The sequence below is a fragment of the Aptenodytes forsteri genome, unplaced genomic scaffold, assembly GCF_000699145.1.
Source record: "Aptenodytes forsteri isolate BGI_AS27 unplaced genomic scaffold, ASM69914v1 Scaffold325, whole genome shotgun sequence".
In the NCBI taxonomy this organism is placed as follows: Eukaryota; Metazoa; Chordata; class Aves; order Sphenisciformes; family Spheniscidae; genus Aptenodytes; species Aptenodytes forsteri.
The window spans coordinates 1,050,702-1,122,790 of NW_008795575.1; the positions used below are offsets into that span (position 1 = coordinate 1,050,702).

The 72,089-nt window shown below is 42.3% G+C and overlaps 1 protein-coding gene across 2 annotated transcripts; it reads right to left on the bottom strand.

Moving 5' to 3' along the window:
* Window positions 1–9,746: 9,746 nt before the first annotated feature.
* TNC (tenascin C) lies at window positions 9,747–58,311 on the bottom strand. Of its 2 annotated transcripts, XM_019472847.1 has the most exons (27): window positions 57,849–58,311; window positions 55,584–56,897; window positions 53,407–53,670; window positions 52,456–52,571; window positions 52,204–52,360; window positions 51,316–51,585; window positions 50,000–50,185; window positions 49,173–49,262; window positions 48,196–48,459; window positions 37,830–38,102; window positions 35,387–35,659; window positions 34,195–34,249; window positions 33,832–34,052; window positions 31,222–31,497; window positions 28,675–28,947; window positions 26,927–27,199; window positions 21,311–21,433; window positions 19,909–20,052; window positions 18,600–18,719; window positions 18,009–18,152; window positions 17,049–17,179; window positions 15,722–15,854; window positions 13,732–13,883; window positions 12,692–12,788; window positions 11,850–12,011; window positions 10,429–10,592; window positions 9,747–9,922 (listed from the first exon to the last, which is right to left on the bottom strand). In XM_019472847.1, exons 1-27 carry the CDS (start codon window positions 58,309–58,311, stop codon window positions 9,812–9,814), a joined length of 6,249 nt encoding a protein of 2,082 aa, XP_019328392.1. In that variant the 3' UTR covers window positions 9,747–9,811. The 2 variants fall into 2 exon arrangements, with proteins under 2 accessions (XP_019328392.1, XP_009280526.1); XM_009282251.1 differs by lacking the exons at window positions 28,675–28,947; window positions 31,222–31,497; window positions 33,832–34,052; window positions 34,195–34,249.
* Between the last annotated feature and the right edge of the window lie 13,778 nt (window positions 58,312–72,089).

Sequence of the window (72,089 nt, forward strand, 5' to 3'; positions counted from 1 at the left end):
TTTGTGATAAAGCCGAGGGGATATCCTCATTTTTACTGCCTCCCATTTAAATGAAAAGCTGGTCTCTTGTCTCAGAGGTGCAATGTGTCTCCATTTTTGCTGTACTGTAAAGTTTCCTGGGTATCCGCATAGGTAACATGATCAGGTGGCGTTTATTCAGTGTTCAACTAAGACAAAGAAAACAGACTCCTCCAGAACCCAGTGTGTTGCAAAGCCTCCCAAATCAATGCTTTATTCAGATGGAAACTTTGATGAGAATTGCCAAACTGTAGTGAGGAGAGAAGCTCTAAAGGCACAGCTTGTTAAAATCCTTCACTGGGAGAAGCAAAACTTTCCAGCTAGGAGCATTAAACAAAGCTAGAAGTACACGATTACTGTTCCTGTACTTTGATTACATTCCCCACCTGCTCAGGCTTTAGGCGCATGAAGCAAGCTCTGATCTGGATTGAATCCCTCCCAGGACAGACACGCCTCTTTGGTTCTTCCTTTCTTTTCTTCTTCTGTAATGTACTTTGAAGCATATACATAAGTGAATGAACTGATTGCTACAGAAATCAGAGAACTCCTGCTCATAAACACACTATAACAAGAAAGATGATAAACATGCTTTTATCACACACGAGCAGAGGAGTGGAAGGGGTTATCCATCAAAATGTTTTGGAGTATTGGTGATTTCTGCTTGCAGGTGGGGCTGACGGGACTCAGCAGCCACAGGCGTTTGCTGTCAGCTCACCAGGGCCGACACTGAGATCCTGATACCTGCTGCCATCTGAAACCTCAGTGGTTTCTGCTCCCTTTCTAAGCTACAAGAAGGAATACCAAAATTTATGCTGAGCTGGTAGCACTTTGGGGTCTCTATACCAGTGATGCTCAGCTAAACACCTCCCAGCCTTGTAATGATTATATTTTTATATATATATATATGTATGTATATGTGTGTGTGCATGCACATGCTGTTCATGTGTGTTCTCTCTCTCTCTCTCTCTCTCTCTCTCTCTGAATACACCCTAGTACAGATGGATATTTGTGGGCAAATGCATGTACAGACATGGATAGTTTCTACATATGCATAGGTATACACATAGATGCATACCTATATACATGTATATCACCTGTTGAAGTACAGCTGACTCACTGAAGGATGAAACTATTTGGCAGCTCACAGCAGTGCTTCCCCTGCACTTGGGGCATCATTTAAACTGCTAGAAGAAGGAAGGCTGGCAGGGTGCAGGATGTTAACCCAGCCGCAAAAGCTGCTGGGAAGAGCCTTTGCTCTGGCAGAGCCATGGCCCAAGGGCCTCGACAAACCCACAACAGCCCACACCAGTCCGTGCAAGGCAAACAGGAAAGAAAACAAGCTAGAGGTACTGCACCTCTAGCACTGCAGTGCGGGGTAGTGCAGAAGTGACCAGGGATGTGTCACTTAAAGTGACTTATTACACCCTCCAGCACATGGGATTTTACCAGGGGATTTTCCCATCTGAATTCTTCCCTTGGTCTGATGGCATGATGGCAGTCGTAAGGCAGCACAGCTAAAGGGCGCGCTCACACACACATATTTTTCCATCCCACTGGTACATGTGCATGTTGCACTCTATACACAGAGCAATCCTGTTTCCCCTTGCAGCGAAGAGAGGGTCTCCTGCTACTGTGTGGGAGCAGCACCTTGTCAAAGAGCTGTTTTTCAGCTCCATAGCCAGGTGAGATGACAAGGGTTTGGGATGGGGGAGATGGTTTGGGGTGAAGCAGGGCTTAGAATTGAGGTTTTGCTCAGGGGAACTGAAATTTTGGTAGCTGAGAGACTTTAACCCATTTCAGCGAGAAGAGTTCAGAGCAGTGGCTGGAGCAGCGGGTGCTTGGAAAGCCTTTTGGAAAGCAAAGATCAAGCTGGTCAGATGCAATCACAAATATGAAATCAGGGTATCCTACCCCCTTAAGCCCACCCCCAGTATCCATGTATCCAAGTATAACCATGGCTGGAATATATTCACACACAGGGCTTCAGAGGAGACTCCTTTGGGCTGATGGGAGACTGCCAAAACACAGAGCTGCTGCCTGTATCATTGGTCTGATGAACTTCTTATTAAAAAAGCATCTGCAATTAATTTGACTGCTGTGCCAGCACTGCAGTGGGATGTGTAATTTCCAGGTAGTCTGGCCGCTATAAGGTAGAGGATGCACCCAGCTTGTACTTAAAACATATAAAAATTGACATATCGGGGGGCTAAGCTCATTTTTACTATTTATTTTCTAGGGATAAGTCAAATGGTTCAGGGTACACGCATACTCAGAATATGATGGATTTTTTTTTTTTTTTTTTTTTTCTGGGAAAATCAAATGGTTCGGGGTTCACGCATACTCAGAATATGATGGATTTTTTTTTTTTTTTTTTTTTTTTTTTTTTTCAGTATCTCAGCCAGTTACACTTCTCGGGTCTGTCATAATGGACTTGAAACAGCTTTGTGGGGGCTACTTCAAAAATTCCCTTCAAAACTTTTCTCTAGGGAAGATATAGCCTTTTTTCGGCTAAGTACCTTCTTTGCAAGCAGCATCCTATTTGCATGGAAACCTACAACATCTTCTTGTTAATGAAAAAGTCCCAACTCTTCCTAAAGCTGAGACTTTTACAATTGGTTTGATGAAAAAGTGGAAATTATCTTTGAGAATAAATCTGCATGGTTATGCTCTTTAGTGACATAGCCAGGATTTTTTTTCTTCCACTTTTAGACAAGAAACAGTCTTTTTCACATTATTTCTCCTCTCTCTTTGCCAGTTACAGAAATAGAAGGACAAGGCACTAAATAAAGTAAAAGTAAAGAGGCAGGGGAAGGGCGGGGAGGAAATGAGCACTTTCAGTCCTGAAAGTAGTTTCAGTTTAAGCAATGGACAAAATTTCAGGTTAGCTGTTGTTTTCAACTCTTTCCACACAACTATAAAGAAGGGGGATGCCTTAGGCAAAGTGAGCCACAGAAGTGGCAGTGAAAGGGATTATCCGTACTGAAACCATCCGTGTGTTGGTTTTTTCCCTCCTAATCTGTCTATCTGTCTTTGTCTCTTTCTCTCTTTCCTCTTTGCAGCATATAATTTACAGTAAAAACACAGGAAGCTGAATGATGTACTCTGAGGAAAGTACCTGACAAAGAGGTGAACGAGTAAAATCATCAGGCCCTTTGACTTGATCGCTACCTATGTCTCCTCAATGGTTTCAGGCAGAGACACTATCTTGCAAGGAGATGCCTTTGAAGTGGTTTTGCCAGTGCGGGGCAGGCAGCAGGTACGGGAGGCTTGAATTTTTCCCTGTGGCAATCCAAGCACAGGGAGTCCTGAATTGGTGAATAACAGCAGCTATTAGTTATATTGCATGTTGTACCCCCAAAAAAACCTCTTAACCATTAACACGCTGTGACCAGTGGTCATTCTGCACACAGTGCGTGGGCTTTGGAGGTTCCTCTCCATATCCAGAGACTGAAAGGTGTGAGGCTGCCAGGCTGGCTCTTGGGAGCTGCAATGGGGGTACTGGGCGGGGGGAGGCAGTTTGCAAGCTCCTGTCTGTATAGCATAGCCATAGCTGCCATTTTGAATCTGTTCCCTTTGTTCCTCTCCACAGTCTTCTGAGAAGCCAGGTTGGGGAAGTAAAACATCAGCAATGAGGAATGTGATTTGGGCCTCCTATATTGCAAGACCCCTTTGAAAAGTTCAGCCCAAACTTTTGCAATTTATAAGGTCCTGAAGAGGGACTTTTACCCTAAAAAACCCTTATCCTCAATGTCACCTAAAAGGGCACAAGTGAGTAACTCTTCAGATATCATCTCACTGAGACCATGAGTTCCCCACACTTTAAAAGTGACTAAAACTGAAGTGGGTTTTTCAGTGTGCATGTGTCTAAATGCAGATGTAGAAGGGATGAAAGACAGTCAGAGACTGTATACTTGGGTAGAACATCAGCTTCTTCATTTAACTATAATGCAGTAACTTCCTCTATCTTTCTTTTCCAACTCCTACTACCTCCAGAAAACCTTCCTTTAAATTACAGAGGTGTTGAAATTCTTGCATGTGGGTATATTTTCCTGCTCCATCCTCCACTCAGGATGTCATTTTCACTGCAAAATGAAATAGGACTGATTCATTTTGCAGAAGGAACATGATTGATACAAGCCCGGATGGAGACTCATTCTCAACCCTGTGGAAATTCCTCACCAAGATTGCTAGTCAAGTGAAAACCTCTTCACTGTACAATCATCAGGGTTGTGTTGCTGCTTCCTAAACTTCTTGGGCTGGAGCCAGGAACAGCTTGTGAGCAGCTGAGGATGACCCAGAAAGGCAGAGCTGTTCTTACATCATCTTTTTATTCTTTTTTTCTGAGAACTGTCTTTCCCTCTCACCTAAACCAGCTGCTTCTTCACCACAGAGAGGTCATGTTATTCTCTAGATTGAAGGTCTGATTAAGATGTGTTTTTTTACAGTGAGGCTGTCAGTCTTCCAAGAACAAAGATCGTTATGTGCAGCTTTTGCTGATATTTGCTTGCAGTCTCTTGGTGACAAACACCACCTTGTTTATCAAGACAAACATGTGTTGTACCCACACAAAGCTGCTATGGCACTACAGGCTGAGATTTCTTTACCTGGTGAGGCTGCTGGGGAAATACCCAAGAAAAAGGCATATGAACAAAGACTAGAGTCAGGAGGGTTTCTGAGCAGACTTTTTTCAAAGAAAATGATAAGGCAATCCTCAACAGGGGATATCCCCACCTGGAGCTCTAAAGCTGCTGAAGGGTTCATGTTTCTTTTTTTTAAATTTTATATAGTTTTTTTTCCCTACTTCCCATAAAATACATGTTATCATTTTGCCGGATCATTTTGTCAAGATTCTATATTTATAACATTACATGAAGTTGTCTCATATCTGCTCATTACTTCCAGTCTGCCTGTACCTTCTGATGGAGTGCAGAGGACCAGCAGCAACCAGCCAAGTACCGTCTCAGCAATCCCGGCTCTATTCCAGAGGCCTATGTCATCTTGTCCGCGTCCCTGGGAGGCAGAAGTATGAAGTGGCAAGGTACCTATGAGGCTGATGCCACCACCTTGCCATTTTCTGGGTGGAGGATCAAGCTGTTGCTTATTGATGACACCTAAACATCTCTATTCCGCTTTCCTTTCTACTAATCAGAGTCTGACAGAGAAAGCACAAAGAATGAAGAACCTTCATTAGGTTAAGCACAAAGAATGCTTAAATGAAGGAGAAGGAGAAGGAGAAGAGAAAACAAAAAAGAGAAAGAGAAAGACAAAGAGAAAGACAAAGAGAAAGAGAAAGAAAAAAAGAAAAAGAAAAAGAAAAAGAAAAAGAAAAAGAAAAAGAAAAAGAAAAAGAAAAAGAAAAAGAAAAAGAAAAAGAAAAAGAAAAAGAAAAAGAAAAAGAAAAAGAAAAAGAAAAAGAAAAAGAAAAAGAAAAAGAAAAAGAAAAAGAAAAAGAAAAAGAAAAAGAAAAAGAAAAAGAAAAAGAAAAAAAATAAAAGAAAAAAGTACTGCTCCTGCAGAGTTTAACAGCCCTCAGAGTTAATGTGGCAGCTGCTAGAAGGTTTTTCAAGGCTGCAGTTTTGGATTACCAGTTTTACACACTCTTTAAGCCCCAATTATGCCCAACACCTCTTAAAGCAAAGCAAGTCAAACTTGTAATTTTGAATGAAGTGACATCCTTGCACAAAAAAGATGGGAAATAGAAGGTGTCTTCTGTTACAGATCACTGCAATAGTTTGGGCTACTGTTTCACTAATGCAGGCTTGGGCAAGATGGCCTGGTTGTGTGGTTACATTTAGCCCAGCAATAGGTGAGATCAATTCCCTTGATTAATGAACAAAATGGAACAGCATCAGAAGAGGTAAGGGAGCTGCACCCAGAGATGGTGCAGCAGAGGAGGGTGCTCTCCTGGCATCAAACTGAGCCGACATCAAGGTCTTACTCTGGTTCAGACAGATGGAGGAATTTAAAGTATCTATCGCCTCCCACATCGCACTGGAGTGCTCTAGCCACTTGGTCAGTGTGGCTGCACACTCATGCCTGGATTCAGAAAAAAACCCATCATTTAGTAGTCCGAGTCCCACAGAAAGCCAGAGGATTTAGTAAGCTAAAAGCTGCCATCAGCTTAAGCCTCAGTCCCCCAAAATTACCTATCTAGCTGTCTTTTGCCCAACTGGCTTGAGGCGATTACCTCACCCAAACTTAGGTAAGAAATCCAAGTCTGAGATCTTGCTAGGACTGCAGTATGAATAAGGGTCTCTGCAGGCCTGGGCGTGCACGCTGACTGAAGGAGGGAGGATAGGTGCAGCGGCACTGGAAAAGATGCTTTGCCATCTACATGTCTCAAAAATACCCCTAATGGATACAGTCCTAAGCCCATAAATCCCACTCACTTCCCCAAATATCTCCTTCAGTGCCTTTGAGACCTTGGGTCTTGCTGCCTAATTATTTTTGAAGCCCTTCCTCTCCTGCCCGCCTGAGGCTCCTAAACCGCTTTGTCATGTTAAGCATTAACATCAGCACTAGGGTGGCAATTTGGTGCTCCCTTGGCAGGTTTATAAACAGAATTCAAAACTGAGGGTGTTTTTAAGCTATTCTCACAAGTTACAATCAGGAGAGGGGGGAGAGAAAAGCTAGAAAGCGAATATCCCTTACAATAGCCCATGGTGGAGCTGTTTGGTACCGAATCAAGCTTGTGTCAGCTCTGAAGGGTGTTTTGGCATGTGTTACTTCAAGGATTTGAAGAGTTTCTCTCTTGCAGTAGTAATAATGAAAAATACCAAGCAGGGCATCTGACAGTGAGTAATTACAGGAAATACCAACTTTCTTCTGTGCAGCGTGTTTGCGTCATTTCTGGAGTGAGGTACAAATCCGAGCCTGTCTCCAGCAGCCCTGTTTGGATCTGCCAAGCTAAATGATATCACAGCCAGATACAGTCAGCTTTGTGATGTTACTAGAAATGAGGAAATAATTTCATTAATGTCAGTTCTTCCTCTGAATGTCTGCAAACAGACTGCAACAGCTTTCAAGTCCCCAGTTATACAGATTTAGTGCCATTTCCTGAAAAGCATCTTGAGAATGGAGCATGTTTCTTCCTTACTGGGTTTGCTCTTTTATATTGCCAATCATTTGCTCCGACAAACAATGAAGAAGGACTATTGATTACAGAGAGTTAATTTAATATAGTGCTGCAGCTCAGACCTTTGCCAGTGCTCTAGAAGGTCAAAGGAGACTTGTGTTCCCTGTGCAAAACAAACAATATTCACTAGTATAACTTCCACCGGAGGGGGCGGGGGGGGGAGAAATAAATTCAAAGTATGTGGAATAATATTCATGAAGAAAGTAAATAGGAGTTCCTCTTTGACATGTGCTTTTGCTGTGACCTAGCTCCCGCAAGCCAAAAATAAACTTTTCCTCACGGGTGTCCTTGCAAAGCTCCTGCTGTGTGGCCGTAGGGCGATGCTTTCCTACATGCAGTTAGTTTTCCTAGCAAAGACCGCTGCTGCAGAGACACCAACAACAGCGGGGGAGCTCGGAGTGCTGGACATCACCATACGAGCAGACAACAGTGAAGAATGGCAGCGTCTGGACCGACGCTGGATACCTGCAGGATTTCCAAGTGCTGCCAAACAGAGCAGGCACAGACCAAGACAGACGGACTCCGTGTGCCATCTGCCGGTAGCCAGGCTTAAAATGGACGAGGAGAGCGAGCAGGGCTGCCAAGAGATGCTGGAACAGAAACTGTATGAACAGAAGACCTCCAATGTTTTACTAATTCTCTTAGGGATTTCTCTCACTTCCCCAGTCCAGGCATTGCCTGTTCCCAGCCGGTAAATCCTCTGCACCATCCCCGTGCATTCTTTTAGTCTGTGGTCTTAAAGTCTGCTTAGCGATGAATAGCGGCTCACTGTGTGAGATGGCTCCGGGGAGATGCATTATAAATACCTACAGAAATTGGACATTTCTGAAATGTAGTTGCTGAGACTGACTGTTAATAAGGCACAGAACACAGGCTTTGATGCTCCTGTCCGCACCACCTTCTGTGTCTCCATACAGCAATTCCCGCTGTCCCGGGGCTCTCTCACAGCAAAGCTGGTCCCAGTGCACACCCCAGCATGGGGGGTCCCCACCAGGCTCTCCCCTCTGGGGCGATGCCAAAGTTTCAGTCAAGACCGTGAACAAGATGGCCCTGGGACATAACCATTCGCAAGGGCTAACACTCAGCTAAAGCTCAGAAATTTAATAATCAAAGGATTGTAATTAAAAATAATAACAATATTAAAAGAAAAAAATATATAAATTAGGAAGACGGGGCCTAAGGGTGGGGGAAGTGATTCCCTCCCTCCTTCCTTTCCTCCCTCCTGATTTTGAAGTTTTTAGTGATATTTCCCATGCACACACATTTTGTACACCCTGTGTCAAATCAACAATACCTGACCTTACCTAATAGCTAGCACTTCACAATAAGTCTTATTCGCAGAGCTGATCATATTCGCTCTGACTGAAAGCATCTTCTTTCCCAGCCACCTTCCAGTGATCGTCAAGGAGGAGGCAGAAACATTTGCTCTGTTTGAAAAGCGCAACCTTGAAGCAGGGCAGAGAGACTGGATTAAGACAAAAGATCTTTTATTGTCTTCAACTGAAGAGTTTGATACAGAGGAACTACACAGAGGTTTCATATGAAAAAAGAGAGCCCTTTATTTACACAAGTGTTCAAAGTCACCAAATGTACCTAACAACAACTCTGTATTTTCTTTATTCTTCTGTTAGTTATTCCCACCTAGATGGAGCAAGCATTGGTCAGTAACACTTAGAAAAACATGTAAGAAGCTTTTGGGCAGGAAAAAAAAAGAAATATGTTCTAAAAGAAACCAAATCCCTACGGGTGTTTCACTGTAACAAACCCAGCAGAATACTTACAACCACTCACTGACAAAAGGAACAGTTTTCGGTACGGGCTCAGCAGCCTAATCATTCTCAGCCTTTCTTTTACTTCCCCATCTAAGCAAATATACCCTGGACATGCACAAACTCAACATGTATGAAAAAAGGCAGAAATTTATTTAAAAGTAATTGTGCTTTTATTTATAAAAAAAAATTTACAATCAGACACTGTCCTGCTGTGTTTCCGAAAGCATGGTTCTCTTAAAAACGACAAAAACTTAGCTTATTATTATTATCATTATTATTATTACTTTGTCATTATATTAATAATATTAATCTTACGCTTAACTTTAAAAACATACTGCTTTCCCTTTCCCATCCCCTCCTTCTCTGTGGTACTTGATATATATAAAAAAAGGCTTTCCAATGACCAAAGAATTTCAATTATAACTAATAATAATAATAATGATGATAATTAATTGTCCACATTTGTGTGTGTAAAATATGGCTGGTTCTAAAACAAACTTCCAATGTACAAAACTGTTCTCCCTCCCCTACCCTGGGCCACCCAAGAAATAGTCAGACTGTGGAAGAACTTTATCCCAGAGGCTTTCTGAGAAAATAAAAATTAATAAAACAACATAACAACCCTTGAGATCGTTGTCTTTGGTGTGGAGGACATTACTGATGGGCAGCCGGAGCTGCTCTGCTGAAAACGCTGGGACGCTTAAGGCTTGTTGTTTGGACTGCTGCAGAAGCCTCTGTTGGGCCAAGGGTCACCGATGCTTTGGTACGACTACCAGCTCCTCACACCCCACCACCCCAGTGATGCCAGAGGATCCCCCACACACCCCCACTCTATATCCCTCCCCCCCATCACCCTGCCCGTAGCCCCTTCACCACCTCTGGGACTTTACGCTCGCTTTCGTCTTCCTTCCAGATTTCGGAAGCTGGAGGGTCTCAGCTTCATCTCCGCAAACTGGATGGAATATTCGTGGCCCTTCCAGTGGAACCAGTTAACACCCTGCAAAGACAAAGATGAAGTGTGGGATGTCACACATTCACTCCTTCTGTTGTCAGCCTTTACTGCTCTCGTTTCAGCTTGCAGGCTGTTTTCTAACTTGGGAACAGAGGCACAACAAAGTAGAGGGGCTTTGGGAAGCACAGGGCTCCGGCCGCTAGTATGCACAACCTGTACAAACAAACCCACATGCTGTCCCCCAGAGCTGTCACTCTTTGCCCAGCCTTCACGTCAGGAAGAACATTTTGTTTCACATGTTGAAAACTACAGTTGTTCCCTGCACACTGGGGATATTCCCTTGGAAAATCATACAAACACATCAATATTTCACCAGCTGACATTAAATTCCTGTTTTGTGAGCAACTGCCCATGTCTTTCCCTACGATCCTTTGGTCGGGAGGTTGGGCTTGGCTGGCGTTCCGATGTCTGGCTAGCTGAACCACCAGACAGATCCATAATTGCAATTCCCCTTCTAATGCATTATGGAAGCCTTCAAACACCAAGCTCACCTGACTGTGGCTGTTGTCACCATATCTGCCCATCAGATTGACTCGGTGGCAATTCTTGTACCAGAATGCACCCTTGTATGACAAAGCACAGTTGGTGATGGCAGAATCGTTGTCCTTGTCAAAGGTGGAGAAGGACCTTCCATTATGGTATGTCATGGAGTCACCTGGATGGGGGAGACAAAAGAGCAGTCAGTTGTTTGCCTAGTTTAGATTACATGGGAGTGACCATTCTGCAGAAGAAGTTTGTACTGTGCATGCACCATCTGTAAAGCCTGGCTGTGTTTAAAAATTGACTTGTTTTACTACAGAAGGAAGTACACAATATTTGTTGTTGGAGGCAAGTCAAAATATTTTTCCAGGCGGTCTGTAATCCCCAATTTATTAAGTGGTTTTCTATGCAGCTCAATTTCTGTACTTCTTGCTGAAAGCTGGATTTTGGCCCCTACAGAAGGCAGTGTGGACAAACCAAGTCCAAAGGGTTTGGACTCACAAGGAGTGAGTCAAGACCAAAGGAGTCTTCACACTTAGCTGGTCCATGCAGTAAAGCTACCCATTTCATTAGCTGGAAACACAGACAGAGAGATATCTGCCTACTGTTGACTTCCCACTCCTAGGGTCTGGGCGCCCATTTACAGATGGGTGCAACAGGAGCAACCTTCAGTGTATGCCTGAAGCAGAGCTCACATTCATGCCTCAGGATCTGTGTTGCTCCATCCATTAATCTTAGACCTGAATGCTTAGGAAGAGGAAGTAGCTGTAGCAGATACTACTACTGCTCTGCATCAGTGTGTTTGCCTTAAATAGACATTAATTCTACTACTACTGCATATCCTTTGCCTGTATCCCTATCGGCTGTGCATAAAGTTCATGTGATGGTCACAGGGCAGAGTCCATACACACCCATCTCTCTGGTCTTGTTTTATGCACCTTGCAGCATGAAAAGTATCTCTTTTTAAGACATCCTGTGGAGCTGGATTTAACTCTTAATCCTCTGAAGCCCTGAAGAGGGCTCAATAAGGGCCGCAGGGTTTGCCCCAGTATGACTGCAAAAGGCAGATGATTTGTTCAGCAAAATTACAAATCATGTTATAGCAGGACTCTGCTGCATATTCCCCTGACAAGAGATGAGGCTGTGCCAAGCTATTATTGGCTGTACAAATGACAGTCAAGCATTGGCCAAATGAGATATGCGGCTGTTTAATATACTTTTTCTGTCATAAGCATGCCATAAAATGTGGCACCTAAATGACTGGAGGATTTAAAACGGAAGCATAAAATCTATTGGTATGTTCATATTTTCAAACACCTGACATACAAAAGGTACCTGCTGTGATGATGATCTGCAACATTCGCACACTGCTACCTTGAGCCATCTGGGAGGAAATTGCAGATCAGAAGGAAAAAAAAATATTTCATCTCACCTGCTGTGCCACTGTACCCATCCACTCTTAGCCGGTATCTGCTCTTCGCGTCTCCAACGTTGAACCTGTCGTAGACAGCATAAGCTGCCTCACCTTTGTCCCGCAGGTCCACGCGCAGCTCATACTGGCCCTGAGAAGTGATTTTGTGGAGGTTCTCCAGACCTGTGGAAATAAATGAACAATCTATTTGTCTCCCCATGTTTACTTGTCTACCATCATGTTATCCCATAAAGGAGGTCATACTGGCCTGTATAGATACACCAGGGCATAAACACTGGTGAGGAAAGTGAGCTATTTCAGCTGTAGGGTAATGTCAGCACAAAAACAAATAGATAAAAACAGGCTGATTGAGAGACCTCTTCCCTTCAAATCACAGTAGGAGGTAGCCCTTTGGGAAGAGTAATCAAAGTTGTGCTGTGTGATCATCATTGCCTTTCATTTACAACCAAATAAAATGTAGTGCAGTCTTTGAAAATTTGCTTTTTACTTCTATCTTCCCCACTTTGCTTTTGTTGCTGGGGGTGTCCTAGGAGTAGAGGAAGAAGAAGGTTTGCAGTTGCTTCTCAGGTTACCTCCTGACTTCTTACAGAGCACCACTGAGCATTGGTTTGGTACGTTCGGTGACCCAAGAAGCATGACATCTATGAACGGCAACTGGAGGGACTGGCTTGGGCCTGGCAATTTCAATCTCCCTCGCAGCATGCTGTCCCCAGCCTCCCTCGTGCAGATTATATTCCCGTTTACAAATACTCTTACCAACTAAATGGAGGCTTCAAAATGGCTCCTAGTCTTTTGGGCTTTGTGCTTTCTTTTTTAAAAAAAGACAAATTCTTGCCACTTACCTATCCAGAATTCATCCTTAGGATCTCCAAAACCAGCCACATAAGTCTTCCAGTTCTTGTAGAAATCTTCCTTTCCATTTTGACGCCTCAGGAACACCTGCAAACACCACATGCAAGAATTGTTGTCAGCAGACTGCCTTTGACAGAAAGGGCACTAATAATGTGGCTTTTACAAATGCAGAGGTTGGTGTTGCTGCTCCCCTGCCCTTACCACCCAAAGCAGCAATCTCACTGCAATTACTGAATTGTACCAAGTCTGTTGGATGCCTCTTGCTTTTTTTAAGTCTCTAGTTTATCTACTGGGTTCCCAGGCTCCCCTGAGTGATGTGGCCTTTTAGTTCCTGCTCTCTGCTTTTTTAACAGCCCCTTGCACTTCTGTATTTCTCAGCCAAGACTTTCTACATCCTCTACAGTCTGCTAGCCATGCATTTCTCCAGCTCCTTCTTCCTTTCTGTGCCCTGGGTCCCTCTGACATGTTCAGATTTGAGGACATCACTACAGAGAGCTGGCATTTTTATTGCCTTTCATTTGTTGTCTGGGTGAAACGTGTCCCTTGGATAATGGCCTGGGAAGCCTGGCCAGCCACCACAGCATGTGGCTGCTGAACAAATGCTTTCTCTGGCCTGTGCTTTAACCTCCTTCACTGTCTCTCTCATTCAAATAGAGTCAGTCCACCCTCTTCTCACCTAATTAGCTATTTAGAAGGTATGTATCTGATCTAAGATTGTCATTTCAGCAACCCCTACAGCCAGTGGAGAGAGATCAGTGCTTTTCCTAGGTGCTGAAACCACTGATGTGACCCATCCTTTGGAGACACCTCTCTCTCCTCCAACTACAGAAAGAGCTGGTAACCTTGTTCTAGGCACCTAGGTGTCCTATCCGACATGAAATTCCCCAAATTTATAGACAAGTCAGCCCTACTCTGATAATAGAGCACTATGAGGGATGCCATAGATGAGCAGGGATGGGATCTGCTACTCCTGCTCTTAGCACAGGCAGATGCACATGAGGGTGGCGCGGGCCCTCTCCCTCTTACTCACAATCCATCCGCCCCCGTCCTCGCCCATGTCACAGAAGACTTGCAGAGGCTGAGCCTTCTCCCCATTCAGGTAAACTGTGTAGAGCCCAGAGGTGGTTTCTCCATTCAGGAGAGCCTGGGAGCAGTCTTTAGGGTAAGGATAGAGAAGACCAGCTGCACACACAAAAAAGAGAAAGCAGTCCTTAAGAAATCAGCAATTACAAGGAACTTGTTGAATACAGATGACTCACGAAAATCTATTGTGGGTCAATGGCACAGCCAGGTACAGAGCCCAGGAACGGGCTTGTAATTGCTATCCCACATAAAAAAGATTTACAGTAAACAGCAGATGATGTAAATTTTTCTTTTGAATATGCTTTTGCACATCTGTCTACACTTTTGGAAGTGCTGTGAATGCCAGATAACTACTCCCTGCTATGATGGGAGTGCATCCTCCAGCTAAATATTTAAATGGCATGAGCTGTGTTTACAGCAACTTCTGGGTAAAACCAAATCTACCAATCTCTGATTATGTGACAGAAAAGGGAGGGGGAAATACAAAGACAGGACTACAACCAAAAATAAATAAATTGGGAATATTTTGCTAGCAAGTACAATATTAAATATGTTATAAAACTAGGCTTTTAAAAAACCAAGCAAACACTAACAGTTGAAACCACAGGGAAATGTGCATTTCTTTCTGACAACAAGCTAATAGCATTGCTGCAGTCAGAACAATTTCTAACCCCCAAAAAAGCTTTTCTTCTTTTCTTTTTAAATTCACTTAGGCCATTAACTTTTTCAGCCAATGGTCTAATTAAGTGATGTTCTAGGTGTGTCCATGGGAGAGTTTTTAACTGTGGCTGCTCACAGAGTGGCTGTTGCTCCCTTTCCAGTGTGTTGCACATCCCTGCCTGTGCCTCAGCTACAGAAAATTTGCATCAGCTTTGGGATTTGGAGAAAAGCGGCTGTCTGCAGGGAGCTGCTTCAGTGTTTCCCTCTCACTAAATAGCACACAAATATATGTTTAGAGTTGAGGCCAGGCTTAAGCATCTGCTTGAACGAGGCTGACGCTGCGTTCGTATGGGCGAAGGCACCCCATTCAGTCCCTGCTTATGGTCAATTTGCCAAACGTCATTTAAATACACCCAGATTTAATTCTTCTCCTATTTCTGGTTGTGGATTGTCGCCTGTCGGTGGAGTTCACCCTGCTCTACGCAAGGAGTGACTGTGAGCGGACTCGGGGCTACGTGACTTTTATTAGCACTTCTGTGAGTCCTTGGGCTGAAGTTGGTACAAGTGGCAGAAGGAAGAATGGAAATGGCTGAAGGTCCTACTGGGTCTGAAAGGCTGGAAATCGTGAAAAGTGAGATAAATGACAGGCAAGGTTTCACACTTAATACTGAACAACTTTTTTTTGCAACGTCAGCTGTGAAGTGACCTTCAGAGAACCCAATCTATCCTTGCATTCAGCTCACTGGAGAGCTGTCCTGTTAGAGCTGGAGCAGACATACGGTGTGGCTTTGCGAAAACCGATCTCAGAAAGAGGAGAAAAAAACCTGCCCAGAAATTCTTCTCCTTGGACCACTGAACTGATTTGTGTGTGTGTGCGGTTTGCTTCATTTCAACTTAAAACGCTGATTTGTTTTAACAGCTTGCTATGCATTAATACAGAGGTAAATCAGGGTGTCAGTTTGGATTTTAAAAAGTAATGTTCCTTTTGATATTTTACATGGGAAAGACAGGATGTTTCGTCAGAGAGAGGACTATAGAGGTGATGTGGATAGATAGAAAAAAAATTCATCCTGCTAGTCCGGGGGAAGCAGATGACACTATAGCTCAGGGAGAACAGGGACTTTTGCACTGACATTACAAGCAAATGAACTGCATACTGACAATTGGATTAAAAATCTTCTGTGAGGTCTGCGTCTGCTTATTGCAGAGCTCAGTGCTGTCCTGAGAGCAGTAACTTATACGTTATTTCAGCTGTGCATGCGCTCTAAGGTCCTTACTTGTGGTGAAAATGGTCTGGATTGTTTTGCTCTTCAGGGATCTGTTCAGCGCCTGGAGTTTCACTGTGTACTGGGTAGATGGGCTCAGCTCTGTCAGGCTGTAGGAAGTTGTCTCAGGGTTTAGGATGACTTCCTATAGGGAGGAGAAAATAATACAGGGAAATCTCAGTGAGAAAATCATAATAACTGGAACTGTTACATATTTTAGTTTGTCACATTATTTTTTGTGGTAATTATTTATGGTATTTTTAACCATCTAAATAATTTAATACAAAACTTGTATTCCTCTAAGATTTTTATCAAGTTAACTTTCTTTAGAAGTTTGAGAAAAGTTGTCTGGAAATGATTGTTTACCATCATAGTGTATAAGCTGTGTGGTTTAAAAGCAAGTCAGCATAAACGTTTACATGCCTTGAATGTACACATTGTATAGATGTCTCTCTGAAACTCAGAAAAAATTGAGAAGAATCACCCTTTAGGACAAGGAAATATCATACACCAGCCTTCAAAAGGCTGTTTTCCTGTAACTTTAAAAGACTGATTTTCAGGATGCTTAGGGAATTTGCGTTCTTGAAAATGAGAACCCTTTCTGATGTACCAGGCCGGGCATCCAAAATTATCTGTCATTTTTGCTGGGATTCACCTCATTCATATTTAAGCATCTAGTGTAATCTAGTTATGTAGGAACATAAAATTATTGGAGAGCAAGAGGCACGTTCAAAGGTGATTCATCCTGCCTTAGACACCTCACCTCACTTGCACAGGGAAGGATTCTCCTGAGTTTAGAAAGGGGAATCCTATTCTTTGGGGTGTGTGAGTTTATTCCATTATACAGGTTTGGAACGAGGGAAAATGGTTGCTTGCGCTTTTATCCATATTGTGGAGAGATGACTGTCAAAATTCAGGCTGCAATTGAGGTTCTGTTTCAGGATACAATACTTAAGCACTTAAGTACTTTGCACAGGGAAGGATTCTCTTGAGTTTAGAAAGGGGAATCCTATTCTTTGGGGTGTGTGAGTTTATTCCATTATACAGGTTTGGAACGAGGGAAAATGGTTGCTTGCGCTTTTATCCATATTGTGGAGAGATGACTGTCAAAATTCAGGCTGCAATTGAGGTTCTGTTTCAGGATACAATACTTAAGCACTTAAGTACTTAAGCAGGTTTTAAATGCATTTGTGTTCAAGCTAGCACTGAAACAGGTACTTAGTATTTTACCATGTTTAACTTAAGGCACATGATTATGTTCCATTGCTGGACAATTCAGTGCATCTCTACTGCCCAGTTTTGAGGCACAGACCTTCCGGTTTGGTTACAAGTGCTGTACCTTGACTCTGCCATCAATGGACTCATAGATTAGGAGATAATCAGTGACAGGAGCACGTGGAGGCCTCCAAGTTATCACAGCTGTTTCTGACTGAACCTCAGTGGCACTTAAATCTCTTGGAGCATCCAGTCCTGAAGGAGACAACAGATCAATTACAATCACATCTATATGGAGTCTAGTACACAGGCTATCTTATGGGCAGTATATTAAAACAGGCCAAGAAAGCAAACTTTTTCTCCCCAGAAATTCAAAATTAAAAAATATTTCAATCTCAATTTTGTGATTAAAAAGTAATTTTCCTATTGGAATTTTAAAAATAAAGGTATTTACTTTATCTAAGTTAAAATATTGGCTTGTCTCAGGCACTTTAGTTTATAAGCAGTTGCATTGAAATGTCTTTTGAAACAAAATTGTGCCTTTCATTATTTCACACAAGAAGACAGATTGGTATTTACATATTCCCAGGAAGAAATACTTTGGTTCCAATGATGCCTCTTTTGAATAGGAAAATTTTTCGTACTTGGTCTGGCTACAGCTTCCCTTCTACACTGTAATTATAACACTGAATTTGTATGACTTAGCTCTTGGCTCTCTAGTTAACACCCTGGGACAAGTCAAGTAACAGTCAGGAAAATGAGAAATGTCCATGATTTCACTGATGCTCATGGAAAGCCTTAAGTATGAAACCAGCTGGATACCTTCAGCATTGGTACCCCAACACCAGCCCCCAAAGAAGAGCTTCTGCTCCTGCTTTGTGTGAGAATTGTAGAATTGGTGACAGAAAATCACCTTCTGGATCTAGCCTTCCACCACAGAAAATTTGGTGCAAATACTATAAAAATTCAGGTTTCTAGTAAAAAAGCACAATGTGCTGACTGACTTTATGGTATTAGAGAAATGTAAGGCAGGTGGGACTAGAAGAGATGGCAGCTCTCCCCGCAGTGAGGTGGGACATAGCACCTGTAGTAAACTGGGTGGAGAGGGTCTCACTCTTCTGCGTGTCCTTCAGCGCATGGACACTCAGAGTATACTCAGTTGCAGGTCGAAGGCCCTTCAGGTCATACTCCACAGTGTTTCCTGATACCATCTGAGTAACTTCTGATTCTAAGAAGAAAACACAGAAGAGAACAGGTCCCAGCATTATTCAGACATGTCATGATGAACTCAACTCCATGCTCCACTCAGTGATTTTTTTCTTACTAGCTGGGAGCAAGCGCAAAATAGTAAAAGCCCAGAGCCCACCTCTCTGCTTATACCTATGCTGAATCTGAATTAACACCAGAGTCCTTTATCTAAAAGTATTAGCACTCTCTAGTGTTCATATGAATTATAACACCATCTTTTCTTTTCAAGAATATGTTATCTCTGTTCATGTCTGAATTGGGAATGCTTAACTAAAATGATTATTTTTAAAATGCTTCCAGTGAGGCACCGCCTTCAAATATCAGCCCCCTGCCATCCTCCTGGAGTCACATTGCTGCACCCATTTCTAAGCATCTCTCAAGAGCTGTAACGCTGCCAGCTCCCTGACCCATCACTAACCCTTCTTACCATCCTCAGAAGCATAGGAGACAACGTAATTATCCACAGCAGCAATTGCTGGCTGCCAGGTTGCCAGAGCCTCAGAGTCTGTGATGTTCACCACTACTAGGCCTGACGGGCTGTCCAGAGCTGCAAGAAAGAGAAAAACAGATTGAAGGAATTTGACAAACATTACCGGCTCTGTGCAATGCTCCGTTGAAAATATATGATATATAATGCACCAACACTGCTGCTTGATGCAGCTTTTATGATCCCCTTTGGAATAGTGGAGCTCTGCAGAAAAGACGTCAGTGCCTATAAAGAGACGTCAAATGCCTCCACTGGAAAGGGAGGTCAATGCGTGAAAAGATTAAACACTGGGAACAGACATAACTAACTATGTTCTCAGATCAGTCTTGATATCATCAATCTTAACGGCTCTGTCAGAGCTGACATATTTCTCTCAACACCCTCAAAGCTGGACTGCTTTTTGGAGCAAACTCAGGAGACAGAGCTGGGAAAAATAACTAATGTGACAGCAACTGATAGCCACTGTGACCTTCCACTAGCTTGCCCTGCATGTTTAAAAATAAACCAATCAAACAGCCAGCCAACCATCCAAAATATCCACACGTCCTGCCTTGCTTCCTCATGGGACTCTATTTTGCACATAGTTTTACGCTCTTCCTGAATTGGGATAGATATCTGTCTAGTACTATCTATAGTACTTCTGGAATGGGCTATAAATTTCACGTTGTCATCCAATACTCATCAACTTGTTCCTTGCCTCAGTTCTCTGAATACTTGTTAGCCCCCCAAAAAAGAAAGAATGAATGAGACTGCAGCGTCGGGTCAGCAGGAGCAGAGTGGACCCTCATTTCCTGCAGGGATATTTAAAGCAGTATTGAAGAAAAACCAGGAGAGAGAATGTTTTTATGCTTAGAACACAGTCTGGAACCTGGGAGATGTGGAGTTTGAGTCCACAACAGAAACTGGTCTGAACTGCTCAGCTGAGCTGGCCCTTTGCTCCCTCATTTGTAAAATGGTATTAATTAAACTTCTGGTTTTTTTCTGATGTATTAGGACTGTAAATACATGAATTGTCTCTGTCTCACTGCAAGTTGGTTCAGCACTTAGCAAATGGGAGCCTGATCAAACTTACAAGTTCTATACTCATCTGAAATATGAAGACACACAGAAAGAGTGGGCAAAAAACTTCCTACAGTTTGTGTGGACAGCAAAAATGGGATCTCAGTGGGTCTTCAGCTCCAGTTCCTGAGTCTCCCCTACAGCACAGACAATGCATTTGAAAACCTGCTATTTCCTCTTTATATATTACCTGTTTTCAGAGTGCCAGAGACGGGTTCACTTTCTTCAAAGCCTTTCACAGAGATGATACTAACATTGTAGTCTACACCTGGGACTAACTTCACCAACTTGGTCCTTGTCTTGCTTCCATCGACTGTAACAACATTTGGAGTACCTAGGATGAAGCCAAATCCCACGAGATTAGTGACACAATACTCCAGTAAATGCTTGAAGGATGCGTTTCAAGTTAAAGATATTATGACTAACATGGATGTACTTGTACAGGAGGAGGTGAATTTTCCCCAGTTAGTTACAATCACCGATGTCAAAGGGCAGCCTCAGCACAAAATATTGCTGCCATGACACCTAAACCTAAGACATTGGTTTGTATTCATTCCTAATGGTATGCCAACAGTAAGAAAAAATTAACGTTTCTGTTCAGAAAAATATAGTTTTACAAATAATATGTAAGGTGAAAACACAGCACTCTCTACATGGAAGTTCATACACCTGCAAGGACAGGACTTGCAGTTTAGATCTGCTTTTTTTCTGGTAAGGGCTGGAAGTTTCTCCTTCACTCATCCGATTTTGAATAAAGATATATTATTGTATATATTATTTTAAGAGGCACTGCATGTGTGGGTGAGGACTTAGGACACATATTTGTTTCAAATTTTGGGTTTATTCCAGGAAAGCACTTAGAGAAGCGCCTAACTTTATGACTGTGGATTGCTCCTTTTCTTCTGTGGGATCACTATATATTTAAAGTTGCATGTGTGCTTACATACTATGTTGTCTAAAGGCCTATATCTTTACTTGTCTTAGTCAATAGCATGTCTTTTATGGTCCTGGTGTCTGTAGTGTTTGCTCTTTAGCTGTTCCCTTTCAGAGACGCTCCTAAGTTATGCTAAAAATCTGTTTAAGTATAGGAAGTTTTTTAAGCTGAACACTAAACCAGAGATATAACGGATGGCATGAAACAACATTGGAGAGTACTAAGAAAAATCACTGCCTTGGAAAACTATTATAACCATGGATTATGATTATTATTTCCAAGAGCCATCTTTTCAAATGTGCTTAGCTCATAAAGTGCCTACAAAATAATGAGGCAGTTTGGAAATAAATCCTTACTTAGGAGGCTCAGCGGGAACAGAGATTTTTGTGAATGTGGCCCTATTAGGGGTACAACCATTCCAGCATCTAGCTCTGAGCTCCCTTACAAGTCTTGTCCATGGGACGTGGGACACTATGTTCAGACAGAGGTTGGCCACTGGGACCATGTACGCACACCCACGTCAGCAGTTTGAAGAAAAAAGAGATGATCTGTGTAAGATCATCTGGGAGATCCACTGAGAGATGGATATCAGCACAACAAACCCTTTCTGCTCTCCCTTTTACCATCTTCCTCCCTGTCCCTCCTCGCAGTTACTCACCTCCTGTGACAGGGACGTAGGAGATCCGGTAGCTCTCCACGCGGGTGCGAGGGGGTGTCCAGCTGACTGTAGCGGAGTTTTCCGTGATGTCAGAGAAAGAAATTCCCTTGGGAGATCCAACAACTGTCAGTGGAGAATAGAGAACAAACACACCACATACATAGAAAGAAAAGGTAAATCATTTGTTTATCAGTCCTGGAATAACTGATTTGTCCTATCCCTCTATCCCAAGAGCTGATGCTATCAATAGTCTGTCCTAAACAACACTCATGCAGGGAGTACTAAACAGTTAATGGTTTTACTACATACTGACAGCAACAATCTATTTGGTCTAAATTTTCCTTTTTCAGTAACATTACAGTAGTGCATACCTTAAAAGTACCCCAGGCATATATCTACATATCTTGTACACAGAAGTAACAGAGATTTCAGTGTTATAGAAAAGTATGGAGGAATACTTACAGCAATGCCATTCTATTACCCAGGAGTCATGGTATTTATAATTTTTTCTACCCCAGTTTGACTTGGATGATTTTTATACCTTCTGTTGAGTCTCAGAGCCCTATCTGTGACACACAGCAATGGCAGCTCTTAGCAGTGGAGACATGTCTCTTCCTGAGCATAAAGTTTCTACTATAGGATGCCTAAAAAAGACCTGGACTTGGTTGCCTGAGTTCATCAAGGGTCCATCCTCTCAAGCATTGACTGCCTGTAGCTTCTGTTGGCTTCAAAGTAGAAGCAACAAGATTTTCTTCTTGGAATCTCTATCTGAGACCATGATTTTTCTTAGGTACATTCAAGCACATCCATCCAGAGGACATCCAAGTACAACCATCATGAGGAAGGCACTTGTGGTTCCACTGCAGCTCTTTGTCATACAACCCAGCGTTTCCCTGTATAAACCTGAGCGCTACATTTGCCCATGTAAATTAGATCAGTAAGCTGGGCAAACAAAGCCCAAGTTTTGCCAAAATGCCAATCTTAAGATGCAAACCAACACGTATCTGAAACATTCCAGTTTAAGGCTTAATTAAGCTATTGCAAAACAAGCATGGAAAGGGCTTCTGGAAGGACATGGTAAAGAGACCTGCCACTTCAAAGTTTACACTGAGCATCTCACTTCCAATTTGCTTTTTTGACTGTAACCCAAACAACCCTGACACGTGTTAAAAAAATAAACAGCCCACACAGAGTAGGCCATTAGCACAAAGAGGAGAGATACCAAACATCAGCCACATTAAGAGTGGTGGAGACAGGCTGAGGGCAGGGAAGGGGGGCAAGAGGAGAAAAAAAGGGACTGTGCTTGAAATAGCTTGGAAAGAACGTGCCTGCAGGAAAGAAGTCAGAGGGCTGTTTGTTCCATGTGTCCCCAAAGCTCTAGCAGCAATGCACTAAATCAACTGAAAGGCAAGGAAAGAAAAACAACTGAGCTCTCAAGAGAAATGTAAATTATTTCTCTGGAGCTCACTAGACATGTTGCATTTGTGGGGTTTGCTCACATGGAAAAGCCAAAGAAAGAAAGGAATTAAAGATAACGAAGAAAGCAAGGTGGAATTAGTAAAGCTACAAGCACACAAAGTTGCTACTGATTTAGGTACAGTCTGAAGGAAACAGAAGAGCATAAAGAAAACCTGGGAAAGGGAGAGAAGTGAAAATCACATTGATTTTGCTTCACATTGTAGGTGCCCTTAGTAACTGGTGAAAAGTTCTAGTGATGACTCTGGAGATCAAAGAGATAGACCAGCACTCAGTTTTCATACACATGGGGAATTTCAGCCTTTCCCAGAAAATAAAATCCATCCCACTTGGACTCTGCTGTGCGCACTTCCATGGGCTTCATGCTTGTTTTCTGTACCAGGTGAACTGCATAACAAACAGTAGTAAGAAGAGCCGTGACTCTGTGAGAGTTCCACATCCCCAACTACCCCAACTGCAGCTACTTTCCTGGGAGCAAACCTGGCAAAGAAAGTACAATGGACCATCAGAGCAAGCATCAGTCCTGGAATGAGTCCCAGAGATGTAAGACAGTGGTACCTTTGAGCACAGGGAAATTAAAAAGTAGCAAATGAAACCATCTTCTTGAGCTACCTGAAAGCCAAAATTAAGCAGGCATAAAAAATGGCCAGCATGCTTCCGTCTTGTGACTCATAAAAAAACTCAGTTCATCTGTTGGGCAGATACAGGTAATTAGCATTATCCTCCAACATCATTCCCCATTAGCTGTATGAGAGACGGAGAACTTTCCTGTGGGGTTGCTAAAGCACCCATGATACCCGAGTAGCTGCTATTCTTTGGGGATTTTTTTGCTAAAAAAATATTCTTTCATTACTAACAAACTATAGGAGTATGTTCACTGGCTTTCTTCTCCTAAGCAACAGGAAGCATCAGGTTGCATTTATCATGTATAAAGAGTATGTGAAGTGTTTTGTGACCCTCTCAGATGAAAAATGCTGTCACAGTGTGACAAAACACCATTAGAAGAAGAGGAAAGTAGCAGCAGGAGACCCACACTTTCTACCAAGGATATTAAGTGGCACATAGCTGTGTTGTGGTCCCCCGGTGAGGGCTGAATTGCACCTTTAACAGACATTACACAGATGACTTTCCAAAAGACACTGACTGTCCCTCTGAGAGCAGCAGTGGACAAACTCCCTTGTGCCAATTTGATTAGACACTGCAGATCTGTATGATGCTGCCTTGCACTACAGTGATTTTATGATTAATGTTTTCTATCACAGCAGAAGTGATGAGGGTGAAGTGACAGAAAAATGCAGAGGGTAAGAAGAGTGGGTACCATCATCACCCCAAAGAGGATAACCTTTTAACATTATCAATCATCAGCAATTCTGGGGGAAAACTATTGCTGTTCACTTGTACATATGAATAAATAATGGAGGAAGAACTACTTGTGATGGATGTGGGAAGATATGACTTTATTGTCAGTCCCCATGCCCAGCGGTTTCACACCACATTCCTGGTGTGATGGGAGCAAGGGAGGTCATCTCAGCCTCCGGGCAAGTTACCAGCTGCAGGACCAACACAAGCTACATAAAGAAAATGGCAAATGCCAGTCCTGCCCTACTCATCCTTTCCACATCCAAAGCCCGTGGCTGTCACTAGATCAACTGCCTTGCTGACTTCTTAAAAGAGAAAGAAGGAAAGGAAACCACAGAGGAGGACAAGGCAGCAAAAGGTGAACACTGCAAGGTCTTTCCTCCCCCTCCTTCCTTATCGTAGGTGGGTGGTTTGCTGTACAAAGAAAAGAGGTCAGACCCTCAGAGAGGGTTGCTTGGCAATGCTCAAACCAGACTGCCTCAACTGCACCAATTATTCCAGTTGAGGACCTGATCCCTGAAGACTGCATTGTTGTATAAAAGGGTACGTGCCCAGGTAGGGAAGAAGGGGCAAGCTGTGAGTGATAAATACAGAGAAGGATTTTCAATCTAGATCATTTTCCTGCCTTCATTTCCATGGTAGTGTTTGGTTTAGGTTTGCTGGTCTGTTTGCTAGCTTTGTTCCAACTGTTATTTTACTACCTCCTCTACTAAAGTTGAAGACTTTCTAGCTAATTTATCCCTTGCTCACTCGTAACTTGTACACAGGCCAGAATAAAGTAAGGCTGAATATAAGCCTGTCTGAGCTACCCCCTTCAGGGATAGAAATATTTCTTTGCAACCAGACTGGAAATGCTATAAATATACATATGTTTGTCTAATCATCAACTCCTAAAAAGGAAATTTGTTAGATGCCTTGGTGGCCCAGCTACCCAACGTGTGTAACCTGCAGTCCGAATTATTTAGCTGGATTTTTGTGGCTCCAGCTCTATTATCAATTATCCATGGGCTATTTACATCTGACAAACATCTTTTGGGCTATTGGCTTCAGTAGGTGACATGTGCTAAATCTCCCTGAAAGAACGGAATAAGAATGTACTCATGAGGAAAATGACAACTCTTAGTGGTTTACCATAAATATCCTGGAAGTCAGTGAAAATGGGGACATGCTGCTAACAAGTGCAGTTGACTTTAAACATCCTTCTCCATTATGAGTCAACCCGCATGAGCCTGGAGAAAGGCGGCTTGTGATGGATGCATGTTCTGCTTCATGTAAATGTCTGGGGGAGTGTGTATATGCCCTTGCTGTTTATTCAAGGGATGTGATGGCAATCAGTGGAGCTGGTCAGAAATGTGCCTTTCCATGCTAACAACTGGCACCACAGACATTAAGGTGAGTCATGAGGCCATGCTATTTCAGGAAAAGCTGTTCAATACTGAGTTATTGTTGTCCCTTTTCTGTGTGTTGTCTGGAGTACACTGCTACAGCTGGGCAAATAACTCTTCTATGCATTTCTGTTGGCTTCCTCACACACTGAACTTACCTGTCCCCTTCTCGTTCCCCTCCTCCTGGAATTAGGTTGATTTGAAATTACTATGAACTATGTGTTCATATCAGCAAGCTCAAAATCTTTAAAAGAGTGAATTTGGGTCACAGGACATTGCTTCATTTGCTTTAGATTTAAATATGTTTCAAAATGAAACCATGATTTTGGTGGAAAAAAATTGAAAAGCTTCATTCAAAAGTGCCAAAATGAAATGCTTCAAATTATGAACCTTTTTTTTTGTTTAAATTAATCTAAGGAATTCAACCTAAGCCTCAAGAACTTTTTACTTGACTAGTATCTGCATATTTTCATAGAAAAATAATAGAAGAAAAAATATTCCAGTTACAAATAGCAAAAACTTCCTTCTTCTCCCTGCACTGAGAAAATGAAGCTCTGTTCTGGTAGAGATTTTTCAGAAACTTGTATAGGTTTAGGCTAACTTCAGACACAAGACATTTGCAGTTATGTTTACAATGTTTCTTCATTAATGTGAGACTATGAAAGGCAAGAACTCCAGCTTTGTGGAATTGGCATGCTGCAACTGAGGATTAAGGCCTTAGTATTTTTAAACCAAAATGGCATGAATTGGCAGTCATAGCTGCATCTTTTTTTCCAGATGATTTTACCTGGGTAAGTCACTAAGCTAATTTACATCAGGATTTTTGACAGACAAGAATGAGAATATATAGCAACTTCTGCTGAGGGAGTTCAAAGCTTTGATTTTGCAAGAAACCCAAGTTTATTTTGAATTATGGAGCACATGTTGCTCCTGGTAAGATCAGTCTAAGTTAATGGTGCTTAGTCCTTTGCTGATCAAGCCATAGATAAACTTCTCAATAGCTCTGGTAAATTCATTTTGTCATACCTCTTTTCTAGGGAGGTAAATTGTTGTGCAGTGGTGATATGTAATTAGTTGCAGGAAATCACTGAAAAAGGCTGATACAGAGACAATATTTCTTGGCCCTCAAAGCCAGTGCTTTAGTTGCTAGACTCTGCTGCCTAATTCCAGATCATGAAAGTAATTAAATAAAACCATATTAAATAGACAGTGATGAAGGTAAGGAATCTGAGATGATTGTAAATAACGACACCACACTGACCCAGTAACTTGGATAAGGGACATGCAGGAGACAGTTCGAACACCTCAGTGACAGCTCAAGCTGGCTATGGAAAGGAGAGATGCTGAAAGAAACAGGCGTGAACACGTTACACTTTTCCTACTGCAAAGGCAATACCTGTGGTTGCTACTGCATTTATGGGTTGGGAACGTCGTCCACTGCTAAATCCATAGAGCTCAATTTCATACTCAGTACCCTCTTTCAGCCCTGTTATATCCTGGGTGCGCTCATGGCCTGGTACTATGAGTTCCAGCGGATCAGATTTCCTTTTGGTATCCCTGATTTTTAGAACAAAACTGTCGAAAACCCCATCATCTGCAGTCCAGGACAGACGGAAGCCGTCTGGAGTAGCATCTGAAACCAGAAGGTTGTCGACCTCGGGTTCTGCTTCTAAAAAAGAAGATAGCAGTAGGGAAAAGAAATGATTTTTTAATCAGTTCATTAAAGTCCTGCCTGAGGTCTGGATATAACACACTGCAAGAATCCAACCACAGTTCAAAGAAAGGGAAACAATCTGCCAGCTATTGAAAAAAAAAAAAAAGACGACTATTAGCATTATACACATACTGAAGAAGATATATATGAGTGTGTGCAGGCCCATTCAAACTTTCACTCTTTAATAGCAAATCCACTGCATGGACATACACCATTTGCCTCTGACATGCAAAGTTACACATGCTAGTAGTAAGTGTCATGTGCATTTCTCCCTTGCTACCTATGTGAAACCTTTATGTATGATAAAAACAAGCTCTTGTTATAGAACCGCAGGCATGCCTGTAGTATTGTCAGGTCTCTCTCTGTTAGGAAGACAACATAGAAGCCACCTGAAAGAGTATTTTTCTTCATGCAAAACCCTTATTTCATGCACTTCTGGCATCTGTGATGCTTCTGATCAGATGAATCCTTTACTTCAACATTAAACAAATTTTGAAACAGCAAAGGGGAATCATGAAAATTCACATCCCCTAAACAGCACACTTAAATACAAATGCAAGACCTACTGTCTTTAGCAAAAGAACCCATTCAAGAGGATCCCAGGAGCTGTAAGTTATTAATTACCTGCAAAATATCTTTAGCTCAGTATCATCAGGCATCATTACCTAGAGAAATGCTACTGGAGTGGTTACTGTCTTACAGCATCTCCAATGCACTTCTTTCTTCCACAGAAAGACATTCCTATTTATTTTCTCGCGAACCTCTGATCAGGTAACCCCCAGCTTTACTGCTGCACAGACAGCAACATGCAGATGAGACTTGATGGTTATGGGGCTAGGGAATCAGTCTGCAATGATTTTTCAAGAAAGCTCAGGTGCTGCTGGAAAACGGCAGCTATGATGAGGTTGAAAACATGAGCTAAGGTTTTCTCGAGAGAGAGATGCCAACTTTATGGGTGGCAATGATCACACTCGATGGTCTTTGGGTGGAACCCACACAGAACGTAAAAGAAAGGAGGCCATGGGCAAGAAATCCATGACTCTTCCCGAAGGTCCTGATGGTTGGCAAGTTGGAGAATGCTGATGTGCCCAGCAGCTGTTAACAAGACGAGCTCCCGCATGCAGCCATTTTTCTTTAAAGACTTCGGTTAGAAGTACCTGCATGACCATACCAGAAACTTTCACCCAGCAACCCACGTCATGCGCCTCTACAGGATCCCTCATAAAGACAAAAGGGAAACATCAAGTTAAATGGAACAGAATTTCATTGGTGAACCTATCAATCATGAGGAGTTATGTGTAGCCACGATGCAGAAAAGGATGCAAAAGCCAAGATTTGCTTTGCAAATGGATTGCATGAAACATCTTCCATGTGAGAAGAAAAGCAAGAAAGAAAGGGTGGAAGAGGACAATTTGTTCACATTAAAATACCTGTAACAGCCACAGTGCTTAGGGGCTTTGTTTGGTGCCCCTTGGCAAAACCATAAAGCATAACCTCATAGCCAATGCCAGTAATAAGGCCTTTAAGCTTCAGTTGCCGCTGGGCTCCCGTAAGGAGGAACTCCTGTGGGTCCAGCAGCTTGCCAGAATCCACCACGACTACTAGAAAGTTGTCAAAGGCATTCTCCGATGCCATCCACGACACTGTGAACCCATAAGGGTTAATATCAGAGACAGTTAGGTTTTCCAGTGGGGGCATGGCCTCTAAAAGAAGGGAAGGTGCAAAAACACACAAAAAAAGAAGCGAAAAACATTGCAAATTAGAAAGTGTCACAGATTCCACCAAACATAAATCACATTTTTCCCCAAAGTATGGATTTAACAGAAGTGCATAGCCAGGACCACAAGACTAGGATTTTCAATGGAGCCTCCAGAAGTTAGATGATCAATTCTTAATTTTCATCAAGGGTGTCTCAGCACCTCATCTCACAAGCTCCACTGAAATTCCTTCCAAGCTCACTGTGCAAGCACATTTCTTCGGTTACACATGCACTGTAAGACAGTTATAAACAAAATTGTTTTAGAAATGCTATGCATAAAGCTCTCACTTGTCTCCACCATCGGTGCTTTAGGGACAAGCCTCAACTTTGGCATTCACAATTCCTGTATTTTTCTTCTTTACCTCTCTACTTCATGTGAATATCTCCAGCTTTTCTTTTCAGTGGTGGAGGGGTCAGAGATGCCAGAAGGACTGCCAGAAGCAGGACATTAACCAGTCAGGGTCATAGCCAGTGCAAGGACTAAATACTTGCAAGACTGTTTTTTGCAGGGGATAGGAGAGAAGCCAGTTTGCACTGGCTAAGGGCAGGGGCTAACGACTGCAGAACAGAGCAATAATTTGTCCAAAGAGCTTCACAGGCAGCTGCTAGTGTGGTATGCTGACAACTTAAAGAAATTCCAGTGAGGGGTCGTCTTTTCACATCAGCATGAATTTGTCAAAGTTTAGAGGCTGTGGATCAACTCCTCAAAACTTTCCCACCAAGTCTCTGAAAAAAAAAAGGCCACATTTTCACAAGACAGTTTCTCAGTGTATTTTGCTCACTCAAAATCTGACAAGTCAAAGAGGAAGATCAACTGGCTTTGCTAAGCCATGGCCTTGATCCTGGATCCCAGGCATTGCTAGTATTTCTCTAAACTATTTGTCAAACCTTGTTTTGTTGGCTCAGGAGCTAACTCATTCGATCTTCCAATCACTCAAATGTCCATATTAAGAAAATACCAGTTAGTTAAACACAGAACTTTCTCTGGGAAAGGATCTTGGGTTTGATTTTGACATTTCACAACTGCTGAAATTGATGTTCTGTTAGAATTTGGCATAAAAATTCCCTCCTAAAGTTTTATAATTTGGAAGTCCTTATGTTTAGATGCTTACACATTTGGTTGCCAGAGATTCAGCTCAAATTTACTCAGTTTGGAGAAATTTTTGCAGCTTACTTGCTTCTAATCAAGCAATCCCAAAGATTCATATTTTGGTTTGGTCTCTGGGAGGTGGGTAAACAAATAATGAGCCCAAAATGCTGAAATTGTTTTCCTGGGATAGATGTTGAGTGACACCAATACTCTAAACCCAGTAGGTTTATGTGAACTGCTGGCAAATCCTTCTGCTGTATAGAGAGTGCCACATGTTTACCTAGCTGTGGGAAGCTTCCTCTCAAAATACCAATGTCCATGGTTTATTTTCCAAAAGGAAGCATTTGTGCTCCAGTGGAGCAAAAGAGCAGGGGTTTTGAAGGCAAAGAGTTGCTCACTTCTAACTATGTGACTAAATGTCATCAGGGGGCAGGTCAGAGCTGGTGCAAAATGCAACTATTTGCCTTAAGGAAAATTATCATGGACGTTGCCTTTCAGAGAAACTGGCAGCCCAGATGCTGTGAGGGATGCTGCTACTGCAACTGGTGTTCCCACTGCATGTTAATGAAGAGAGGAGAAAACAGAAAAGGCCTCAATTTCTCCATTAATCCTATTTAGGGTGTCCATGTGACAAGCCCTAGTAGCACATACTGGGCACATAAAACATAGAAGGTGAACCCTGAGGCATTTATTTGATCATCTAGGAGGCATGTGATAGACAACCAATCCCAGTCAAAATCTGGCCAAAATATTCAGACATAAGGAAAGTGTTGAGGAGACATCACAGGGCAGGAGGTGTTCTAAAATCCAGTCCTCTCTGGATCCTTCAGATGCAACTACTGACTATTAGGCAAATTTCCCCCTCAAACTTCAGGAGTTAAAAAAGATTATTAGACATGGGAGAAAGACTCCAGAGGGCTCTTAACACACTTTAAACTAGTACTCCTCCCAGAAATTTTTTTAAGTTCAACATGACTGCTCTGACCCATCCTTGCACTAAGTTTGCAAACAAAAACATTGCTGCTGGACAAGATATTCAGTGCTGTAGAGAGTCCTTTTCTTTTAATCCATGCTGGAATATATATTTTTATAAGCCAATAAATAGACTCCAAACTTTTAAGCAGGTACCTGTCATGACAAAAGCAGTGAGGGGCTCTGTGTGAACACCTGCACTGGTGGTCCCCTTAATGTTAATGTCATAGCCAGTGTAATCTAGCAGGCCTGAGATGTGAGCGCTGCGAGCACCTCCCGATACTGTAAGCTCCTGGGGTTCATGTGCTGCATAGGAATCTCTAATGTGTATAACAAACTTGGCAAAAGGCCCATCTCTCGTGGTCCATGAGAGGTTGAAGCTGTCGGGGGTAACATTTGTGAGTGTGAGCGTGCCCAGCTGTGGCTCAGCCTCTGAAGGAGAAAGGAACACAGGTGAAGAGACAGCATTACTCTGGGGGGCTGGGGGAAATAGCAGTGGAGGTTTATAGATGCTTAAAGATAAGGCTGAATGTTTTCACCTTGTTTTGCAGTGGTTGAAGAAAAAAAAAAAAAAGGGACATTGCAACAGCTATTTTATAAGGCTTTGGAAAGAAGCCACTGAAATTAGTGCTGACTATTTATTTATTTTTTCATTCAATTTTCTTAAAAAAACCCTCAATTTTCCTAATGAAATATGGGCCTGATTTACAGAAGCACCAACAGCATACAGCCCTGTGGCAAAACCATGGAATTTGCAGGAACTTTGCACTGGGAATTTGGTGGGAATACAAACCCACAGCAATTCCAAAGTAGATAAAGTAGGATTCAGGCAGGAATTACGTGAGTCCAAAACAGACATCCCTGAAATCCCAGTTGAGCTTCTGTTTAGTGTTTCTGTTGCCTGGAGTGGTAGATACTTTTATTTTTGGACCCTGAAGTTCATGAGGAGTTTCAGTCCTAACAGTGATTATCTCAGCACTAATCTCAGGCCAAAACCTCCCTGGACTCCACAGAGAAGGTGTTCCTCATCCTCTGATTAGGCACAATCAAAGAATATCTAATAGACTGAACCACCACCCCCCCCCCAACCCCTGTTGCTCTCCTTTCTGACTGTTCAGTGGTCAGGGCACTTTTTTAAGAAGCAAAGACTTTCCTTTTCTGCTAAAGGAAATTCAAAATCACATCTCTCCCTTGCCAGGGGAGAAACTTGGCCTTCATGCTATAGGAGGGGGAGAGATCCTCATCCGTGTTTTAAAGCTATTCCATTTAGCATAAAATCATTGAAGATTCATTAGAGTACAGAGAGAGCACAAACATGACCCGGCAGTCAGGTGGTCGGAGAATCCTGTGTCTGCTCTCAGGGCTGATTTTCTATTTTTTCTCTTGCCAATTGAGTATAGACCAAGAACACCTTGGGAAATGCAGCCAGTGAGACACAGGAAAATGACTAAGTGATTCATGCTGGGAGAAAAGTAAGAAAGATGTATCCCACCGACAAAGAGAACAGTGAAAGAATGAAATCCTTTTCTTAACTAAAACATGAACTGCTGCAAGACATTCCAACTTTTACTCCCGTTCCCCATTGCAAGACTTTTAAACAATAGTCCCCCTTCTTCTCTGGAAATATCTAGGAACAGGTGAATCCAAGTGGCCCCAATTAAGGACACATGCTGTTGTCATGCTGTCAACCAGTGACCATCAATGCCTTCATGGCTGACAGTGAATATGTCACCATGTAAGCATGGTACTTCTGAAGACAGGGGAGGAGATGAGAGAATATCCACAAAGCAAACAGGCTTGGGTGGAGAACCCAGTGAAACCGAGCATGGAGCCACGAGCCCCACATGCAGGTCAGAGAGAACAAACCGATCCTTTCCAATCTCATCCTGAAATGGCCACATTCCTTCACATGCCACTTGCATCCAGTCAGGCACGTTCACATCATGACACCCAGACTCCAAAGAACACTGCATGCAAAATAAGTTGAAATTATCTCTTCAGGCATGTCTCCTGCCATCCTGGAATCACCATCACCACAGGAAAAGCTCTGACATCTAGTGAAACCAGACAGGTCTTAGAGACTCAAAGGTAGCAATGCAAGTGACAGAGTGGTGGGCTGACCATCAAGAAAGGGTGGACTTCCCTTTTGAGCCCTGCTCTCTGCTGGGAACACACAAAAATGCTAGGCGGAGAAGAACATCAGAACCAGCACAAGGTGGCCAGACCACTCCATGCAGTTTTGGTTGGTCATTTAGCATGCTGCATGAAACTCCCACAAGGGATGCAAATGTCTTGGCAGACATTTGGTTTTAAGAACAAAGAACCAAAATGGCATGCAGGTGCCTCTCCAGGCTGATAAAGACATGAAGGACTCCCACCCACAACAAAGCAAGTGAGGATGGGATGAACAAGAACTTTATTCCAGATCAAGTGCAAAGATACTCTGTGAAAAATATTAACCATCTGGAGCAAGTCAATTATATATACACAGAACTTGCAGATAAGTGTATATATAAGGAAACCAATCATGGTTTACTACTGACTCCCTTAATGCTGGGGGCACTTTTTCAGCCTCTTCCATTGTCTCAGATCTCTCTTTTTCCAAGCGCTTTCAAGCCCAGCTTATTTCAGCCTCCCCTTATAGTGATCTCCCTATAATTTACCAAAGGAACGATGATGAGTTGGAGCCATGCTTCAGAGCAGTTCGGTGGACAGCAAAAAACAGAAGAGAAAAAAGCAAACCTGGAAGGTGAGACAGTGAAATACCTGTGGTTGCCAGTGCTGTCAAGGTCTGACCACCTTGCCCATCAATTACACCATGGAGTTGGACAGTGTAATTAGTGGCAGCTTTGAGGTTGGTGACTATATAGCGCCGGGAGGCCCCTGGCACTGTGTGCACCAGGGAGTCCAAAGGGAAGTCAGAGTTTCTGACTTCTAGAATAAAATGGTCAAAGGCATTGTCCTGCGCTTCCCAGGTGAGTGACATGCTGTCTGAGGTAGCATTGGTGACTATAGCGCCGGGAGGCCCCTGGCACTGTGTGCACCAGGGAGTCCAAAGGGAAGTCAGAGTTTCTGACTTCTAGAATAAAATGGTCAAAGGCATTGTCCTGCGCTTCCCAGGTGAGTGACATGCTGTCTGAGGTAGCATTTGATACAGTGAGTTTGCTAAGGAGAGGTTCCTCTACTATGGGAAGAAAAACAAATGGAAATGTATTGCAATTATTAAAACCCAAAGCAACAAAATAAAATAATACAGAAGTTTGAGTTCATATGAGCCACAGGTCACAAAAATCACCTAGCCTTGTGTTTCTCAATGTTTTCCATACCACAACCCCTGCAGTCACCCTGCCCATGTCACCCATGATTCAGTGAGGATATTCACAATCTGCTGATGCTAGAAACTGCAACTCTGTATTATCTGATCACTGAAATTTTATATTCTGCTTAATGTCATTGACCACGTTAATATATTGCTATGACAGATTGCTATGATAACTTTTCCTGAGATCATGTCAGAAAGCAAAATTTGGTAGAGATAATAAATGATTACAACATGAGCTATTATCTGCCTGCTACGAGAATGCACTTTCTGCTTCCATAGTCTAGTCCTCTCCTTCCACTTTCATACTGTAATTGGCTACAGCACATCGAACATTTGACTTCCCTGTCTTTCCTGGAAAAACTGTCAACTGTAAAACCTCGAGATGCACAATGTGCCAACAACTAAATGCCTACCTATTTTATGCACCAACATCAAGTCAAATGGACTCTTTCAATCTCTCGTCCCATGTAAACTGAATTCTGAAGCTGAATTCAAGCAATGCATCTGCCTTGTAGGAGTCTGCTGTCACAGACTCCTGAAATGTGCCTGAAATCTATTTGGAGAATCAGGATAAAAAATGTATCTAGAAATCAGCTTATCTGAGAGAAATAGCGTCTCCTCTATGCTGTGTGACAGATTCAAACATGTTGTAAGGCTGTCATAATGAATCATCTCCTACTTGGTTCTTGGGAAATTTGTTTTGCTTCTCATCTGTGTCAGAGGTTGCCCCAACTTTAATGTTTGAACAAGAGCAAACTTATTATGTGAATGAAATCACGTCACAATGTGATTGACTGACTTTGCTGGATGGGATGGTGGATTAACATTCACAGTTCAAAATGTCTCCGGCAGGTCTTCCTTAGAAGGTGTCAAACAATGAGGTAGAGGATTTGGCAATGGGTAGACTGATGGGGTATAGCTGAGGGCAGGGAAAGGGGCACAACCTGTAAGGAAGAGTTAGAATAAAGGAGAGTTAGCACTGAGGTAGGTTTTATATACCTGTTGTAGCTGCAGCACTTTTTGCCTGCGTGCGGAAACCATGAGAGATCCCATAGAGGTAGACAATAAAATCAGTGCTGGGGGAAAGCCCTGAGATATGAGCAGTTCTTGAATTGCCTGAGATGTTGAACTCCATGGGCTCCAGCAACCTGTTAGAATCAATAATTTCAATAGTAAAGACGTCGAAGTCCGCATTGGTGGTTGTCCAAGAAAGGTTGAAGCTTTCAGGAGTAATGTCGGAAACGGTTAGCTCACCAACTTCTGGGTGCACTCCTGAGGAGGGAAATAACATTGGTCAGAAGGGGACAGCCCTGTACTGCCTCCTGCTCAGAAATGCCGTGCTTCTCTCTGCTCATGCTGGCAGCACTCCAAGCTGCCGTTGGAGAAAAGGGTTTGAGTAAAAGCTTGCCACAAGCAGACAGGTACTAAGGGGAAGAAATCAAATGGAAGCATCTCAAAATATTAAATAAGAAAAAAAGAAGGGGGAAAAAAAGAAGAAAAACAAGCTTTAAAGCTATGGCTATTTCCCTTTACCTCCAGGAGCAGCCATGCATCTTTGAGGTCTGAGCATGAAAGCAGATGCAAAAGAACTTTTCTGAATGCCTCTGGGGCATTTGGAAAAGTCAGCTTCCAGTTTTTTCCCTTTACCTCCAGGAGCAGCCATGCATCTTTGAGGTCTGAGCATGAAAGCAGATGCAAAAGAACTTTTCTGAATGCCTCTGGGGCATTTGGAAAAGTCAGCTTCCAGTTTTAGGAGAAGCTAAAACTAGAGCTATTGCTTTATCCAAAGGAGAAGGTTGTGTTTTGTTTGCTCTTCTACTTTCCCTTTCAGCTTAAGCCTATGAAAGCTGGCATGTAATTTTGGAGCTGGAGCCAAAATGCAAAGCAGTGATAGCTGCCTTGGGGTTTCTTCCTCTCTGTAGACATCCCTGATGCGTTACAGGAAGGCTCAGAAAATTCTGACAATTGGAAGTCCCCAGAAGGGAAAATTTTGAAAAGCCGGGTGCTGAGCATGACCCAGAAAGGGAGGGGAAAACCTCAGCAGGGCATCTTCTGCTGTTTTCATTAAGTTAATAAAAAGAGAACACATTGCATATTTAGGCAGGACACCCATGATGTCTGTTTTCTTGTTTGTCCCTGTACAGCCTCCTTTGTCTAGCCACATTTGTCTGTTTTCAATGGGCAATCTGCTACCAGCTCACACTCAGGACTCTCAAAGCACGGGACTTCTAGCCTGCGGCGGGACACAGCCCAAGGCAAGTGCCTTATGCCACACACATTTCTACCTAAGCCAGGCTGCTTAAAGCATTATTGAAACAAGCAAGTTCTGCTGCATTAATGTTTTAATTCTGTTTAGTTCTTATGTGTACTTTTATCCCCTTCTGTGCTGGGCAATATGTGCTTGGGGAAATCAAATATGAGCAAGCTCTGGACGTTTTACAAACACAGGAGGTTGCAAAGGTCTGTAAGGAAGCCCAGAGGCAGCAGATATTGTCTACAAGAAATTATCTGAAGGAATAGCCGCTGGTGCCCCTTTATTGCCAATTAATTCATACCCTGTTCATTACCAATGATCATAATACCTGGAAGAATCAGTGAGCCATACAGGATAGACGTAAGTATATATTTACCTCTCACAGTCAAAGCTCATGATAAGCTCTCATTTAAAACTGCTGTCTTCCACAAGATCAGCCAGAAAATTGTTTTTGTGGCTCTTGATTAGTTTCATGCAACCTTCTGATAATGTGGGGCTTACCTTCCTTCTTTCAGGTCAGTTTTATGCCAGGGTAGTTCTGCTGAATTTGGTCTTCTTGCATTATACCTTTTTTTTCAGACCAATCAGACTGTTTGACAACCTTATGTGGCTTAATATATGATACTACTTTTGGTAGGAATTCACTTGTGTTCTTTTCTATATGAGAACATATATGTCCTCGCCCTGGAGACACATGCACACACTATATCCCTGAGTTTGTATTTACACAGAAGCTGGTGCATAATTTCAGAAGTAGCTTCTGAAGTGTAAAAACTAAACATACTCTCGGGCTTTGATTATCTGGGCTATAAAGAACAGATTTTTATAATTTTACAAGGCAATCTGGGCTTTCCCGAGCATGTACAACAGCCAGTTCTGTTTTGTTGTTAGTGTCAACCAGCAGAAAAGCGAGTAAAGGGAACAAAACAAGCCGTTCTGAGGTGGGGGGAAAAAAGCATTCCTAAAAGCAAAGGGCTCCACGGGGGCGCTGAGACTTTTATTGGAAAGTCTGATCATGAGACATTTCCATGCCAGAGATGTTCAGCCAAGCTTTAATGAGTTCAGTGCACCCCATGCAAAGTTGACCAAGTGAGCAAGCTTTGCCGAGCAGTTGCAATAGCCCTGGCTCACATCCCTGTCTGCAAAGAAAGGGAGCCATGAGACTGGATGAGTGACTTGAAAAGATACCTGTCATGGTTTCAACAGAAAGGGGTTTGGTCCTGTAGCCTTGAATCACACCATGAAGTGTGATGTTATAAGGTGTGTTGGCCTTGAGGCCTGTAACATTCATAAAGCGCAGTCCGCCTGGGACTATGATATTCTGGGTTTCTTCAGGATTGTCAGACTCCTGCACCTGAATGATAAAATTCTCATAGGCCCCGTCAGCTGCTGTCCAGGTGAGCTGGAAACCATCCCAGCCAGTCTCCGATACTGATAATTTTCCAAGCTCAGGTTCCTCCTCTGAATAAGGACAGAGAGTCAATCAGTTACTCAGATTACAGACTACTGGCGATGACGTATTATTTAATGATGTTCCGTGTTAATGAATTTCACTTGTAATCAGTGACACGGAGATGCACCCACACACACACATTAACATTCTCAGCTGCCCCAGATAACTTGTAAAGTCTCTTCAGAGACATGGCAAACCAGAACAGTAAGAAAAGAACTGTAATAATAGATAATAACCGCATCAATGCTAAAAGACAGCTTGCAGAAAGCAGCTTATAGACCATCTTACAGCTGCAAGTGTTTTGGCAACATTAATTACAACTCCCTGTGAGACAAGTAAGTATTACTATAACCACTATACTGCACTATTAACAACTCAGTGTTTGCTATTATGAAGTGACTGTGAATATTGCAATAATGCCTGTTGTAAGGGTAGAAAGACACTGAATTTAGAGTAGTTGGGATTCAGATGTTTATGCTTTTAATTGTGTCCACATGAAGGATGCTATTTATTCTTCTAAACTATTTCTAATCCAAAACAATAAAGAAGGGGAAAATTCTTCCATGTCTGCATGTCTTCAGTTTAATGGATTTGTCTTCCTTACATTACATTATTCTGTCCACAAGACCCATGGGGGCAGAGAAGCTCGGATTTTCAGCGTTACTGATATTAATCTAAAATTGAAATCTGCATTCACAGAAATCAACATTCTCATAAGCCATCACAAGGGTGGCCTAGGAAGTTGGGAACCATCAGAGCTAACTCCCTGATGCTGTTCAATCTGAAACTTCAGGTCATTTTCTCAGCAAGAAGAGAAAGTCCTCTGTTATAGAGGAAATACAACTGATTCGTAAAAATTAGTAGTCATATGGGAAAACGACAGAGTAATACCTGGTTTTTTCTACATGGAAAATCTTGCTATATGATCTATCATTGGCCTATGGACTGCGATGACTTTCCAGCACTTTTCTTATTTACTTGCATTGTCAACACATGCTTATGTTCTTATAAGAACAGAGTCTATCTGAATAATCCCAATCTGCACGACTAAGAACTTGTAAGAGATGATGCATGGAGGGAAATGGATCTGATTTGTCAGTTGTAAACTTCAGCTTTAAGCTTTATGCATATTTTAAGGCAGAAGGTAAAGGGGCCATGGAATAAATGAAAATTAGGCTCAGCAACATTTACTCATATAAATTTTCGCCCTGTAAAAACAGAGTGCTTATTGTATGACTGCTGCATAGACTTATATAGGTAGCTGGGGATGTATTTTCAGAGGTTGAGCACTCATAGATCACAACCAATTATCCTCAGTGAGATTCACTAATGTATAGTAAATTGCTACTACTCAGGAACACAAAAGTTTTGATGAGCTTTTCCCATCCTGTTAGAAAGGAAGAGATTGTTTATGAAATAACACAATGATGTTCAACAAAAAAAAAATGCATGAATCCAGAGCTGTTTCGCTTTATCAGGAACAGAAATGAGACTCATTGAGGCAAAATATGAATCCTGTCAAAATAGCACTGTTTAGCTGAAAAAGAGAAAGCAGGACAGAAAAGGAACAGGTTGTATCAGAAATAATGATCTTTTGGTGGCAACAGAAAAATAAAACAAACACATTTCCTTAAAATGAAAACGAAACTAAACCAAAAGTTACAGCAAGGTAAAATCTTCTAAGTAAAAGCTTGGTTATAATAAGTAATGCAGTAATCATCACAGCTTAAAAGCAATTCAGATTTCTCTGAAGAGGGCTCCATTTCATTCGCCTCCAAGATGCAGAGTCCCTTTTCTTCCCGTTTGTTTGTCATGCATGTCTGAAATGGAAGCGCACACAACCCCATCATGCTCTCTAGGGACCACGAGATTCTCATACAAAATCATGCACCAGCTTGGACTGTTGGAGACCTCCAAAAGCCTCATCCATAAAGCATCCAACATATATGACGAAACAATGACAATGTCATGGCAAATGATATCAAGGGATGATGTTTCTTACTTTAAAAAAAAAGAGAGAACAAACCATTGAGAGATGAGACTCCTCTAGCTTTGTCGTAGGTGTGAAATAATCTGTGTGTTTCTATGTAAATATTTTATCTCATGTTGTGAATTTGGTTTTGGGTGACGGACAGGCACAGTCATTAGTCTCCAGCTAGGTTCTCCAGATATGAGCTTACACACTGGTACTTTGATCATTATTGAACTGAGCCCTGTGGCTATAGGCCTGTTTCCTCATGAAATTAATGTGATAAGAGGTGGAAGCTTTCAGAAAGGTATACTCCCAATGTGTTACAATCTTTTTTTTCTCTGACATCACCACTTCCATGCCAATGCTGCAAACTGCAACCTCCTTGCGATCTTTCTTGTGTTTGAACCACAATCCAGATAAATACCTGTAGCATCTTGCTATTTTCATGTGCCTTGTAAATAGCAGATGCATCAACATCTCTCTTTGCATGCAATTTGAAAAGAGAGAATTGATGCTACATCACCTTAAAAGCTGCATGGGGCATTGTCCATGCTGCGCCACTCAAGGCTCTCATTCCATAGCAATAAGAGTTTTATCCCGTGCAAAAGGAGGAAAGAAAAAAAAAAAAAACTAAGAAGAAAGGCATCACTCACAAGGCCTAGCATTTCTGCAGTGGAACAGCAGTACGAAAATGAAGTTCTGTATTTCAAAGCAGAAAAGGAACATATGGCTCTAAGAAGAAGCATCACTCACAAGGCCTAGCATTTCTGCAGTGGAACAGCAGTACGAAAATGAAGTTCTGTATTTCAAAGCAGAAAAGGAACATATGGCTAGTGAATCCATAGAAAATACCTGTAGCAGCTAGGGCTTCCAGGGACCAAGAGAGCTGACCTTGAGTGCTTCCATGGAGGTTAATCTGGTATTGTGTGCCAGCTGTGAGATTGGTAATTTCTGTTTCTCGATGGTTTCCCGGCAAAAAGATTTCCTGTGTTCTGTTTGAACTGGACAGGTCTTTCAGAGTGATAAAGAACTGATCAAATACCTCATCCTGTGCTGCCCAAGACAGAGTGAAACTACTGAAAGTCCTGTGTGTTATATTAAGGTCATGAAGAGCACCAGTGGCTTCTGAGATGGGAAGGTCAGTGGGCACCAAAAGCAGAGCATGAGAATCAGTGCTGGGGTTTGTTAAGTAACTTAGCTCTGTAGGTGCAGGACTGGTAGGATTAAATGACGTTTCATTGTTTGATTCTCCAGTTGTTGTGACTAGATGTGCTAAACAGAGGTAAATTACAAGTTAAAATTTCCTGATAATAAACCCCCAAATATACCAAAAGACAGCTAATATCTGCTACAAAACAGTTTGTGTGCTTTGCATTAAAGAGCTCTAAGAACAGAGAAAACAGATGGGTACTTCTTTTTTGGAGACTGAATCCAGGCCACAAGCAAAGGTAGCATCACCAAGCACAACATGGTCCTCACTAACTAGCAGATCCAGAGCAACAACCATTAAACACAGAGATGAGCTGAAATGCCTCCAGCAGAGAAATGGGCACATCCTCAGTTGATGTAAATCAGTACACATTGACTACCTCCAAAGAACTATGCTAATTTACATCAGTGAGGATTTGAACCCTAAGTCTCTCAAACATGCCTTTTATCTTTACTACAGCACGTCTGTTATTGCTTCTGATACGAACCGTAAGTGGAATGCATGCCAAATATCGTAAACACATCCAAATCCAGACTGAGAAATCAGCCACCGCAGAAGCATGCTAAATCTCATCCTATACAATCAAAAACAGGCTTGGAGGAGTTATCCGTCTGGATACATGCAGAATTTTCAAAAAAGGTGGGGGGGGACACACATCCTTACCTAAAAACCAGGACAGAAAGAACTTGAGTAATCGTTCTTTAAAGAGATCCAAAGGAATGGAAGGGAAAAAGACTTGGCCTTCAACATGCTGAATGATCTGTGACTATATCCTGTAGCACAGTCAGATTCTGAAAATCTGAGAACTGTGGAGATCACAGAGAATATGTTTCTGATCACAGCTGCAAGGCAACAGGCAGGTGATTTTTCTGACATGCAGAATTATCTCCTCATTAGTGGAAAACCACATCATTTCACACCTCAATGACTTCCTTGCTTTCATGCTCCACTTGCATTCAATTAAGAGAGAGCAAGTCATCTACCACCATCAATCAGATCAGCACAAATACGTACTCAGGATTCAGTATCTGTCTCCAAATTCACACATGTATCAGAAAAAAAAAAGTTTTCAGAGGAGAAAGATCAATTAAAATTTTTTTCAAATAAATGCAGAAATGTTATCTTGAAAATATACTCTCAGGACAAATACAGGTGTAAAAACCATTGTTTTCTGCTCACCTCCAGGAAGGAGAGAGGCCTGTGAGGCAAACAGTGATTTCTGTTTACATATATCATTCATATTCTTGACTTAGGTGAGGGCCCTCCTTAAATGACCCCAGCACATGATCTGAACCAGGCCCTACATATGCTGCAACCTGTCATCACACCAGCATACCTGCAACGGGAACCACTAGCATAATTCCCTCTTTCTCAGTAAACTGACTGTCAGAACTATTATCTGACTGCACCAGGGTTGCTGAGCTCATGTAACAAAGTAGGAAGACATGCAGTATGGAACCGTTAGCCTTCTGCGACTCTCAGTTGCTTGTGCACAATTAGATGCCAACCAGCTATTTCCTATTCTGGGAACAGGCAAAAAACTATGGCATCAAGTGAGTTCACCGGTACTTGTTCAGCCTTAAGGTTGTCTACTCAACATGCATAGTGGTAGCTGGGCTTTACTGTGGAGTATTTCTGCAGAAGACATACATAAACAGAGTGAACAGACCAGTGGGGAGGAAAGGGCAGCAGTACGTTACACAGGTACAGCCCCATGCTGTGGATGGTCCCACTGGGAAACTGCCATGCACCCTGAATTGGAAACTGAGGACAAAACATCCAAAAATACAAGGGAAAAAGAAAAAAACAAGGTTGGCATTACGCTCCTGATATACTGAGGATCCCTGAGTAAACCCTGTGTAATATTGGTCAAAACTGGCTTCTCATTTTCCCTCGTTTTACTTGACCACCCCTACTGACTTTTTCCCAGATTCCTGCCAGTTATAGTATAACCACACAAGGACTTGGTTACTCTAATCTGAGTGGGAAATACAGTAACAGTTCAGCTGTATTATACAGAACCTGAGGGACCAACCACCTAAGTGGCATTTTAATTCAGAATTTTGATGTCACAAGTGGATTAATTCTATTGTGCCAACTTTAACAACTTCATGGGAGGCTGCCATGTACAGATTGTCTCATGGAGCATATGTAATTATATGTAGTTACATTACCTCTGATATTTTTTCAGACCTAATTCTGAATATTACCTTGGGTTTAATGACTTGACTCCAACAAATGAATTTGTGGATGAGAAAGAGTGGTAGAAAGATACCACAGACAGTATCAGTGTTCATTATTTAGCAGATAGAATACTATAACAGATAACGGAAAATTTGGAAAACAATCAAACTGTAGGGTAACAAGACCAACAGAGTTCAAACACTTGACTTAGCAACTAGGGGAATAGATGGGGAGAAGAAAAAGAGAGCTCTAGGAGCCCTAGGTGGGTGGATGACAGCCAGATAGAACGATTCATGGTGGCAAGATGAATGAATAGTAGATGCCAAAGAGCTGAAAGCTATGTAGAAGGAAAAGTGGATGGACAACAAACATACGCTCTTTCTCAGACTGGAATCCTTCTCAATATCATTCTCTTAGTAAAATCTTCAGGCTGAATATGGCCTAAGTATGTCTATACTGCTGTTGCTGGCCTTTTGAGGAATTCCATTGTAATGTTTCACCGGCAATTTTACTAAAAAGAATGTTAATGTCCTGCCAGCATATTTCCCCGGTTACTTGGGATGGAGCAAAGAGTGTTCTGCTTTATTTCTTGCTTCTGTCTCTTGGATTTTATATTATTTTCCAAGAGAGGCTATCAGCCAGTTTCACTGCGGAGTCTCTCATCAGCTCAAGCACACTTGTAAGACATGATGGCCTACCAAGGTATTTGCATTCTTTTCAGACCCCTTTGGCTAAATGGCTTTCCTCTCTCTCAACCAGCTGATTAAACTAGGCTTACAGTGCTGGTGCACCTCTGAATTTCATGAAGAAAACATTGCAGTATATCACAAGCCAGAAATACTACAGTAGCTACCACTAAAAATCTTCATATTGAAGTCAGGTTCCAGGTACTCTTAACAGAGGAATTAGCTGAAGAAATGGACAATCTTTACTGGCAAATTTAGTTTCCCAGTGGTCAGCACTGTATTTTCCCATTGAACTGGCTCACCTAATCATTCTTCCTAATGTTTCTTTGAGTTTGTATAAAAAAGGATGGCTCAATCTAAGATTAGTAGAAGCCAGGAAAGGAAGAGGGGCTGACACACAACACAGACAGGGTGTTTGGTAAACAGCATAAATCTTCTTAAAAACATTCAACAGAATGGAAAAGTTACTTCCCCAAGCCATGCTCCTATGTGCAACTCACTTCCAGAGGCAAGACAGTATCACATCCACGATTCATCAGCAGTTGCTGCACAATCTGGGTCCTTCAGCAGAGGAATTTGAGGTTGGCACTTGGTTTCTCTAATGTCCACTCATTTATCTCCACAGGTCTCTCGTGCCTGATGTATTACCATCTGCCTCCTCCAGGACCCACATTGTGCTATGCAGGCAGGGTTCCAGAACCAGAGCAAGAAAGAACAAAGCTGCAGTCTGACTGCTCAGCTTCCTCAGAGCTGGCTTACGTGCTCGCCCTACAGATTAGTTGTTAATCTGATGTAACATTCTCAAGACATGCTGCCAGAAAGGTCCCTCCAACTAGTAAAATGGCTCACTTTCTTTGATTTCTGAAGTGGTTCTAAAGCAAAACCTTAGTGCGATGCTGGGTGAGACCTCTAACAAATAAGCAGTACCTTAGTTTGTGATACCTTTATTAATAACAGAAAGGAGGTACCTGTTGTAGCCACAGCTTCCAGAGGAGAGGAGCGCTGTTCTCCAGCCAATCCATACACCTTGATTTTATAGGAAGTGTTAGCTTGGAGGCCGTCAATCACAGCACCTAGGGATTCTCTGGGCAGGAAGGTTTCTGCAGGGAGCCCAGCTGCCAATGACACTTCCTTGTACTCCACCACAAAACTACTGTAGACTCCTGTATTCGCATACCATGAGACACTAAAGCTGTGGTCTGTTACCCTCGAGACCACAAGGTCCCTCAGTGCATCCTCCTGCATCCCTGAGGCCTCTGGAGCAAGAAAGCTCCCAGAGCCAGAAAGCTCCTCTGGGTCAGGAGTCATTGCCTGCATTAGGGTTAGACTATATAGAGCTACAAAGAAACAAACAAGCAAATAGCAGTATGAAATATTCAGTCTTTCCTTTTCAGCAAAACAAAATAACATTTAGCAAACTGTTCATTTTGGAATCTTTACCGTCCCTTGAATGCAGAATCGTGGACATCAGTTAAAAAAAACTTTGTCACTTGAGCCGCACTTCATCCATATGAAGAGACAGAAGCAACAGAAGGCTGCCATCCTACATTATGGAATAGTTTGTGACATGTCCTTTGCTAGAGGTTCATGAGCTCTGAATGTTTCAGCTGTCTGTGTGTGGAGTTGGCAAAACAAAAACATTTAGCAAACTGTTCATTTTGGAATCTTTACCGTCCCTTGAATGCAGAATCGTGGACATCAGTTAAAAAAAACTTTGTCACTTGAGCCGCACTTCATCCATATGAAGAGACAGAAGCAACAGAAGGCTGCCATCCTACATTATGGAATAGTTTGTGACATGTCCTTTGCTAGAGGTTCATGAGCTCTGAATGTTTCAGCTGTCTGTGTGTGGAGTTGATATACATAAAAAGATAACAGGAAGAATGTGAGAAGGGAAAGGAAGCACTAACAGAAGAACTTCAGCTCTGGGGCTGAAAGAAGCTTTACCCTCAGTGATAGAAAATTCACCTATGCAAACAAATAAAAATGACGTGGGAAAATCCTGAATACCTGCAGGCAGAGAAGCCTGACCAAACCGCCAAGAGACTGGGGAGAATATAAGATGAAAAACTGGCAATCTGGAGAAGCAAAGGAAACTCTGAAAAGAAAAACTCTCAGCCCTTCCCGCAGTCCTGGCTCCCTTGTTCAGCAGGGATGGCACATGCCCCTCTAAACAGCAGGACTGTCTCCTCCACCCACAGGGAAGAGCTAGTCCAGTCCTAGCCATGCTACTGGCATTTTCCACTTCAATCATTTATCTCTCTCCCTGGTTGCTCCAAATACTCTCCCCAGCAGTGCAATGGACCTGAGGTCCTCCATAGCTCTGCAAGAAAGGGTAAAACAACAAGTTTGTTTGGCTTAGCCTGAGGACTTCAGGACCTCCCAAGTACTGGGAACATGGATAAAAAGGACTGACTTGAGGGTGGACGAAAAAGTAAACTGAAGAAGAGACCTCTTGTCTTATACCCCACAGGCTTACAGAGCATTTCTACCTCCCCATGCTCATGTGTTTAGATTTGTCCATTCCTATGCAGGAGGGAGGTCACAGGAACAGGTTATGTCAACTACTGCTGTTGCTTCTAAGGAGCCCACTGCAGAGAACTCTTTGTTTACTGGCTGCTCTGAGTAAAGACTTAAAACAAATACACTGGCCAGATGAATGTATTTATAAAAAAAACCCAAAACCATACCAGGAAAAAGAAGCCACCTTGTCAGACTTTGGAAGCTGGTGCTGAAAAGACCAGACTGTGAAATTCTACAGCATGTTGTTTCTGCCTTTTCACGGGCTATGCATACTTCTTTTGAGACCACTCAGTCTTCAGACAGATGGGGAAACAGATAACTTTTTGGAAAAACAGAAGCCTGCTCACTCCTGCCACATAAACGTTCAGCTTCCTTTTGTATGTGTGTGCCTCAAGGCTTCCTAATTTTCCCCTACATTGGACACAGGCCTGACTTATGCATCAGACAAGTAATTCAGTATTGATGGTTTTCCATAGTTTACACCATACCATATAACTCTCTGCTGTGCTGCATTACTTGACTCTATAAAGCATTCAGAGGTTCTGCTGGCATGAACGCTACCAGGGAATATGAAACTATTTTTGATCAGTTGAGCTGTATGGTTATTAATCTGTGAAATCCACAGCTTCTGGCATGTGTTTACCTCATAGATGGTCTTTGGGGAAAAAAGGATAAACACCTTGATATCTGCTAAGGACAATAATTGTAGCCCCATTGATTCCGATTTCACTGTCTCTTCTTGCTTATAGCAGTTAAGGCTTTGCCTCACAGGATTTAGCCTGAAAGCACCTAAAGATTCAGTACTTACGTTCTATACTGAGATAGAGTTCTGTATGCAAGAAACTTTGGGTCAAAATGTTTCACAAAGAATAAAACCTTATTCAATAAGTAGTCCACAGATACTGGTTAAGTAGAGTGGTTTGTACAAATGGAGATGGCAGAAATGGACCCCCTCTTTGTAGACAAATGTAACAGTCATGGTATCCAATGGAAACGGTGACTGTGACCAGATTTGTGGTGGTAGCCTTTCTCACTTTTGGATAAGAAAACTGAAAAAGGGCAACATCAGAGCCCTGTTGACCCAGCTGAAGCACGACGGGTGGAGGCATGCTGTGAAGAGAATTCATTAGGCAGGAACAAGCAATGTTAAATACATTCTGGTTGCTCTTCCTCTTAGTTTTTGGCTGTAGAAAAGAAAACAAGTTATAAGACATAATGCACAGAAAAGCAGCCTCACTTAAAACTAAGGTCTGCATTTCCTTCAGGACAAACAGCAGCGTTCTTTGTGAGTCTTCTCAAAGGACAAGCAAGAAATCATTAAGAACATGGAGCTAAACACAGTAGGTAGGGAAATACATCTATCCCTCAGTTAAGCCTATCATGCTAGACAGAGCTAAGTCTGCTCTGCAGGCAGTTGTTTTTAAGCAGTTCCCCAGACATGGCTTACAAAATCAGGTGAGGTTGTACTTGGGCTAGTCATTGCCCAATGACCTGGTGCACGGCACTCATCAAAAGCTGTTACTCACCAGTCGAACCCTTGACAGTTGTGGGTTTGCTTTTGTGTCTGCCTTTCTCTGCCACCAGACTAACGGTGTATTCTGTCCCTGCCTCCAGCCCTCGCAGGATAAAAGAGGTGCTGTCCACGGGGATCTCTACTTCGTTCTTCCTTCCAGAGGGGCTAACGTAAATCAGACGATAACGATCAAACTTGGCCACTGGTCTTCTCCAGCGAAGGGATAAAGTGGTTTCAGTAGGGTCACTGACTTCCAAGTCCTTGGGGTTATCAAGATCTACAGGTTAAAAAAGCAAAGTTGAGTTGTCTGAACTGCCCTGGGACAGTTTTTCAGGCATCTGTAGACAGAGCAACATTTATACTGGGTGTCTAGCAACAGCTCAGTCTTATCCACCTTTTGGAGCTTTTGAAGTCCCGTTGCTTGATATAGGTAGAGGATGATGAAGTTCTCTCTTACAGACAAACCACACTTGAACAAATTTCCCCCACTTACACTCACTTCAGCAGGCACTGCATGGAGGAGAGGCAAAATTTAAGCCTTCAGAGAATTTACCTGGGAAAAGGGGGATATTGTGAGAAAAATCCTGATTTGAAGGGCCGTCAGGACTATTGCAACCACTGAGGCTGCGCTTTTTATCAGATTAACCTTTTGGCCATAACCACCATTCCTGCCAGAAACCCTCACAATTAGAGGATGGCCAGAGTAATCAGTGTAAGCATAATTACCATTAAGGAGCTCACCTGGAGATGAAACTCCCAGAGCATTAAGAGATCCTCATACAGGAAAAGGAAGCCAGATTCAGAGGTCAAGATCTTTGGGGAAATGCTTTTTCTTTCCCTTGAGAGGAAATGTCCCATTGGTACCAAAATGAAATAAAGAACTTTCTAAAATATTTCTTACAGCATTACTTGGAAAGGAAAGAAACATCAGAGTGGCTCCACCTGACTTGCTGCTTCCTCCAGAGCACAGAGGAGGATCAAGCTACTCACCAGTGCCAGCATTAATGGTAGCAGGAGCGCTTTCCCTGTCCTGTCTTACTGCTGTCACTCCAATGCCATATTCAGTTCCAGGCCTCAAACCTAAGAGATGAGGAATAGAAGTATGAGTTCCTGTCCATGGAATATGCCTATGGGCATTTGTTTAAATAAGGAAGCCTAAATGTATGCAAGGTAAGATATATACTTTCCTGTGTTTGCAGAGAATCGAGGTTTCAGTTGACCCTCCAGCTGATGTGATGTTAATAAATCTTTTTCCATGTACATGCCAAAGGATAAAGATTATGGCTGACTGAGACTGCATTTTGGACACTGTGCAAGTGCATAATCAGAGATAGCTTCTACTTTCAAGAGCTTGCAATATATATACTTCTGCCAAAGAAAAGACGTCCATATGACGTGGAGAAAGTACCATTATCTAGCCTTGCAGGTTGGTAAGGCAATTTGCAGGTATACAGAAAAGTTGCAGACTGGCATCAGTAAATACCATCCCTAGCACATGCAAAAGCCTTTTGAACTCAGAGATGTGAAGCCATCTCCACAAAGACATGTAGCTACCTAGAACTCAGGGAACTGACTAGTGGGATTCAGAGATGCACATGAAAGTGAAATGGCTACATACCTTCTGTTGGCTAGTTACCCATCTGCAGGTGTGTAAATATATATCACGTTTTTTAATTTAATTGCTTGTACTCAAAATGCGTAACCTCTGCTTGTACCTCTTATGTATAGTGACCAAAAGGACATTTTTTCACCACCCTAGCGTGCTCTAGGGTGATGGCAGCGGCATAACATTAACAACAATCTCTCCATTCCCTTACCTGTAAGTGTAGCTCTGGTTGTTGCTTGGTTGCCCTTTGGCACTGTGATCTCAGCATGGTCTCCACCAGAGATGGGAGCAAACTTAATTCGGTAGTTATCAATATTTGCATGGCTGTTCTTCCACTCCAGAGTAATGCTATTGTCTGTCTGTGACACCCGCTTCAGGTTTCTTGGAGCATCCAAGTCTGTAATCAATCAACCGATAAATAAATAAATAAATAGGAATAATTCTCTTATGACAGCAGTCTCTTACGACAGTACTTTTTAGAAGGTGAAATGATCCATAAAGCTGAATTTAAGTTTCCTCTGACATGATACCACTATGTTCTTAACTACATCAAGCAGATTTCTTTTAGCATGAAGTGGAGAGCTCACTAGCTTTAGGAAAAAATCAGTGGAAGAAACTCAACTTTTATCTCCTGAGAAAAAAATAACATTTTCAATTTTAGTAATTATTTTTTATTACAAAATAGGCTTGTGGAAAAACATATTTGGATGAAAATACTATTTTTCCTTTATAAATACCTCAGCTTTCAAAAGAAAAAAGGCGGGTAAGAAAAAATAATTGATCATCTCTAGAATTTCTGTTCAGTAAATATCTTGCATTCATGGCTGAAAGGAACTCTCAGTCTCAAAACAAAAGGTGAATATTACGTAGAAATTCAATGGGCTTTCGCTGTTCACACCTATAGTAGACTCAAATCCTGCTCTAAATGAACAACTACATTTTGAGATGAAAAGGGAGGTAATTCTCTATGTACCATTTACTCAGCTCCTTTAATGCATCAGACCTTGATAACATGCTAAAGGACCCATGCTTTCATAAAGCATTCCCAGGATCACTAAGGAGCAAAGTAAATTTATAAAAGCATGACATAAAACATTTGCAGAACTGAAGAAGGAAAAAAAGCAAAGTTCTCTGCTGATCTGTTACGCATTTAGACAAACAGAAATAAGGTCTTAGATGGAATAGGAACCATATTTAGCTCAGCAGACAGACAAGTAATCCAAAGGAATTTGTTTCCTGAAGTAGAGATTTAGGGTATGATGAGCAAAAGCTTCTAAGTGACTTAATAACATAATTCCCATTTTCAAAATACATTTAGATACTTGGGGGGTCTAAATATTTTGTTGAGCCAGTAAGGTATATAAGGCACAGAAAAACATTCTCCACTTTCCTGTACCTCTATAACAGTGCTGATTCTGTGTTGATGCAGTAACTATCAACTCAAGCAACATGACGCAAACAGCACAGGAAGATTGATGGTGATTGCGTTACCTTCCCAGAAGTTTGGATTGTATCCAAGCCTCTTACCTGTGACAAAGACTTCTTTCATAGGGTCGCTTTCCATGTCTCCTCGACGAGAGATGAGTGTCACTTCATACTCTGTGTGCGGCCTCAGGTTTCCAATAGAATATTGGTTTTCATCTTCAGAGAGGTCAATGGTTGTCCTGTCCCCTGGAACATCCTTGGGGCCATAAGTGAGCTCTATGCCTTCAATTTCAGCCAAGGGTTTGGACCACGTGATAAGAGCTGTGCTGTCTGTGACATCTTTTGCCTCGATCTGGCTAGGGGCATCAAGCTCTGTTACAAAAAGAGAAAGAGGTGTTTTCTTAAAGAAATCTTGCCACAAAAATCATATACATTCTTGTGCTTTTAATTGCTGATTCAGAGCAAAATTAAAATGAGCAGCTTCTACCAACTGAAGCTTATCTTCAATTACTTTCTTCCTTTACTTTCTATTCTTGTAGAAGAAAGTGCCAAATGGATTCAATTCATGAGAAGCAAATTAATCAAAATTAATTAACATCAGAAGCTGCCAAAGGAAAGTCAAGCAGGAACCTTAAGAGGTTCTCCATCTGTACAATAGCAACTCTCCTTTTAACAATTTCTTCATGCACATATCACAAGGATGAAAGAAATTTTAGTTCTCTTGATGTATATTTTGAAAAAGAATAAAAGTGCATACTGCTTGCTACCTTCTAGCTAAATATAAATTTCCTTTCCTCTTCAAACAGGTAATTTGGAAAGGAATCCATTTTTCCTCATGTATTCTTCATTAGCAGCTCCACTACTTTCTTTTTTCCCCTTATCAATTCATAGTATAGAGCTTGGCTTTCTCTTTGTTTAAAACCTCCCTAGGCTACACCCAACAGCAGTTGTTTTATTGGTGGCGCTACACCAAATACATGTTGTGCTTACTTGTGGTTATCACTCTGGATAGTCCTGGTCCTCTGGTATTGTTTTTCACTATATGAAGGGATACATTATACTGTTGCCCTGGTGCCAAACCTGGCTGCATATAAGACGTCTCTGGCCTTTTCAAGCTGCTGGTTATATCTCCATTATCATCCTTTTTCTGTAACACATGGAACAGTCAGTTAGTAGAAATATAAGAAATCCAGGATCTTTCACTTATATACGGCCTCTATACAAGAAACACTGCTTCCTTACCATATTACGGAAGACCAGCTCCCAGCCATCAAATGAAAAGTTCAGAGGATCCCACTCCACCTGGACAGATGTTTCTCTAACAGATTTGAATTTCAGACCTTCTGGAGCAGGCAGATCTGTGACAGAAAAAAAAGTGTATCATTACATGAGCAACAAGTTTCCAAAAATAGGGCACTGAGGGTGGGACATCTTTCCACCACTACAAATATCTGCCATGTAGGTATTTGCATCTGAGATGTTTAAACCCTCTTCACAGCCAGTTATTCTGTCTTTGGAGAAACATTCCTCTGACCTGTTTTAGATGTCACCTTAGAGTAAAATGAGTTTTGCCCTAAAAATCTCTATTTTTGCCCTCTTGAAAGAAGCCTTGAGATGAACCCTGCCCCAGCTCTCTAAAAATGAGCACAGTGACAGAAGTCAAAGAGCACCTTTTGAGGCTGGGGTGTTTAGATATGGCTGTGGTCTGCACAATACAAAAAGGAAGATGAACAACAAATGAACAGACAGGCAGATAGAAAGTGAGTTGTGGTAAAACCCACTGATGATGCAAAACAAATATAACCTCCATTTTAGTCAAAACAGTTTGAATCCAAGTGATTTCATATTGTTCTTTTACATGCTGCTACATTTTTATATTTTTTCAGGAAGCATTACCAGATTCTAAAAACGTACCTTATTATGAAGAAGCCACAGGCCTTAATTTACAAAGACCCCATGATATTCATTGGGAGGCACTGCAGAGAGCAGAAGAGCTAGTGAACTGTACTTTTAACACAGTCATTGGTATTGGAAAAGAATAGAAAATGATAGTGCAGAAGGCTGTCTTCGTTCAGAACAGAAGATGAATTGAAAATAGAAAATACAAAAGAAATAATACCCTGAAAAAGGGATGCAAATAAATACATACTATGGAATAGACAAAAGAATGAATACAGGGAATGTTAAACTCACATGTTGCTACCCTGGCACTGACTGGAATACTCTTCTTGTTTTTAAGGATTGCAAAGACACGGATAAAGTATTCTACACCCGGCTCCAGTTCATGAATAGTGGCAGCTGTCTGGTTTCCTGGCACGGTGAACTGCATGTCTAAGCCACCACTGCTGGTAGGGACATAGGTGATGAGGTACTCATTGACGAGATTCTCATGCTTCCATTCCAGATTTACGGTTTTATCTGTTACGTTTGTCACAGTCAGCTCGGTTGGAGGAGACACTAGGAAGGGGAAAAGAACAACACAAACTTATAAGAAGTTTTCAAGGCTCAGAAAATAATGACTTACCCAGTTTCACATTTTCCCAGGAGCAGTTTATAAGAATTATCTTACTAACAGGGAATGGGGAAGCCATGTCACACAAATTAGCCACTTGAAGAAAGGAATGTTCAGCTGATGAAGACTACAGACATTTCCAAAAGTCACGGGCCAATTTCTACTCTCACACTTGCACACAACCTATGGCTGACTGTGTTCCAGCTCCTCCTCTCACAGCTACTGCACAAGACTACTATAACAGAATTATATATATATGCTACACAGAATTGCACAGATTTTCCAAAGTAAAATAAAACATGATTATTTTTTGTAAATACTTTCAATAGATTACTCTACATTTGCATGCGCAAGAGCACAAAATGTGGCTTGGGAGTCTTCCAGAAGGAGGAGATGAAAAATGGGAATTTCTTTTCAAGGGTGTTCATTCTTTTTTATAATGTTCCCAACACCAAACTAGTCTTTAATTACTCTACAAAGATCTTAGTTCCTAAAGAAAACCACCTCCTTTATAGCGTAATGCCTATCATTATCTAGCTGCCAAAATTTTCTATCAATTTCCATAGAGTCAGTGGTACTGGGAAACTAAGCATGTGGCTTTATAGCTAAGTTTCCATTCCAGCTGATTCCATGATTTTACTCTAAGCTTTGTCAGATCTAACATACACACGCACACATATATACATATATAATATATATAAAATCGAGTTTTACTTTAGTTAGAAAAATCTATTTGGCCAACAAAATTTTCTATCAATTTCCATAGAGTCAGTGGTACTGGGAAACTAAGCATGTGGCTTTATAGCTAAGTTTCCATTCCAGCTGATTCCATGATTTTACTCTAAGCTTTGTCAGATCTAACATACACACGCACACATATATACATATATAATATATATAAAATCGAGTTTTACTTTAGTTAGAAAAATCTATTTGGCCAATTGAGAGATAGCCAATGTCCCTGTAATAATTCTGAAAGCTTGCACTGCAATATTTGCAACATCGGGCAATTCCATTGTGACAGTTGTCTCATACAGATCACTCAGATAGGACCATGTTATTTTCTGTGTGTGCCTTGCCTCCACTACACTCTCTGCCTCCACCAGGGCTCCAGCTCAGAGATCTACCTCCAGAGCAAAGTCGCTGAGCCCTTGGGTGCTGTCAGTGTGTATTGTCAGTGCCGTGTGTTTCATTTTTGGCTCCTACAAAAGTGATGGCATTGTAAATGCAAACCCCTTTCTTACCCATCCAGCATGAGACTGGGAACCAGCACCTGGCTGTAAGAAATGTTTGATACCCAGGCTTTTTATTCACTGACATTCCTTATCTACATTATCTCATTCCTGCAAAGCCTTATTCTTTAGTCAAAATTTAGTCCATATTCTTTTGACTAATCCTGCTGAATACTGTGTAAGAAGACTCTGGATACATCTCCCTCTTCTCCGTAGCTAGAACAGCTTCTTTCAGATGCATTTTTTTTCAGCATCAAGAGGTACTATGAGAAACTGAAAGGTCATGGTGACAAATCCCAGCCAGTGCTAGCTACAGCTCCAGCAGCATTGAGGTAGGAGCAAACTTGGAGATAACAAATGGACTGCATCACCATTATCAGCCTGTTGGCTTGCACACCACCAAAAGTCACCAGCAACCGCTACGCTATATAGCCCTGAAAAGTAAGGGAGGCCAAGAGCTTGCTACTGATGGTGTTACTTCTCTGATTCAGCTGTTTTAACTATGATAAAGAAGAGTGGCAACAGGGTCCAGCTCTATGGAAAAGGTTCACAGACCCTCTGAGGCTGCTGGATGGACACAGGGAATTACCCAGAGAAAGCAGTTCAAAAGGGACATTGCAACCTACCATCGGAGCAGTCATTACCCATGTAACCATCCTCACAGACACACCGTCCGTCGATGCAGCGGCCCACGTTGTTGCAGTTGTTGGGGCAGGACCGTTCACGGCAGTCCTCCCCCGTGAAACCCTCGTGGCACACACAACGCCCATCAATGCAGCGCCCGTGCTGGTGGCAGTCATTGGGGCAGGACAGCTCGCCGCAGTCCTCCCCTGTGAAGCCATTGTCACACTCACAGCGCCCCTCCACACAGCGCCCACGGTTGTTGCAATCATTGGGGCACCGCAGCTCCCCACAGTCCTCCCCTGTGTACCCCTCGTTACACACACACTGCCCATTGACACAGAGTCCATGGTTGTTGCAATCGTTGGGGCACCGCAGCTCACCACAGTCGTCCCCGATGAATCCCTCGTGGCACACACACTGCCCATTGACACAGCGCCCGCGGTTGTTGCAGTCACTGGGGCACCGCAGCTCCCCACAGTCCTCTCCAATGAATCCTTCGTGGCACACGCACTGCCCGTTGATGCAGCGCCCGCGGTTGTGACAGTCATTGGGGCACCGCAGCTCCCCACAGTCCTCGCCCAGGTACCCCTCATGGCAGATGCAGCGCCCGCCCACACAGCGCCCGCGGTTGTGGCAGTCCTTCGGGCACCTCTTCTCACTGCAGTCATCCCCCACGAAGCCCTCGTAGCAGACGCACAGCCCGTTCTCACAGCGCCCATTGCCATTGCAGTTGTTAGGGCAGGTCAGCTCCCCACAGTCCTCCCCAGTGAAGCCCTCCTCGCAGAAGCAGGTCCCATTGACGCAGCGCCCACGGTCGAAGCAGTCATTGGGGCAGATGAGCTCGCTGCAGTCCTCACCAGTGTAGCCCTCATTGCAGACACACTCATTGTCCACACAGCGCCCACGGTTGTGGCAGTTGTTGGGGCAGAGGGGCTCGCTGCAGTCCTCACCGGTGAAGCCCTCGTGGCACACGCACTGCCCGTTCATGCACCTCCCATGCACACTGCACCCCTGGGTGCAGAGCTCTTCACTGCAGTCGGTGCCTGTGTACCCTTCAAAGCACATGCAAACCCCATCCACGCACTTGCCTTGGTCATTACAGTCAAATGGGCAGGTGGCCTGGCTGCAGTCCTCGCCAGTGAAGCCTTCATTGCAGACGCATTTGCCCTGGACGCAGAGGCCCCGGTTGAAGCAGTTGCGTGGGCAGTCCGGTTCAGAGCAGTTGGGGCCTTTCCAGCCAGGCTCGCAAATGCAGCCGCAGATCTCGATGCTGTAGTTGCCACGTCCACTGCAATAGGGTGTTGTGTCCAGGCGACCTGTACCAACGATTCGGAAAACCCATTACTGCCCTTGGCTCTGGGATGCGTTAAGCCAGTGTGGCACACACGACCTAAAAGGGGTCTGGTTTTCCCAGCTCCCTGCAGGACATCATAATTACCAGAATCACCAAAGCTTTTGAATGAGAATTCCTCCTTCTTTCTCTAGTGAGATTTAGTTGACCAGGAATGCTTTAATTCGCACTAATGCCAGGGAAGAGCCCCTGCCAACTACTTGGTAAATGAGCATGCTGGATTCCTCTGCCCTTCTCAAAATCCCTCTTCCACTGTCTGAGCAGCTTTCCTGACTGCTTCATTAGGGCATGCACCATGAAGCATTATTCACCAGTTCACTCCAGAACATAAAATGCCAGGCAGCATCCTGTATCATCAACTGTGAGACCGGCTCTGTGCTCGGAGGGACAGATTAATACTGATAAGACCTGTGTTTTCTCTCTTGGATGACCAATCTCTTACCTCAGTTTAAAAAACAGCTGGAAGGATACCTTTTTTCCCACTTCTCTAACTATTTGTGCTTGTCTATTGCCTTATGTCCTGCTGCACTTTTATTGGTCTCTATTAAAGAAAACTTGGAAACGAAAACGGTTACATTGGCAGCTTACTCAAGGGGACAAAACGTGGAGCCAAGAGCTTGGACTGCATGAGTTTTAATCTTAACTCTGACACAGATTGTCACCATGCCCAAGTGCTGTACATGCTCAATGCCACAGCTACAAAGCGGCCCAGGCAGACTTCTGACCCACTGATTCATAAAACTGCAAAACTGTGAATGAGTGTATCTTGCAAGCTGGCATTCCCAGTTTTGATTACATTTCAAATTTAACAGGTTGACTTTTGTTCATTCTTGAAACAGATTTGAGTATCTACTCTAAACAAGATCTACAGCCAGCACAAGAATTTCCCCAAGAGCAGCTCCCCAGTCTGCCTTACCTTCTACTGCCTGGGAATTAGGACAGCATCCAGCCCCGCTGGCACACTGCTCCCGTAGGGAGGATACCAGCCCCTCCAGCTCCTCTAGTCTGCTCAGCAGATCCTTAATGTCTGGGGCAGCTGCACAGCCACAAGCCCGGCGGGGTATGTTAATACGGTGCGTGAAGACAATCTGGTTCTCCTCGTTCACCGTGTGCTCCTCATAATTCTTGATGGGCTCAATTTCCGCCTTCAGGTCTGCATCACCGCTTGCTGTATCCAGGTCCACAGAGCAAAGGGAGCCAACAGGTAACTTAATGTTGTAGACATGGTTAAAAACCACAGGCTGATTATCCTCTGGCAAGGTCACATTTAGCCCAGTCTCACGCTTCTGCCGGATAATTCGCTTGATGAGTCCACCATTGACTTGCTGGTACAGCAAAGCTAAGATCGCACAGACCAAAACCTGGGTGGGGAGTCCCATTGTGGCGTTCAGTTCCTTTTCAAAGCTGATGGAGTCTTATATATGTTTGGCCTTTGTAGTCTGGAGCAGAAATTGGAGAGCCAGTTCAAACCAAGTTGGATATCCTTTCCTTTCCTGGCACACTTGTCCCCTAAAAGAAGAAGGAGCAGTGTAAGGGATGAACTGCAGTTACACCACCCAACGAAAGGCCTATGACACTGAACGCGTGCTGGCATCCTTAAAGAACATGGCTGGGGTGCTACTCAATGTGTGATCTCACTGCACCCAAGCTGCTGAGCTTGTTCTTATATATAATAACAGTGCATTACCTTGTTTTCCAGGATCTCAGTGTGCTGGTGAACAAAATGTCACAAGGCATGAATCTTGAAGGAAGCTACTATCATTTCCAATTTAGAGCAAGTATAATGGAGTACAGAGGGTTTAATTGCCTCAAGCAGAAGACTAGGGCAAAGAAGCCTGCGGAGACTCATCTCAACTGAAAACACTACTTTCAGACAGAGATAGGTGAAATAAACATCTGTTCTGTTATGATTCAACTAATGTTAAAAGTCTGGATTTCCTTCATTCATTAGTCCACTGCTTGAAGGCTACTGAAGGCTGGATCACGTAAGAAACTTGAGACATTGTCAAAAGGCATACCATTAACACAACTAAGCTCATTGCAGCCCTTTTCCATATGCTTTAAATTATTCCAATTGCTTGGGAATCTGAACTCCAGGCCTTGTAGTCCAATAGTAAGTTTCACCATACCGATGATTTGTCTACAGCATGAAGATAAACAGAGCGCTCTGGAGAACACTGCAGGTTGAAGGTTCTGGTGTCAGTACTTGTATCATAGCTAGCAATACTTTAGCATAGAAGTAGTGAGACACAACAGAAGATGAGACTCCAACAAGGGAGACACATTGTAAGAAACAGCAATAGAAATACACGTGCGCACACACAGACAAAAAAGGGAGAGGAAGAGAAGGAAAAGAAATCCTTTGACCATCTAAGTCCTTCAAGAAAGAGGGAAAGCTTTACATCAATACAGGTGTAAAAAAGTCTTTTTAGCAACCAGTACACCTTTTCACTAGGCAACATTTCCCACTGTCTGATCTTTCATCAGCTATAATACAAGAGCTCGCTTATGGTTACAAGCACCTGGCTGGGCTGTACTAGCTCTTCCTGAAACTCATTCTTTTCAATTACTTTCAATATTTCCTCTTCCTCCTCAGTCTGTAGTGGTTCCTTTCAAACGATATGAGCCAGGGGAGCTGAAAGACATCTATTGACTTCCATGTGGAATCAACCCTTCGCATGTAGAGTGAGAACCAGAAGTAGCTAATGGACTGACTAAACAAGTGCACCTAATAAATGTCATCTTAGCATTTGTTTTCCTTTCTACTCCCAGAAAAGCTTGGTTAAACGGTTAGGTCAGTGACTGTGCTTTCACTAGTTGTAAGCTAGTGAAATGCCAGTAATGGAAGAAACAGCAATTTATTCTCTAAACACCACAGTTTTGATGATGATTCATTTGTCAGATGGGAGACTAGCTTCTTCCACCCTTCTGCTTCCTCCGAAATGTAGAGATCATTTTTTCCCATGCTATCCCAGCTACTTTTGTGAAAGAATGACAATAATACATCAGACGCTTGACTGAAGTTAGTTTTTTTGTAGACAACATTGAGCTCACAAAGAGTGAACTTCACTGCTTTTTATTGGGGAATAAATCAGAAGTAAACAAGCAGCAGTGGAGGCTTTTTTCTTGTCATGGAAAAGCATTCAGCTTTAAGCCATTTCTAACACTTAACCCATTTGTTCAAATATGTCTGCAACCCCTGTCTGCACCAGAAGAGATCACAAGGTAGCTAATAAAGAATAACAGAGGCAGACATGGTCCAGGTCTCATTTGTGACTCAGGCCAACTCCTAAGTTGGGTTGCCAGTTCATGAAACATGTTCAGGACAGTATTTGAAGTGGGATTTTACTCTCAAGCACTCCCACTTGGGGTTTGCAAATTGCTTTCCCTGCAATGAAATTCCGTGTGCTATATACTTTTTGCCCTGAGACAAGGTCATATGGCTAAAATTGGTGCCTAATCCTCAAGTAGTTATTTAAGGGATGGGCTGCTTGACAGATGCATCACCAATGGAAAATGGAACAAACTGGAAGTAGCTCCGCATCTAATTCTCACTGAATTTTAGTGAAAGTCGAGCATCAATTTCCTTATGGCTTCTGTAAATCCCAGTCTACAAGAAAATGGGCCTTGCCCAAACCAAGGAAATTGATTGTAGTTTTTCTGCCGACTGACGTGAGTTTACATATCATTTTATGACGGTACAAACTGTGATTTTTTTAATATGCCTGGAAAATGAAAAACCTGCTTCTGACAAGAGCCACTGTTACTATTACCTTCACTATTGATGAAAGCCATGTGAACACCATTACTTTTACTGGATACTCATTGCATTAGAGTCAGCCAAACCTCTCAGCCTACAGATTATACTGGAAGACTTAATATATCTTGGCTGACATCCTTTTGAAGTTTATGAAGAAGCATTGTGGTGGTCTAGAAGAAACATCCTCAGTGTCTGATCTGTGACCTCTGTGTTTTGACACCTAGTGTGATGTCTGAGCTAGTTCAGATCAGGTGTTTCTCGTCTGATCTGCCAAGGACCCAGCATGATTAGCTGAGCTCCACTCCTAGATCTGAGATCTACAAAACAAGACACCTTCATACAATTATTTATACATTAGCCATATTTTTGGCTGGAAGAACAAAGATTACATCCTTCTCTCCAACTCCCATTCCTCAAACATATCTAAACAACAGCTCAGACCACAATGGACCACCCAGGAGCAGGCCATTCTAGAGAAATGGAAGCCACAGCAACTGTCAGGCTCTGTTGTTCCTTCATTTTTCCCCATCTTCTTCCCTTCAGAATGGTTCATGTAGATTGCACTTTGAACCTGCTTCTTGGAGACATACTGTCTATATTTTCTTTGCAGACATTAGCTGCTGGATTATTTACGGGCACCTGAAAGTCTTGGAGCAAGAGTTTGCAAAAGAAGATGACCCTTCTCATCATGAGTTTAGCCCTGCTGCAATGCATATTAAGGGAGCTGGGTGATGTTTGCAGCATATGTCTCAGATATGTTGAGAGGCTTGTATGACCAAGAATGTGTCCATTTTTTACAAGCAGTTTGTGTAATATGGAATATTACTCGTCCTAATGAACTATGCTCCTCATGTCTTCCTGCTGTCCAGACTACAACACAACTGCTTCAAAAATCTTGGCAATGATTATGTGGCTGGTCTGCAAAATACTCTGCTTGTCGTGCAGAACAGTAAAATCTAGAGCTCACGTTCTCCCAGTCTGATCACTGGCATCTTCCCACAGCCATCACCCTCATTGGGCAAGAGTTATCTTTCACTTCTCTCCTGTTCCCTTAGGTACAACCACAATATAAATAATAACAAGAGGTGCTGTGGCCTCTCACACATGTCTTAAATTTTCTTGATCGGGAGTGACTTCCTGCAGGACTGAATTTTGCAGTCATGTCACTTAATGAGTTGCGTACTGGCACCAGATAAAAAATAGATCCAAGAGTGTATCTATCTCTCGCAGTCATCTGAGGCTTGCTGTGCACATCTTTGCTTCCAAGAACACTTAGGTAGCCTACCCAGCTGAGTACAGCTTGTGCAGGTACAGGCCGAGCGATGAAACCTTGGATCACTAACACTGGATGCACCAGCTATCATCGTAAGAGTACTTTTTTTTTTTTTTTAAATTGTGCAAGATCTTTAGAGCACATAAACTTCATGAGCGATATATCTGAAATTGTTGGTCTAGGTGCCCAGGACAGAGATGTCAGTCTCTCTCTGATAATGTGCTCCCATATCAATGCGACATGGGAAGAGGGCGTTTGGCCATGGCTCAGCCATCGGGGCAGTAGAGGTGTTGTAAGTTTGGAATCTGTGCAAGGAGAGTTGGGTTCAAGTTCAAGTCAGAAGAGTATGAAGATAATATACATTTTTTCATCCCAGCCACAGGCTAAACTTGCTGTCTCCTCTCTACTCCTTGGTCTTGGCTAGCTCAGAGGATGTTACTATTCACTTTAGAGTTTCTTTAGCCTATTAAAAAAAATAGAGACTATGAATTGAGAAGCTAATCATGGCATCTATGCAGTACCAGCTGATACAGAAGGAGATTCAAGAAAAAAAATTTTCCTTCTCTTGTTTAAACACTAACTGTAGAAGTTAGATGTTATCCAAAGAGGAAAAAAAAGACCATTCCTAGAAAAACACTCCTTAAAAATCTGATGCTAGTAATACTCTTAATAATATGTGGTGGAAGTAAGATGGACTGTCCATAGCACAAAGGAAAGGAATAATTTTCATTTCCACTGCAGCCCTTTCATCTGAGGATCTGAAAGCACATCATAGTCTGGCTGTCAAAAGCTGAAACAATGTTAGGGTTATTTTTTTGTTTAGACATTCCCCCCTCCCGACATCAGAACTTTTTCAGGACCTTTCCATTTAATTAGAAATGTGTTTCTTAATAGGAAATTTTCAATCAGTCTTGAAAAAACCCCAGGAATCCTGACTCCTGGGGAATACTAAGCAAAGGTAATGTATGAATATTTTCCTTCCCCGAAGACATATTTGCTGGAAACCAGCAGGTGTGAGAAACTAAATTAATGTTTGCATAGTTTAAAGTCCTAGTGTACCACTCTAGTCTCTCTTGCAAATTCAGGAGTGGCAGAGTTGTGAGATGATTTGTGGGTATGTGGAGCGATAAATATGCAAATGAGAACCCTGTGCGATTTTAATCAAAACAGATTACAGCAATGAAGAAATGGAGGTGTTAAAAAGTATCTCAGCTGTCCTTCTTAAAGGAGGCAGAAGGCTGATTAGATTTGCTCAGACACCCTCTACATGTCATGACTTGGAAATTAGACTTAAAGAAGGCAGGAAAAAAAAGAGAGAAAAGGAAACAATTCCTCTCTAAACAGATACTTCCAACGTTACAGCAAGAGGGGATCAAATCTTATCAGCATATATTGGACTCAAGCACATCTTGTTAAAATCTGCATAAAAGTAGCAATGGGCTGGATTCTGACAGAGAGCAAGGCTTAGTTGGAGAAGAGCCATAGCCCTCTACAGAAAACATAAAACTGTGCATTTTGAAGTTTGTTAATTGCTAACCCCAAAATAGTTTTCTGTGATCTGTTAATTGAAGAAACTTCATGTTTCAGGAATTTCCACCAAGGCGTGATCGGGCCATCTGTTCTCTCAAGACTGGGGTATCCAGCAGTGCACGTGTGTAGGCATCATGAGATCATGGTGCTCTTCTCTTTATCTATTGCCATACAGACAAAAGAGCCACATTAGGAATTTGATCTGACCTGGAATACTCCCTCTTTGCAGACACGGGGAATTTGTGCATTTTCTACAAGGAATACAAGCAGTGCTATTACAGAGGATTAATAAATTGAAACTGTCTGCCAGAGTGCATTTTTACAAGGCAAGGCTTCAAAAGATGCAAACTTTTAAAGAAAAAGTGCTAATGTAGCTTTGCCAAGAGCATGTGACTCTTGAGGCTCCAGGCATCTTCTCAAACACAGATGGATTAAGTCTGAAATAAATTGAAATGTTCTCAAAGAAAAAGACTGGGAGAGGGGCTGAAAGTTTTGACATGGCAGGCCAAAACACGAACGGTTCTGACTTCACCATCTTTCACTGCTGTTTTCCATACATTCATAACTACAGAAAATAATTTTCTTTCCATTCCCAATTCCAACAGGGCAAAGGAATCAGCAGGGATACTCAGTGTAGGTCAAACTACAGTCAATCACAGTGGAGAGCAGAAATTCTTAACAGTCCTAAACCATCAATACTGAATCTTTCCAGCAGAAATTATCAAAGCCAAATTGCTGCCTTTTTTTATTTTCTTCTTTATTTACATTGTCTTCATTCTAAGGGGAAGAATTTCAAGGAGGCCAAATCTAGAGTAATTCAGAAAATCCATTGTGTTCCCCAAGGCTTACAGAGAAGGTGTGTGCAAAGAAATGCTGCAATTGTTTCAACAGCAACTAGACACCACAGATATGAACAGGTCCTTAGAATGTGAGGCTCCAAAGGGAAATACTCCTAATTCGGAAATTTCCTTCAAAGTCTTAAATTGACTGCATGAAGAGAGGAAAAGAGGATCATAACTATCAAAGAAAAAAGAAAGAAGCCGATTCCCTCATTCTCAAAAGTTCTAACAGATAAAATGCAGTGTGATAAGCTGTAATCCATCCAGTTTCCAAGTTGCACTGTGAAGACTTACCTCTAATCTGTATTCAAACAACTTCACTTCTACCTCCGTGGCCAGTTCATGAATAAAAAATATCCTGCATATACTCTACAGTTTTCTATATAAGAAATCCCACATCTGGGAAACCCACAAACAACTATGGACCCGGACTCAGTGACACACACACACGCCCCTTTATAAATAGCAAAATGCAAAAGCGCTGATTTGAAAGCCTTTGCCCCCCCACCCTGCTCCAGATTTGCAGACTGAACCTATTCCCGGAAGTTAAAAGGAAAGAAAAGCATTAACCAAAAAGATCTTGCTGTCTGTGGATGTCCAACAACAGTGAAAAAGAGGGAGAAAGCACCCTCTGCAACAACTGCATGGAGAAAGAGACAGAGAGGAAACAACTGGGAAGGAAGTTTTAAAACATGTTTGTTTAACTAGAGAAGCATGAAGTCTAAAGATACAAGGTGGTATAGGTACTAAAATCCACTTTCTGTTACAGAAGTGATTCAGTGATGTCCATAGCCCCAGAACAAGGGCCCCATGGCATCCATATGTGCTATAGGTGTGGCAGAAAGCCTTTTCTCCAAAAGATTTTGTAATTATAGTGGACAAACAAAGCGTCATTCCTCCTTTTCAAATATGGAAAACTGAGACACAGAGAGGCCAGCACTGAGACAGCCGAGCTCCTACAAACCTCCGCATTTAGGCCTAAGTATTTTACCCACTGCAAGACTGATGAAGTTGATCCAGCTTTGCTGAGTCCCATCGCAGTAGTTCAAACACAAGCACCTCCCAGAAGGCATTTATAGCGCCTTACAGCACTGGACCCTAATACCATACTTTCCTTTTCATGAGTCTGCCTTTAGGACTTAAATCCTTTTTATTTAAGGGCAAACTAGCAGTTTGTGTTTGATGTGGGTAAGCATCCACAACACGGAGCTCTGGATACACCCTGAAGCCACCTGTGTTTCATCTGGTGCTGGCACCGCACATTTAAGAGCAGTCCTCTTCGTGGGACTGAGAACACTTACAAATATGGGCACATTGAATGCAGAGATGGGAATGGATTTTCACAGTTAATTCATGGTAGATTTCTTAGCTCTCATAGATTAGTTTTCATGTGCAGAATGCATCCACCATACATCCTGAGGGCCTTGCCCATGCCACTGGAATTACTAATAAAAACCAAACAAATTTTAGATTACCATAAATGAACCCTACAGTAGATCCTGGTGATCACTAGGATTGCGATCAGATTTATACCTCAGACTGTTTCAAAGAAGAGCAATTAAAACAAATGCACAGGTATTTTTTGCCCCATCCATCCCTGAGGTCCTGCATTAAACATCACCCAGCTAAGTGTGAACTCTTCACTCCAGTTAATTTTTCATGTTTGGCTTCGGCTCTTAGATGACATTTCTACTTTGGGGAAGCTGTATAGTTTCTGGTTCACAGATCCTACTGTACATCATCTTTAAATAAAACCATTTGGATTCATTTTAGCCTCCGCCCATTCTACCTTGGCTGAAAAGCAGCATATAGACAGGGCTTTGCCAAGGCTGTTTTGGAAGGAATTTTAATTAATTGCTTTATGTACAATTTAGAACTTAGTAAAGGCTCATATTTCAAAGCCATCAGCATGACAGTGCCACAAAAGGGGAAGGAAAAATAACCCACTGAAGCCAACATCCATAAAAATGTGAAAGAGCAATGGTAAATTCTGAATGATAAGCATAAAAGGAGCCCCATGAGAGACTCAACCTTCTGTTGTACAGTGACTATTTTGAGTTAAATTAGCATGATTATTCCATTATAAACTACTTTGTTTCAAAAGTTTTGTATTCTTAGCCATAGAAAATCTCTCTAGGTCTATCCTTGTTCAGGATCTCAGAGAGAGAACAGACCTTTCCAAACTAAACAATGAGTTTGGCTGTTTTTCAAAGCAGAGCAAAAGTTCAGAGATCAGAGGTGGTCTTCTTCCAGTATCAGTAACACCTTTGATCAATAAAGTATTAAATATAATGAGCAAATCTCATGAATAAAATGAAAAATTAAGTCAGCTGGCAGAGATACAGCTGGGAGAAAAAGACTGCTGAAAACATGCAATAATTAAACAGAAGTGAAAAACAGATTATGTGATGAGGTGCCTACAATAACAGGATATTGAACTCAACAACCAAGAAGTGCCTCCCAGTTTCATAGTCCTAAAGACTTTTTTGATTTATGTTTCTTAGGAATTACCTGGCTGATGATGAGAAAAGCAAAGAAATTCTGCCTGAACATACCGCTGCTATTATTGCTATTCCATCAAGAGCAAAGGAGCAAGAACTCAGAGGAGAGCCAGGTGTGTAGAAGTGGCACTGCGCTGGGACTTGTGAGATCTGAGGTCATTCCTGATTTCTGGCATGCGTCTAGCCAAGTCAATTATCATCCTGATTTCTAATAAGTCTATTGCAGATTTGCACCCTAAACAAAGTGCAAATAAATAAACTAAATTACTTAATTATTTTTATGTTTCCAATTGTTCCTCTAGAGAGATTCTTCAGTTTACCCTCTATGAAAAGACTTTGCCTGCTCTCAATTTTTCTGCCTAAGTTCTATGATCTTCATGCCAGAGGTTGTCTCTTAATGCATTTATATACTACCTATATTAGAGGAAGCCCCAAGTGTGTTAAACAATAGTAGCCAAGTGGCTACAGTTCTCAATAAGGTTTAACCACAGCCACCTTCTAAATAGGCCACAGATAGACAGTAGACAAGATTGATGGTGAAAAGGGCAAATGAAATGCCTTTGGAAATTATACAATCTGGCTAGAGCAGAGCTGCTCTGAAACAACTACCGTGTTGTTTAGGGCTGCTAGGTATAAGATACTCTTGTTAAGGCCGTGCCTACGCAATTATTTATAGAATAAACTCAGCGCTTCCTTTGGAGGCATTCCAGAGGCCAGCCACCGTTGAAGGAAATTAAATAACAAACCTGCATTGAACATTATTAAAAGAAGATTAGTCTTACAGAAATGCCTTGTGTTACTATAAGGAGATTTCCATTTCAAGTGTGTTGGGGTGGTGGGCAGCAACAGACCCTGCCACAGTTCGCACAGCCAGCGGTGCAGGGCAGCCAACAACGTGGCAGAACCTGCACACCTTCTGCTCTGCGTACTGCCCTTGCACAACTCCTGCAGGATGCGTGAGGGGCCACTACCCCTGAACGTTGCCTCCTGCAGATAACTTCAAAGTTGTACGTTAGGGCTGTCATGCTAAAAGCAGCCTGCTGTCCCTTAAAGAAATGTAAAGGCACAGCATGCATTGTAACGTGATGCTCTCATAACGGCTTGAACCCTCACTTAATTAAAACGATCATGAACATCAACTGGAAAACCTCAAGAACAAGGTTTTGCAACATCTGTTGTCCCACCAACAGGTATCACAAGTGTTATGCAAAATTCACATTTACAGGATCAGACCCTAAGGAAATGGCATCTGCTGAATCCTAGAATATCCCGGTTTCTCTTGGCTCGTGTCAGAGTCTTATGGCTATTTAAACACAGTTGTTTATATGAGAAGCATCCAACGTGACATTACGTAATAGTTATATATAGCCAGCCAGACTCAGGAAGAGACCCATACTAAACACAGGAATCAAAAGCTCTTAATAACTCATTTTTGGTACCACCAGAATTAATAAAATTATCTGAGTTCAAAATGAATTAAGATAATTGCTGAGTGACTTAGATGCATAATGCAGAATTAATCAGACCATGCTCATAACTTGGTGTTTAATCTCTCATGTAATATACTGTTAAATGTGCATAATTAGAAACAAATAAATGATACATCTCAGTCTGAGTTGCAGATGTGTTGCCTTCCAGCATGCTCATGGGCTCCTGACTATGGATAATGTGGCTTATATCAAATATGCCTCCAGCTTGTGGCTTGGCAGGATCTTGCCTTTTTAGTTAATCTTACTTCAACAACTGCAGAAGCCTTTCCTGCCTTTTCTTGGAGACCCGAAGGTCTCTGCTGCTATACCTTGTCCAGTAAAAGCATGCCAGGGTGGGAGGCTGCACTGCTCTCCGTGTCCTCCTCTTCATTCACAGGGGCGAGACAAGCAATGTCTTTACACCCAAACTGAGATTTCAAAGCACCTGGCTAGAAATCCACATACTTCCTGAGAAGCACCTATAAAAAGGATATCCTAAGGATATCGATGCTGCCCAGTATTAGGTGCTAGATACCCTGAGAGCATCGAGGCAATACAATGCTGTCACTTCTTATATATTAGGGAGGGATGCGTGCTACCTTCTGGCAAAGGATTAGTTTTGGGAGCGCTGTGTGTGACCCCACAAGCATTCTCAGAGTCAGCTCCTGGCTGCCAAGGCTCTGAGCACCCAACAAAACCAAGACAGACAATGGGAGCTGTGAGCGAAAACCAGACTTGCTCCACGACTGCAAACTTGTGCCAGAGCTCACCGGTTCCAGGAGGGCAATGGCCCAAAGGCACAGTCCAGCCAGCAGCTTTTGAGTGCACGGCAGGCTATCTGTGACCAGGAAAATCTGCCTCTTGTGCTGAATTTCCATACGCGTTTAATCCCAGTGACTGAGGAAGACACTGGCAAAGCATATGCCCTGCCGAATGGAGGCGAATAAAGCACTTCGCTGCAAATGGAGCCTAACATTTATTTTGGGTGTGCGATGGAGTCTGAATTCATGTGATAGAGTAATCCTGTCGATGAGGTCATGTGTTCCTCTGAAGGGGCTTCTTTGTACCCCGGGTTAGTTAGCAACGCTTTTTCTGTTATCAAGCATCTGATTAAACTCACAAAAGAAGGGTCTTTAAAAAACAGTCCCAGGCAGAATTGGGAAGTGAATAAATAAATTGTTTTTTTTTTCTTTTCATTTTATCCAACAGGAAAAAGAGAGAGGAATAAGATGGGAAAGGGGCACAAGAAGGGGGTTCATTGTTCTCAGATGACAGAACAAAGGTCTTAATCGATTTTCAAATTTTCTACAGAGCCCAACCCTGTGGCAGATACTAGTTATACACACCCATGTGGCAAATTTCACCTTGAAGGATCACAGTGCACTATCCAAATAGCACAAGCCTCCCAGAAGCTATCCTATGCCTCTCACTGCTGGAGTGACACAGCACCTACCTTCTGCAGTAGAGAAATCCTTTACCAAAACACTGGGCTTTTGTTCCATTATGGGGGAGGTAAACTAAAATGTGCCCCCAATTTTTATTTGACTTGAAGAAAGACTTAGCCCTTTGGATGAGGATATTTTTTGTCCTGTAGTTCAGACAACTTTTGTAATGCTTTGTAGCACCCCTTCCCATGTGGCAGGAACACAAGCTCAGCTCTGACAGCAGGAAAAGAGTGAGTTATAACTAAATTATTACTAATTTCTCTTGGAGGACACACGCCCAAGGTCCACTTAGCTTGTGAAGTCTAAGAGCAAAGCTCGAGTTGTTTTGCACTGATGTATCTGTAAGCACTCAAAGATGCTTATAAACTGTAAGGTATCTGCTGTTAAATACATGTACTTCTTAGAATTATATTATTTCAGATTAGTTATTTGGCGGCATCAGTGATCCCCTATATTAGAAAAAAAATTAACTGGGTTCCTCTCATTCTGGATAATTTCATTCAGTATTTCCCTGTCCTCTCCCTTGGACGTCTGAGCAACCAAACCGGTGTATAAAGGTTGGCTCTATAAAAAGAGCACTATGAAAGAACTGTGACCAAGTGATGATAAAGTAACAGGTACAACTGGTTGAAAATTTTTTCACAACACATATTTTGCCATTGAAAGATGCCATTTTTTATTTGATTGTGAAAACTCAGCAAGAAGAAAACTAAAATGTAGTCAGCAGCATTTCAGGAGTTGCCTTTCTTAAGAAGAAATTCCATCCTATTCTGAAACCACTTTCTGAGGAAATTTTCTTTGAAACCAGTAACTTTTCTGCTATGGTTTGCTTTGAAAAAAATGGTCTTTTTGAAAGAATAACCACCTCAATCATTTCTTGAGCCTCCTTTTTCTACTGAAGCACAGAGCAGCCTGGACTTCAATTACTAAGTGAAAAGCATTATGAAAGTAAAACTACAGTGCCCATGGTCTCCCTCATCCCAGGACAGGAGGAGAAAGAGAATTAATCTTACATTCATCAACACCTCTAAAAATGCAGAGATGTGCCCATGGGGAAGTAAGACATGTCAGTGCATTTTAAAACACCATTAGACACCAAACTGACATTTTCAGGTAGCAAAGTACTTCAAAAATAGCAGCCCAAGAGCTAAAGAGCTTTTTATTGGTGGCGGATTCATTGTCCAATTACCTTCCTGTTCCTTACCATCTTTGAGGACACTGATTCTTCTGTTTGCAAGGCAAGTTCTGCTTATTATACAAAAAAAGTATCATAACTACAGACAAATAACAGCCCCCCGCACCCCCAGCATGTTTGGCTGGAAACCATCTTGGCTCAAGATGTGAAACACAGCTTGCAAGACTGGGAAAAGAGAAGAAAGAAGAGCTGGGGAGGGGGAGCAGATACTAAGATTTCTCAGTTTTCTAATTTGATTGTGCTGTTCTGGTGTATTAGCCAACTCCACTTTCTCTTTTCCTACAAAGCGTGTTAGACCAGCTGGTGAATTTGACCTGTGGCACTCCAGTGATTCACAGCAGCTAAAAATATGTCCTGTATTACTTTTTTAAAAATACAGTTTTTGTTTGAGGCAAAATAAGGATAAGGTCATGTAAAAAGGATGCCACTGAATAAGTTCAAGGGAATAATGCAAACCGCAGTGGGTTGACTGAAGTAATGTCTCACACGGTTTATGTTGCTGCTTCTTTCTGCCTTCGAGGTGCAAAGCCCAGGAAATTAAAATGCTGCACCTATAAAATGCACAGGGTTTTTTTTACAAATTAGGTTTATACCCTTTATTATGTGAAGAGGTGAAACTCTGAATGCTGAGCTGAAAAAGCCAAACAAATGTTCATTTGGAGTAGGCTTTTTTATATATATATTTCAGCTGACATTTACAACAGTGGCTTGTATGTTGGTGTGATTTGGGTCCTGCTACTCAGGCAGCATAAGAAAAGGAACAAGTATCTTCCAGATTTGTCCTGCAGGGACATGTGGAAGATGATGGCAGGCAAGGGAGCACGTAGCTCGCTTCTGCTCTACCACAGAGCCTTGGTTTGTGGTGCTGTGAGGATGGATCTTTCTGGACAGTAGAGACTCTCCTTTATGAAAACTGGGAATACAAACTGCCAGATGGACTTACAAGGGAGTCTACTGCTGACTGATGGGAAAATCAAAATGGAAATAAAGTTTGAGATGAATAGATATATAGGGCAGCCAAAGAATATGTTCATCTGGGAGTTAGAGTTCAATGGAACAGTGAGGCATAGACCGTTACCTTATAGTATCATTGCAAAATGAGAAATGAACAGGTCTCCCACTGAATGGATTCCCCAGGCCCAGAA

Coding starts and splice junctions, on each gene's coding strand:
- TNC (XM_019472847.1), bottom strand. CDS start 58,311: ATGGGACTCCCCACCCAGGTTTTGGTCTGTGCGATCTTAGCTTTGCTG. Junction 48,460..49,172: donor TACCATTAATGCTGGCACTG/GTGAGTAGCTTG, acceptor TTTAACCTGTAG/ATCTTGATAACCCCAAGGAC. Junction 27,200..28,674: donor AAGCACTGTGGCTGTTACAG/GTATTTTAATGT, acceptor CTTCTTTTTTAG/AAGCAGAACCCGAGGTCGAC.